Source organism: Bidens hawaiensis, unplaced genomic scaffold (genome assembly GCF_021521415.1).
Source record: "Bidens hawaiensis isolate Kalapana, Puna unplaced genomic scaffold, B.hawaiensis_p1.1 tig00012782_1, whole genome shotgun sequence".
Classification (NCBI taxonomy): Eukaryota; Viridiplantae; Streptophyta; class Magnoliopsida; order Asterales; family Asteraceae; genus Bidens; species Bidens hawaiensis.
This window is the reverse complement of record NW_027492059.1, coordinates 451698-523786: the sequence shown is the minus strand read 5'-3', so window position 1 is coordinate 523786 and position 72089 is coordinate 451698. Positions and strand designations below refer to the sequence as shown.

Sequence of the window (72089 nt, the reverse complement as noted above, 5' to 3'; positions counted from 1 at the left end):
AAGATGCTTTACATGTCAAAAAAATATCAACATGTGTTTCACGTTAATTACTAGCTATATAAATTATTATAAAAGTTGGTGCCTAACGTGCCTTTCCATTTTTGTTGTTGTCATCGTTTAAATATGGAAAAAAAACACATAATAGTAAGCTGAAGTAAGTGGTGTTACAAAATTACTTGCCTTAATACCGAAAAGAAACGAGGATGATCTTGTTATTGTAAAGAGCTCTCAGATGCTTAAATATTCATCTTCATCGATAATATACTACTAGTTCATAGTGTCTTTTTATGCATGTTGTGTTTAGATTGGTCGTGGAATTGGTTTATAGATGTGTGTGTCCTTTATGCATTAAATAGGAATACTAACCGGCTAATAAGGAATTATGGGACATATCATATATGCGAAGCTTATTGGAGTACGATTTGAACTTCATACTGAAACATACACTTTGTTTACCATAGACGGTGAAAAGATGATACACGAAAATTATATCTTCCGTTAATATTTTAGTTTACATGTTAATCACATGCGACTTTACACCATAAATTAAACTTAATTAGTACATTAGTTCACATATGAATTTACACTTTGAATTTAACATGCTTCTTTTATATTCCACTTATGATTAAAGTTTAATGTAAGCTCACATGTAAACTAGCGAAAATTTACAGATGAATTGGTGTTAGTTCACATCTGATTAATTTATAAAACAATTCGATGTTAATGAAATTGTAAACCAAAAACTAGCAAGATAATCATCTGTAAACTCATAACTAAATGGTTAATAAATATTTCTTAGTTATTTAAGTAACAAAAGTTAAATTGTTAAAAGGTAAACACCGAATCAATTAACATCATAATAAAAATAGATGAGTGAACTAGAATGCTTATTAAACTTCAAACATGTTTAAAAGTTTCATTAGGAAGTGAAAGAGATATTAAAGGGCTTATAGCTCAATGGTATCAAGGTGTTAGATAAGGTGAAAGTTTGTTTCACGGTGAGAGTTTAAGTCGCGTTGTAGCTAAAATAGCGTAAATTTAAGAGAATGTTTAGAAGTGTAGGAGTTTATTGTCATAATAGAAAAATATAAAATGAAACATAAATTCTTGCTTGTAATATTAACACTTCTAACCGTCATTGTAAAAACTTAATTTATTTTAAACACCATGGGCGATGTTTTGAAACTGTTCCTTCTACTACAGTTATAAAAGAAGAAAATTAGTAATGAATTTCGAAAAATGGCTTTCATGTAATTTAAAGTTTGACAACAAGCTAGTGTCAAAATTTGTTATAACTAATTGCAGTAGTTACTCTGATTTCACGATCTTTTCTCAGGAATTCAAACTTCATTTGTATTCATAATTACATAGTTTTGTGTTAGAGTGACCGGGTATTTCTCTTGTTATTTTTTCAGCGTATCTTTTTTTTTCTCTCTCTTATACATGTTAACTAGGTTGCTTTTGCTTACAATCGATGAAACCGTAGAAACTGAAGCAAATTGACTTTTCAAACAATATGAAATGTATAGAGTTTAGTCTATGTTTGTAATATGAGCATCTGATTAATGGTTTGGTGGATGGGTTTGAAACATGAAATCAAATGTGTAAACTAAACCTATAGTTGGACCTCTTTTATTTATGTGTATATGTATAATACTTTGAAACGATTTTATCAGTTTAATACAAACTAAATTTTTTATCGACCCGGTCAGTTTAGGTTTTTCGCTTCCCAAGCCGCGGTCAGCTTGTCAGAATTGATAGAATCATGAACACCCCTAAGTTATAATAAGTTATAAATTTATAAAATACAACTTAGTATTGTTGTAGGTACCATCAATTTTATTACTACATTAAACAAATAAGACTAGTAACAACTTATTTTCATTTATTATATAAAAATAAAACATATGGGTTATGCTGACTGTCTAGTGGGTTGAATGGGAAATAGGCATGGTCTGGCCAAACTGATTTGTAAAATAATGAAGTCATTGATTTGGTAACCGAATCCAAACACAAAATGACGCCCAAACCATGTTAATGGAGATGGTAGCATTTAGCTACATGCCATACTCTTTTGTGACATTTGCATGTGCAAGCACCATATCAATATCATTTTATGGATCATCAGCAAACCATAATCATGTCATATTACTCACCTACTATGTCCAAAATTTGTTGACATTTAGATAACAAAAGATGGTTCCATTCGACTTGTTCATGTCAATCAATCTAGCAACAGGAAACGACACCATGGTAGGATCCAAAGTGAATCGATGATCATCTCTTATGAGACTTTAACCATCGATTGCTAGCAAGTGTCATTCGATCTACTAGAACGTGTTGGTTTGCGTGGTCTCCACCGAAACAAGGGATACATTTATGGTTTCTTTTAAAACATATGTTAGGTTATGTGTGCTGACGGGCACCTGAATATTTTCAGCAGTGTTATCATCTTTCGGTACTCGAATGCCTATCAAGTTTAGGAAAAGGTATTTTACCAGGTTAACTAGTCACTAAAATGAACTAAATTTCAGTAACGTTCTATGCTTTAGCAACAAGAAATACACTTGTTTGTATCGTCTCTAACTTCGCACACTACCAAGGGCGTAGCTTATGAGGGGGCAAGGTGTCCTAGGTCACCCTCATTTTTTCGCTTCATATAGTAAATTTTCGCGATTTCGTCCGAAAATTTTGTAGGTATTGAGCTCAGTCACCCCTATAACTTAGCTCAAGTTTAGCCACTACACACTACTTGCACTGTCTCTCTCTTTTTCATTTGTCAGTGTCACATCACCTTCCTCAAATTTTCTTTTCTATAGCTAAGGATGAAAGCTGAAATTTTTTATAGCTAAGGATGAAAGCTGAAATTTTAACCAAAGGGAGGGTTGGTGTAAACTCTCTTTTATGACCATATAGGAGTAAGATTCATATCGGACACAAAGAAGTGAGTGATGAATTTGAGAGATGACAACTAACAATGATGTGTTAAAACAAGATCGAAAATATAACAAACAAACCTATCAAGTAAAATCTCACACATCGCGAGCTATTTGTAAGGTCTGGAAAGGGTGTTATGATGACAAATCTTTTCTCTATCCAAAGGGATATAGAGATTGCTCCCCGACTTCAAAAATCCTTTAATATTTTTACATGTTTGTATTTCAAAAAACAGATGAAAAATGTGGCTAGGAGAGACAAAACAAGCAACCGCCATACATAAGTAACATGAAGTAGTTATTAGGCTATATTAGCAACAAATACTAGATCAAATAAACATTTAAAGGTAGTCCTAACCCCCTTCAAGGGTATATGTCAAGATAACGCTAAGGCAAGAATAAGGCGTGGGCAAATAAAAAGGTAAGGCTAAGGCACGGGTCAAAGCTACGGCATAATCTATACACTCCCTAGAAGTCCATAACTTTAATCCGGCATCTCCAAGAACTCATACACCCTATCAGGTCCTCAGAGATGTGCAAATCTAGCAAATCTCGAAGCCCAATATTAATATAAATGAATCATAAGGATTAAATCAAAAACTTTTGAAATAACCTTAATGAACAAAAAGTAATTAACTCTAGTAGTTGTCTGCTAGGAGTTTCAGTTAATGCATATAAATATGAGATTATATATCTAAGATCAGATAGCAAGAGAAAATTAACTATATTAAAACAGTATAGACTAGTTTTAAAATAACTAAATAAGATTAAAATTGTGTACTTTGGTGTTAGTTCTCAAACAAATTTTGTATTTTGGGCCACATACATGATACCAGCCCGGTTCACACAAATCGACGAAACTGGAGAGGCCCGGTTCACACAAATCGTAGACAAATACCAGCCCGCCCCACATTTCTAAGCTAAAGTATAAGAAAAAGTGAATGAGGATATTAAGGTATATGTTATTAAGAAAATAAAAATACTGTTATACTTAGCAAGTTGGCATCTTCCATTCTGGTGTGCCTTTGGGCCATATCAGCTTGTAAATAAATTTTGATCCATTATGGTTTACCAATTTCATTCTTCCCAGACTCATTTCAAATTGTAACTGGCAGAAGATACTTGACTCACAGATCAAGACATCTTGGCTTTCGCAAAGAATATACCCGCAAATAAACCTAAAAAATAGCACATATAAGAACACAGATAAAAACAAAATGGTTGTTCATGTGTAGACTGTAGAAATCATATTGGTTACCAAAAAGTATACTGAAAAGATTTGGCAGGCTAAGTGGAACATTAAACAACACTAAACCAGCAACCAAGATAGGAATCTTGTTTAGCGAGCCCACCAAACTGTAAGTGGTTGGACCGGTTTGGTTTAAAACCACATGGAGGTAAAGCTAATGGCGAGCCCAAGAAGCCCGCTAACAGTTGCCACGGCCCAAAACATGGGAATCTTGATCACATCCCTGAAAAAAAAAACATAAGCAGATGAGAGTGAAAATTTTAATAGTACTGAAAATGGTTTTAAAAATGGAGTTTTCTTACGCGCTGATTACATAAGTCCATTCATCAAATATGATGATCAAGAATGCGCCAAACGGTAACGATAACAAATTATTCAGCAACACCATGGAAACCTCGTTTAGCGATCCAGATTTTGCTGTGTCCATGACTCGTCGTAGGGTGAGCTGCTTAAAAGGTACAAATATTAATATTTTTGAACACAAAAGATAAAATGTAACAGTTCTAATGCAAAAATAGTATTAAGGCAATGGCTTGTAAAACAAAATGTAAACGGCATACTGAGTAGCTTGCAGTTAAAACACAATTCACTAGTTGCCATGTATAACCCGTTGCATCAAACGAGAGGTCAGTAATACCACCCGTTACAGCAGATATGGTCTGCAAGTGTTATGATACAAAAAAAAATGAAAACTTTCATGTATTTGGTAGTTCTTTTTAGTAAATTTCAAAACTTTATGCAGTCAAAGATTAAGTAATTTGAGAAAATTAAAGTTAAGAGTACAGAAAGACATACCATAAGAAACATCGCGGTCCATACTTTCTGGCTTTGTCGCTTATGGAATATATATAGTTCACCAACTGCTGTTAATATGTTTGTCATATTCTTCAGGATGGTAACCATTGCAATATTTATATACTTCAAACTGAAAAGATTTACCACCCTCATTTTGACACCTTTACATATTGATATGTTGTTTTAAGAAACCGGAATTCTTGCCAATGACATACCTATACATGCCTGAAACAAGCATGCCCACAAATATCAAATTGACAGGTATCCACACCTTAACCAGCTTCCAGTTTAGCTTCTCCAGTGAAACTGCTCCAAATAAGCCCAAAATGATAACTATGATAGAACTAATGAGATTATGCAAATAAAATAAATAAAGAACCTTTTTATGGACAATGTGAAACAAATATCAAGAATTCAAAACTCGACTAGTGATGCGCATCACATAATGATATACATCTAGGCTATATAAGTTATAATTACCTGATAAAGCATCAATGATATGCCAGGGCATTGAAAGCATAGCTTGAAAGAACAACTTTGTTGAGCAATATCATGCTGCAAGAAGACAGACAGTATGCAGTTCCAGAAATCAACGGTCCAGATCTAACTCTGGATTCATGTATCCTCTTTTCATCCGTGTCAACATTAAGTTCATCCTCCTCAGACATGACCTGACTGCCTCTTGATCTGCATCCACAATTCTCTCGGTTACCAAAAACAGCTTCTATTAAAACGTCATTTTGATCTCACCTTTCATTTGCTACTCTGCGCTCTGTAGTTGATAACATAAATCCACCTTGCCTATTTCCTTGAGGAAGCAGACCACCAATGAGGCTGCGCACCACGTTTGCCTTTCCGCTGTGTGATGAAATCTCACGTGGAGAGTTGAAATCTGACTCCTTGACATCAGGATCAATAATAACATTCAACTTTAACTCAGTTGACATTGCAACCAATCAAACATACAAGATGCCTGTTGTCAATAGTAGGATATCAAAAACAAGTCAAAATCATTACCAAAATCTAACACTTGGAGCAATCATCACAATAACCTACTAAGCAATTATCAAATACAGGGATAGTGTTGAAGAATTTGTGTTTGATGATTCTAAGTTGCAAGATCCCAAAGTACCAAATTGTTTTAGGGTTTAACCAAATCAACCAAAAACAGACAAAAACGAAAATCGATATCATTTGTTTTTTTTTTTTTATGTATCCTCCTCAGTTAACTGAAATTAACCGAACCGAACTGAACCATTCATATTTTCATTTCATATATTTCTAGCTTTTATACCTTCATTTCATGTATTTTTTTAAGCAGAATAACCGAAATCCGATAAAGTAAGCTAACAGATTGGGAGGATATTTTACAGAAACCGAATATCTGGTGAGTGGAATAACTGAACTGAACGAACGTATTACGTATATATATATGGTCCACCGTAGATTGAAAACAGAATAAGGTACAACAGAGAGAAAAGCATCTTAAACTGCAGATTATCTTCAAGTACAGAATTGAAGCAACATTTAAAAATAGCGCGTGATTCCAGGGTTAGGTTGGAATAATTGTTAACTGATATCGAGGCTGGCTGACGCACCGTTAAAAAGTCAACATGAGGTTGCATGTTATCGATGGCTTCAACTGCAAGTGTTCCTGAATGTGTGTGTTGAGTGAACGTTGGTGTTTCTCGCCGGAGAAAATGGCGCCGGTGTAGCTACCTGATTTTCTTTTTTTTTTTAATTTGAATATATTTGTATGGGCTTTCTTCTGAGTTGAGGTGTAAATTTAGCCCATAGTTTGAAAGGTTATTTGGAGCCCGGTCCATTTATGAGGGGTCATGTCCACTTATTTAAAAATGAACTTATTTTTAACCTTTTAAACCTATAGTCTACCGTCTATATATTTAGGCAGAAAGAAAACAAGTTAGGTTTCAGTTCTTGTTGATGAATTTTACTTTCTAAAAGTTAACATGCAATCTATATTGGTTAAATATATTCTTTTTACAACTCACCGGTACGGATAACATTTTTGAAGCTGAGGGACTTATTGGAAGCAAATATCTTTATCATATGTGATACAACAATACATGTATGATTTGCCTACATCCTATCTTCTCTAAACCCTACCGATAGCCTAGCTATTTTGGGATTTACAGGGTACGATTGTTGTTATAGTTTTTCCGTATGAAAAGATCTGGCTATTGGTATGCTTTGTTATCGTAATTGTGCTTTAACTAATATATCTTGATAACCGGTGGCAGATGTAGCTAGTGCAAATTTTTTTATTTTTTGATGGTTTCGTATTTTCGCTACCCCTGAAAAAATATAATGTTACCCCTCTTAGTTTAAAGTGCAACCAAATTAAAAGTTAAAACCAGTTAAAGCCTAACCAAATTTTAGCCCAAATCAAATAAAACCATTGTTCGTTGTTCCTTTATGCGTGGACGCTTGATTTAGGTCTTATATCAATATTCAATAAAACAAAGTTTCATTCAGCCACCGTCCACCCCACGATAACCCAACCCATGTTGCCCTCCTCTGGTCACCGGACCTCCACTGGGTCCTGACATCCACGTTGCAGCTCAGTAGTCGACAGCCGGTGATCCCTCAGTACCTCATGCATAGTTCGACTTCTACATGTTCAATTTAGGTATTCTTCTAATTAAATCTAAACTTGTAATTGTTTACTTTTATTAGATAAATTGTTAATTTGGAATTATTTTTAGGCAATTGAATATTTGAATGATTGATTATGATTTATTGGGTATTTGAATAATGTAAATTGGAATTGATTAGAGATTTAGGGTTAATGTTTAAATTAGAATTGATTATGTATTTATGGTTTAAATTTTGTTTGTGTGAAAATTAGGGAGCTTGAAAGATGAAACAACAATGTCTTATTATCAATCTTTTTAAACGAAAATTTCAAGAAAATGATGATATCGATCCAACACCAAATTCAAATATATATATATATATATTATATGAAATACGGCAAAAAAATAATTGTTATTGTATAAACTAAGGTAAAAATAATCGTTTACATTGTATGAAATATGGTAAAAAAAATTGAACGTTACCTCTTAGATTTTCGTCTAGATTCGCCACTGTAATGATAACCACCATATTTGTTACGTTCTATATTATGTTATTTTTTATATTCGACCCTATGGTATATCCTATTAGTTGTAACATTTTTTTTTCATGTTCTAGACAGTGTATCAAGAACATTTCTTTTAGGATTTGTCGACAAATATTGTTGTATCTAGCTTTCACGGGGTTCGTTGACATCTAATCTCCAGGCTTAAGAACGTAGTATAGCATAACAAACTGAAGAGGTTACCTCATATTTAACCTTGTAAGGCCCAAGAAGCAATAGTAAGGTCGCAATTGCTCTGGCATCCGACAAAGCTGGAGATTACGTACTCCCGGAGGAAAGGACATACCCAGCGGACAATAGCAAGCCTCCTGTGGAAGTTAGAGAGTAAGGGAAATTACTACTGGACAATAGGCTAGACACTAGGGTAACGGTCTCGGGAAAGATTCCCCCGGGACCCTATATATGTAGACATTCTTGTTGTAATATGCTATGTTCAATCAATATAACGGAAAAACCACCATTCACCGGCATACGATCGACCTCACCTAAAACGGATAAACAAGACTTCAAAGTCACACACGTTCAATATTAACATAATTCACTTGAGGTCTCAACATTGGCGCCATCTGTGGGACCCGTGTAAATAGCAGTCCCACCCACAGTTTTAGACGAGATGACCAGCCTGAATCCAAACGGTATGCCGTCGACCCTCAAATCTATCTCCGATGATGAAAGTGCGCCAGCAATGACGGCAGAAAATGGAGTAACAGATCTGCCTAAATCGGGTCCTTCTTCGGGAAGCCTGCCAGAAACCGAAGGACTAATGATGGTCGAAGATGAGACGGAGGAGGAAAACCAAAGACTAAGAGCTGAAAAGGAAAAGATGACTAGGAAAAAATGGGAGATCACACCTGAATTCATGTGAGCTCACAAGGACGCGCTCAAAGAGTGCCTTGAAGAACATAAGAAGAAGGAGAAACTCATGGCGGTCAAGACATGCTTATCGTTCGAAACACCGGGACCGGGGGAGGGGGAGGAACCCAGAAGAATTCAGAGTAAGGATTCTAACGTTCTTTTGGAATCCATGGTCACCCTCTTGTCCTTCGTCAAAGAAAAGGAGAGAAAAAATCCACGTCGGATACGCTGGACACCGCGTATCATCCGTTTGACACGTCGGATGTATCTAAATTCACTCGGCGGATAGCGGAGGCCGCCCTGCCTCTTAAGCTCCGCTATCCATCTACCGTGGACAAGTATGATGAAACCCAAGACCCGGAGTACCATCTCCATGCCTTCCGGGATCAGGAATGGTCAGCGGGTGGTCCATGTCGGCTTGGTGCCTAATGTTCCCTCAAAACCTAACGGGGGGAGCGCGGGTCTGGTTTGACAGTCTGGAACCAGGAAGCATAGACAGTTATGAAGAACTGAGGGGGAAATTTTTGAGAAACTTTAGCCAGCAAAGAAAGGCTATGAAGAACCCTAACGAGATTCTACACATTAGAAGAATGGATGAAGAAAGGGTAGAACAGTTCATGGATAGGTATGTGGCTGAGAGCATGAATATTAAGGGAGTACCGGAGGACATGAAAATTAGTGGTTTCATCAATGGGGTGAGATTCTCCCAGTTAACGGAAAAGCTGGGGGAAATTTCCCGGCCACTTTGACCAACTCATGGACTGAGTAAGAGCGTTTGTCAGAGGGAAGGACACGTGGTCTAAGCTCCGGGAATGGGAAACAAAGAAGTTGACACCCAAACCTTTGGGGGGGGGGGAAGGTGTTGGAATTCCCCATCCCGGAAAGAACCGTGCACCGTTTGAAAAGGTCTGTTTCATGCCATATCGTCCCCAGGGAAATCACTCTGCTTACGCCCCGAGGGAAGTCGATATAGACCCCCGCATGGTGAGAAACAACTGCCGGGAGGGGAAGATGTGCTAGTGGATGACAATACTAAGTACGTCCCGAAGACATCCAACCCTTTTAAGCAAGCATGCAGGCCCAACCCCCAAGGGTATTGTAAGTATCATAAGAGTCACGGTCACACCATAGAAAACTAGCTTCCAACTGAAAAAAAAAAAGAAGTCAGACAAATCATAAGGGGAGACAAAAAATAAATAAATAAATAAATAATGAGTAAATGGAGAAACTCTCACCTCTTGAAATTTCTCTTGATCAGCCTGGATCGTAGCATATTGGGCCTCCAATGCAGGGCTCGCTCCTGAGTAGGGATGAGCAAAATAGGTACCGGTACCGATTGGTACCGGTACCGATACCGAAATCAATACCGATTTGGTACCGTCGGTACCGAATCGGTACTAAAGTTTTAAGTTTCGGGATCAGTACGGTATGTACCGGTATTTCCCGATTTTTTACCCTCGGTACCGGTACCATCCCGGTACCGGTACCGAACCGAATATTTCGGTACCGGTACTTGCACCAAGAATTTCCGATTTTCGGGATCGGTATTTTCGGTACCGGTACGGTACCGTGCTCATCCCTGCTTCTGAGCAGTGGAAAGATCGGTGGACAACCGGGCGATGCAATCCTGAGCAGTCTTCAAACTAGCCTCCAAGCCATGCACCCCTAAAGCTTTCTCCTCAGCCAAGACTACCTTCTGCTTCAAATCTTGGATTTTTTGTTTATGTTTCTCAATCCTATGCTCCAACTGGTCGATTTCCTTCTGATTTTGTTGCAATATCTGATCGACATCAATAACAGCTTGACAAGTGGCTGCACCTAGTGCTAGGGCACGATAGAGGTGTGTCCCAAAGTCGCCCACCAGGTCATCCACGCTCAAGGCCCGGATGTGGGCAAAGTCCACTGGGAGAATAACCTCAGTAAGAAATCATGTGCTTGCTGAGGAGTAAACACCGAAGCTCCTGCATCCAACTTTCACTTGTGGGCAAAAAACTTAGCACAAATGGGCTCCTCAATTCCCGATGGATAGGGATCCTTGGGAAGTGACTTGGGTTCCTCATGACGCTTGCCCTTGGGATCGGCCTGATCATAAGAGGGGTCAGCATCATGACTCATCCCCGATGTAGCAGTAACCACTGGGAAGGCAAACTCAGAATCCAGGTCAACAACCTCAGAGGGAGGTGGGTAAGTCATAGCTTCTGTTGGATTATCTATAAGCAGTTTATACAAACTCTCCTGATTTGTGGGAGGACGGGGAACTAAATCATGAATGAGGGAATCTGTGCGGTGGTGGATATGAAGGCCCGGGCGAAATTGGGAGAAACAAAGAAAAAGCTATTTTTCCAGTCTCTAGGATAAAACCCGATAGGCATCTTTAAGTAACACAGTGGTTGCTTGTCCATCAGACGGCGCTCAAAGGTGAACCAATCACCATCGACTTTCAGACGATAAAATCGCCGGAATAGAGGCACTGTGGCGAAACTGCCCATGGCACGGCAAGCAAGCTCGAAATCAGTTACTCTTAAGAAGCCCAATGGGTGAACTTGTGAAAACCCTAGTTTGTGGTACTTTAGCAATGCCATTTGAAACTCGGTGAAAGGATAGTGAATGTTAGTACACTCCAAGTTTTTAGTATATAGAGTAATAAGATTGGGGTCACTAAGGGCCGTTTCATGAGGTTTAGGCAAGATCGGAGACAGCGATAACGGAATATAATACCGTGAACATAGTGTTAACATTTTTTCTTGAGAAAGGACGGAAGTGATCGTGGACATACCCTCACGACTCATGGCTAATGGAAAGGAGAAGTAATGAAAAGGTTTAACGAGCAATAACCTGCCGGAAAAATGGTAAGAGGAAGGGTCTGCCGGAAGGGGATGAATCACCAAAGGTTGTAAGGAAGAAAGTAAAAAGGAGAAGGATAAGTATGGAGTTATGGTGATGAGACGTCTTATGCGGCGAATAATTACGGCGTGGGAAAGCGTGAACATTCAATTTACACCACAAGTTTTACCGCCTCCACATCTTGGATCGAGGTTGGGCCGGATTATGTGTTGGGCCAAAGCTTAGGTGAGAGTGGGTTTCGTTTATAACATGGGCCTAGGAGCTGTTGGGAGAAAGGGGATGACGGGTTATAACTTAGTTCATTATCCTTGTCATAAATAACAAGGATATATAATAGACTGGGGGACTTGAAGAGGTCACCTCATATTTAACCTTGTAAGGCCCAAGAAGCAATAGTAAGGTAGGAAAGCCCAAGAAGTGAGGCCCAGTCCAGGGATACCCAGTGCACACCAAGACAAAGACTGAGGTTAACGACAGACTGGTCGCTATTGGTCTGGCACCCGACAGAACTGGAGCTTATGTACTCCTGGAGGAAAGGACATACCCAGCGGACAATAGCAAGCCTCCTGTGGAAGTCAGAGAGGAAGGGAAATTACCACTGGACAATAGGCTAGAACCTAGGGTAACGGTCGCGGGAAAGATTCCCCCGGGACCCTATATATGTAGACATTCTTATTGTAATATGTTATGTTCAATCAATATAACGGAAAAACCACCATTCACCGGCATACGGTTGTCCTCGCCTAAAACGAATAAACAAGACTTCACACTCACACACGTTCAATCTTAACATAATTCACTGGAGGTCTCAACACAAATGTAACGAACCCTATTACAAAGCCATATGGGATCCATTCATATCTATTGTTGAAGGCCTTAGGATCGATTAACGCAACGATTAATATGTAACTTAAATAACAACGGTTAACAAGAATAAAATTGTATATTAAACTTTGTTGAAGGAACTGATGAATGGTGGTATTTATACAATTATACCCATACTCGCAGTTACATTTGAACCGGTGCGTCTGTCCCTAAACGAAGCGATGTAGCGATATAGTATAATTTGCAATATTTACATATTAACACGTTGACTATTACTAACTACACTTTACACCCTAACCACATTTACAGAGTTTTCTAAAAATGTATAACTTATCTATCTATTATAATAAAAGACTACTCATTATTGTCACTTGTCAATCTCTTACTCATCCTCACATTTTTTTAACCTATTTCAATATATGGTCCTTATCTTTTAATTTGTTTCAATATATGAATTCAATATTTTTATTAAATGTAAATCATAACCGATTCATTCATTAACATTAATTGTGAAATAAGAAAATATCAAAATTGAAGTTGCATGCATGTTAGAACAAAATTTTAAAGTCACACCTAATTGCAAATGAAAGAAAATAAAGGTGTGTCATTGTCGAAAAAATTGGATTTTGTATGGTGAACTACAAATTGTTTTTAAACTGGGATTCGAGTAGCAGTGCTTAATTTTTTATATAAGGTTGGTTTTAAATTTAGATTTAAAATTTTCTCATATGTATTTGAACTCAGGAAAATATGTGTTTTTCTTAATATTGTCCAAAACTTTTGTATAAATATTGCAAACATGAAGAATATCTATTATATATATATATATATATATATATATATATATATATATATATTGAACATTATAAAATATAATCCATATGTATATCGATTTACTATATGAACTATCTGTCATTTATTTATATGACTTTTTTTTGTGTAGTATGGGTTTTAGCAATAAGAAGATCAATATTAAATTTTCAATATATTCTTTCATAACTCAGACAAAAGTTGTTCATAAATATATATTCTATGGCTTGATTTATACTTTTTTTATGCATTTAAATATATTTAATTTAATATGCCTTATGAGACAAATTACTTAACTAAAAGCATTCAAAACGTTAAACCAAAAAATATGTTTCAATCTCATTTCACTATTTTCGTTTTTCAAAAATTGTTTTATTATTTTTAACTTAATCATGCTCCTCATTATATTTCAAGGATATTCCATTTTCAAATTATTTTTTTTAAAATAGTTAATCCGGTTAAAAGTCATTTACCATGCTTCAATAAAATTCGAAAAACTTACTTTTTTTTCTACAAGTTTTTAAAATATATATCGATTAGTTAAATACTCCAACAACTTCCCATAATATTAACTAATAACACGGGATTATTATTTAAAATATAAAAGTTCCTAACATACTTTCAACTACTATAAATAAGAATCACTACCTTCATTTTATGCAACTTTAAATTTTATAATATTCTGCTAACTCAGAATAATCACTGTTATTTGAATATGCTTTAAGGTTAGTATGTCTTTGTCATTTTTCTAGCAATTACATTCATATGAAATGAAACAAATCATTTTGTTATATTTTAATTTCAGATTTTATATGTTGCTCGATTATACAATTGTTAATTGTAAAATACTAAATCAATAAAAAATTTGGCATACACAGAATATTAATGACAACAAATTTATCATGATTAATCAATTTCAAATTCTAAATATTCTAAGGATGATTATCTCATCAAAGTTTTGGTAATCTGGGTTTTGGGATAATTTTAATTTTATGATAAACATGAGTTGATGATCTCAAATGACATCATTTTAATTGATTAAAAGGTATGATATTTTATGTTTATGTATCTTTTTTTTTGTTTCATGGATACATTATTATTTATCTAGGGTTGGTATGTACTTGAAAAACCTTATTTCTCACACGAAAGAGTTATAAGCAGGCCTATATGTTACCTTATCAAGAGTTATAAGCAAACATGTACTAAATATTTTGATTTTTGATAAACAGTGTATACCGACCAATTAATACAATCACAAATGTAGTGTACAAGGAATGTTTTACTTATTTGTAACATATTGATGTAATCTTAGTTATGTAATTGCTGTAATTATAATGTAAATTGTAATTGTATTAACAATATATGATCATGTTATTGAATGTATTTCACTTAATGATTACAGTTGAAAATTTTCATCAATTACCTGTGTAATACACGAGCCTCAAACTAGTTTATTAATAAACTAACGGAATTAATCTTTAACTAAACTTTAACGAGATCAATGTTTAACCAGCAATTACTTTTGACATTGTCTAGAAACCACATTTGAAATCTTGCCTCTCAAATCGAATCAAGACCTTGATATTAATTTTGATTCAAACCAATAAGTCGCTTAGATTTATGATATTTATCTTTGTATACAAGTACCTACACCAAACGCAAAACTTGTGTTTTTGTAAACTCACGGCTCATCATTGGCAGATTTTACATCATATATGTCTATTCATTAACCCTCTAGATATTGATGGGAAGAGAAAGTAATCACAAGAGCAAGAAGATGAAGTCTTTCTTGTAGAAATTTTACACAACATATTCCATAAATTGATATAATATAAAAACGATCAAAAACTGCATGCACCAATATGATGCAGAAAAAAATTCAGAAGAAATGCATTATTCTTTATTGTTTTGGACAATTATACTTTTATATAATCAAAGAGATCAAATGGCATATATTTTACCGAATTTAATGAAAATTTCAGACTAATATGATAAGTTGATAACATATATCAGTAGATCATTTCTTAGAAAAGAGTCCTCCAAGGCTAAAGCCACCATTATCTCCACCATTCTTCTTAGGCTGTGGTGCCACGGTCTTCTTACCAGGGACAGTACGTGTAGTAGTAGTAGTAGCACACGTCTTTCCTTCAACCTTCTGAAGAAGCGGGTCTGTCTCCACAAAGGAGTCCTTCTGTAAGGCGACCGCTAACCATTCCAAAAAACCCCCCTCCTCTTTGCTTTCGCCTGCCTTACCCTTTGTCGTGGCAAATGTACGTACTCTTCTTGGTCTTGTTAAGGTGGCAATGCTGGTGGTGGTGGTGGTTGTGGACGAGGATATGGCGGTTGCCGGAGCAAGAAACATGTTAAGGGAAGCCATGATACGTTGGTGTGGTTAGTTTTGGTTTGTGTGATACAACTTGTGTGTCACAAGGGTTCCACATGTTTCTTATCTTCAAGCTTATTTTTGTGTTTTAAGAAAATACGTATACTTTTTTAAAAAATAAATAAATAGAAATGTGGAGGAGCTCATCTTCAGGTGAATATGGTCGCAAGTTTGACACGTGAGATCATCATTTTGCTTATTTTGTTAAGGGGTACAATTGGACCAATGATGGCTTCAATTCCACTAGTGATAAATCATAATTCATAAATGGCCGGTTTTATGTTTTTATTTTCGGTCATTCAATGGGCAGAAATAGGAACTGAGTACATTTGTTCAGTATTTGTATGGTACCGATATTCAGTAATTTACCACTTCGATATCACTTTAGCATTTTATCCTTTTGTTTAAGCATTTAACTGGTCCAACATAACATTTTATATTTTTTTTAACCGCACAAATAAAAAACATTTTTAGCTTATTTTATGTTAGGTATAACTTCAAATTGTTATATATCATTGATTACCATTAGTATATTGAACTTTTAAACCTATATATTGTGGTAAAAAGGAAATCACTAAATGACAAGTTTATTATAAAATAATTACAAAATCATAACCTTGTTTCTTGATATACACGACAGCAATATTATAGATGGGCTATCAAGAATAACACATTAAAAGGTTATGACTTGCAAGCAAATAATGGTGTTAAGTAATTCATAGTTTTATATAGCGAACTTCAAATGGTTCTTTGATAGTTTGATGAAGATGGTGTTCTAAAATCTTGAATGAGGATAACGGTTTGATTTTCAAGAAAAAAATAATAAAAGGAAAATTGAATGATATTTAAAACTGATTACGAATGCAATATTGATTGCTTATATAATTCACATAATATAGGTAAACATAATATGTGATATTTTTATAAATTGAAATATGTCCCCTAAAAGTATATAGATTTATCTTGTATAAATTTGGTACCAGTACCGAATTTTACCGCGCGATACCGTTTTTTACCGATACTAATTTAAGAAAAGAAATACTGGTACCGCTTACGATCGATCGTTATAGCGTTTGTACGGTACCAGTACCATTTGCTTATCCCTTGCTCATGTTTCCTAAGTTTTAAGAAAAGAAACTTTTAAATTTGTTCACACTCAGTTCACTTGCATATAAGCTTTGTCTGAGAAACATTATGCTTGCAAAACATGATTTTCAAGATGGATTAAGGAAAAAAAAACCAAGAGCTCATTAAAATATACAATAAGTGAGTTCTTAGATATTTTACTAGTTCATATTACATCGGTTGGCTAGTTAGCTTCTATCGGAGATAGAGTTTGTTCATGTTGGATGCTGACAGCGAAAAACTACTTTGGTTCTTCCGTATTTTTGGAGCGTTGTTCACTAACTAAAGCACGATTGCAAATTGTATTATGTATGTGTCTATGTTACTATCATACTATGTATGTATGCGTATGCTCGTGTTTATATGTACATATAGATGCATGCACGTTGACGCATGTACATTGTATAATAGAATTCTTGTACATTCATAATTTACTAGTGTAAATCGGTTACATTTGCAAAACACATTTTTCTCGATATAACACAACGGTGAATACATGGCGTGAGAAAGATATACATATCTTGACGCGTAAATAAGTGTTTAACTTTATTAAGGAAAAAGATCTTTCGACAGGAATCGTTACGTACTGAAAAATGACATTTAAAGAATTTGATGAATTCTTTTTTTTAACAACGTTTAGAACTACCCTCATACCCGAGTGGGCTTTTCTGAGACGTGATGCTAACCATCCATACTGATTTTGACGCTCCAAGTCTGACTCACCCAAGAACACCATAAAAGAGAAAACCCACCATTGTGGGAAAACGCGGACTTAAATGTATGCAAGCATGCACAGGGGCGGGCTCACACTAAGTGAGTCGGGTCTCTAGACCCCAGTGTTTTTTTATAAATTTGGTGTAGACGGTGTATTAAATTTTCTATAGACCAATAAGAATAAATAGATGAAAACCATACTATAAAATTTAAGTATGGTGTGGTGATAAATTCCTTGTCTTCCAACTAACAAGTCACGTATATTATCAAGAATTTTATTTTATTTTTTTGCACGTTTTTTTTTAAATTCCCGATAGCAGAGTTTTAAACTCATGAATTTAGACTTCGTGGCTTACTTTTGTCAAAATTTTAACACTAGGCTAATTTTGCCATGATCATGAAAAAATGTGAGTCTTTTTATTATGATAATATTGTATTTTATTATGTTTCTCGATCGATCTAAAAATTTTAATTTTTTATTATGAAAAACTTAAATACTGAAAAAAGCTGACCTCATTGGAAAAAAAAAACAATGTGTCGGTCATTGTACAAGCTTGTACATATTTTAACTCATGTGCAATATTCAAGTGATGCGACGGGGGGCATTAAAAGTTGTAAGGTTCAAATTGGACGAGTTTACCATTAGGATCATCGCACCAAAAAAATTTAAATTGAAATGTTGATAAAGATAAACAGGTCACAACTGTAAATCCATAATGAGAAAATATTGATCCTTTTATATATAACACAAACCGAACTACATCTGGATAATGGTTAAGCAAGCAACAAGCTGTGGCGCTATCCCCTTTTGAATCACAAAGCCTATTCTATTAAATATAAATCCTTGGTTCCTCGGGCTCTGCGAGTCACTGTGGACCACCTTCTGCACCCGCTCCAATAAGCGAACCGCCTCGGGAGCTAGGGATCCAAAAGTGTCGAAGGCAAATGGAATGAACACGTGCTGATTCTCCAAACACAATGTCTCATGCTTAGCAACCTTCCTAGACTCCGCTCTCAAAACCGCCTGTCCCGGTACGAAGCCACTGTCTCTCAGCCCCACCAACGGGGACACCCCATTGAGGTCAACACACGCATGCTTACCCCCTGCCCAGCCAAACACAAGAACATCCGCAGGACGCAGGGTAGATCTTCCCTCACGCGGATCAGTCAAAAAGTTAACAGGTGCCTTTTTCTTGGCTGAGATCCCGGCACGTCTAAGCACATCCCATAACACATCTCTAACCCAGTCATGACGATACTTGAATCCCGGCAATTCCTTACAGTGGAGGGCATGCTCACCGAATCTATCCAAACAAGCTTTTTTACAAATGAGGCATAATTCATCTGGAGGGAAAAAGGGAATCATAAGCCGGTATTTAAGGATGGCTCTGTATTCAACTGCCGATATCCGTTGCCCAAGACCTTCAATGGGCACAACAGTCAAAAATTCCTGGGCATGAGCCCCCTTGAGACAAGCTAAAACTGCCTTTTGTCTCAGGGTCATATCGAATCGCTCCTCCAAATCATGTACGTGTTTACCATAAAGAGCACTCGCCAAGGTTTGTTGAGGTTTCTTGGGGGCGGTCTCCTTATCAGTAAAACCGCCTATATCAAGGTTCGGGAGAGTTGTTCCAATATTACCAGGTGCAAAAGAGTAGTCAGGATCTACCCCCGTAACACCAGCGTTTCGCAGGACGTGGTCTTGCAATTTCCACGACTGAGACCTGGAAGCCACAAATGCATATGCGGAGACATCCTCAGTCGAGAAAATTCCTAAGCCTCCGCAACGCATAGGGAAGGAAGCCAACCTCCACTGGAGGTCCCCAAAATGCGGTCCTCCACACACAACAATATCTTCAATTGCCCCCCGCAGGCCCGCATCAAAGATGGACACAGCCTCTTTGACATGTTCAGGTTGACAGGTCCGGCGCCCAAACACTAACTTAGCAACCCCCATGCACGAGCGTAACAAAAGGAGCTCACTTTGGGGGTCCCTCAGGTCCGGCAGGCGTTTCATAAGTTCAACCGCCCTCAAAGCTCTTTTAGTTGCCAAAGACCGAATAAACCCTGCATCCCGACTAACCGCTCCCCCCAAGAGTTTAACTCCCATCGCAGGCCTGCTAATCTCTCCAGGGAATAAACCCGACACTTTCTTCGAATTATCACATGACGGCCAAAAAAACCTTTGTTTTTCGAATACTAAGCCTAAGCCCTAGAGACGCCCCCTCTGAGCGAATAATGCCCAACGCTCTAGCGACATCCTCAGCCTTATCAATAATAGTGTCATCGTCTAAATACCAAGCATGGAAGGGCAAGGGACAGGTCCCCTGCACCCTAAGGATGAGCGGATGAAGGACCAACGCAAAAAGAAGAGGGCCAAGGGGGTCCCCTTGCTGCACCCCAGTAAAAGCCCCGATATGAGTATCCCCCACATATAAACGTGCGGGGCGGGCATATAAAAACTGGACCCATGGGAAGATGGATGGACATATGCAGCTAACTTCCCTGAGAAGGGTCGTCCGATCCACCTCGTTGAAGGCGTTATAAAAATCAACAGTGAGCATAGCCAGGGACCCGTCAGAATGAAACGCGCTCAAAAATCTGTTAGCACTATGCAATACCGCTTCTGCCCCATTAGGGATCCCAACCCCGAATTGGAAATCCCCTAGATAAGCAGCAACCTTTTTCCCTATTTTACTCATAGCGACTTTCGACACCAATCTTTTCCAAATGGCCCCCACTGCGATGGGTCTAATTCCATTGTCAGGCTTCAACAGGGGGGTCAACGGTGCCGAAGCAATGAACTCCGCTAGAACTTTTGGACAAAGCCCCCCAAGCCACAAGTTGACAACATCAGTGATGGCCTTTAAGAGCCCAGAGGCGGTCGGAGACCCCTGGCCACAGAAAGCGTCTAAAATATGTTGGGCCCGCAAACCATCCCTCCCACAAGATGTACCTTTCGGGAAGGTTTTAATACATTCCAAGACACAATCACCGTCCACCTGCAAGGCTGGTTCCGATGGCACGACGGAGGGCATGGTCAGGGGGTCCACCACAGGATGTTTATCAATCAATGCTCTCAAAGTATCCCCCCGGCAGACGCGACCCCAGATGAACACATGACTTTGATCGCCGCTGTGTAATGGCCGTCCGCTACCTTCCGGAGGCACTGCTTGATATTGCCCCCTCCCTCTTCTTTATGTTGGCAATCCCACATCACTGGAAGTTCAAGGAGCGGTAGCACCAACTCTTCTAAACCTGCCCCATCTTTCCAAACAGTCAAAGCCCGCATAATGGAGCTACATTGAAGCGATTTCCTGTTACCGGACCTTCGTTCTTGCCTAGTAGCCGGTTTGACAACACCTAACGTGCAACGAGGCAACAACAAAAGTTTAACCCAAGCCTCAATAGACCTCGGGGCATCCACCACTTTACGGAGCCCCCCTGACAAAGCCTGGGCAAAAGCCATGCGACACGCAGGCGGGATACTCTTGACAATGGCAATAGGAATGGCGAGGACGCGCTCAAGGAGAGCGACATCTACCACAAACGTCTCAGATTGACCACTCCCAAATTCCACCTGCGTATCGCGGGGTTGAGGGATCCCCACAATAAAATCAAAGTCGCCTCCTGCACGTGGGGTGCATTTAACAACTTATTTTCCGTGTAGACAAGGCCTATTCAAGGCATGTAGGGCCATGCACTCCCCGCATAACCAGTTCTTAAGCAAGCGCAAGGTTTCGACAACGTCATTGTAGAGTTCCAAGTCCGAAGCAAGACGCTCCTTTAACTGATCTCTCCTTTCCTTTACATTGAAGTGATCCCGCTGAAAATGCATGAGTAACCTAGAGTACCCTTGTATCCCGGGATACCATCTTTGCAAACATGAAAATTTTTAAAGGGGCAACGCCAAATCCCCGTGCCCGAGCTAGGACCGGGCTCTCCACCACATGCCCTCATAAATCACTTAAGAAATTAAAACTTTTTTTGTTTTTGGAAACAAGGGAAATTAAAATAAAATTTGGTGTTGGCATTTAATCAAACACCTGGCGGGCATTACTAGCGAAACCTCCAAACTAATGCCATTCAAAACAAATCGCCCAGAAAATGAAATGCTAGAAGACCAAATAAGCAAAAACCGAGAATGAGTGATGACGGTGGCAAAATAAGGGTGGAGCAGTGAGGTGGAGATGGGGGGGGGTAACGGCAGTGGCGGTGGTGGGTGAGAGGCGGAGACGGAAGGGGAGGGTTACGGTGGAACTGTGAGGCGGAGATGGAGGTGGTGGGTTAGGGTGGTGGGTAATGGAGGTGGTGGCAGTAAGTTTTTCAGGATTATGCTTGCTCTTTATTGATGTATGAGTTTTTAGGTTAAAACAAAATAAAAATTATAAATATGTTGGGCTAGAAAAACTTTAATAAAAAACGTCATATTTTATTAGTGTGCAACGTATCAAAATCTTGTTGGGCAAAAATAAAATTTAAGAAAAAAAATGAAAAAGAAATATAGGGTTAAATGGTAAGTCTGCTTATAGTTGAGGAGGGCTATTGTGACTTCATGATGAGACACAGGGGAGTTATACAGATTTGCTTAAATAACTTGTACACTGTAAATACAAACCCCATAAAAAAAGATAAAAATGGCCCCGCTATGTCGATTGTTACATCGGTGGTTCATGCAAAAAAAAATAATAATAATAAGTTTATCTAAAGGTCCTATTGCATCAATTATTTCAAATCATTAAGTGGCTTGCAAATCCACACATAAGGGGAACACATGGTGGGCTTTAAGAGTAGAATTTGCTGATTTGCTCACATTCAGGGTGAATGTCATAATTCACAAGAGCATTTTATAGTCATAATAAGAGGAGGTAGTTAAGTGGTCAATGTTCAATTTTTTTACAACAGCTTTTATTAAAATTAAGAAACTTAAAACGTCGAAAAAACTAACATTACACCAACATTTCCTATCTAAATCAAAAAACTTAGAACGAAGATTCATCTGCAAGAAAGATACTTTGATGTCGTCCACAATTTTGTAGCACAAAATCCTTTTTTTTATTAAACATCTTAAATGCCGACAAAATTAAAACCATGAGTTTACATACATATTTATTAATTTTGAGTAACCTTACCCACCTACACTCATTATGAAACTTCAATTATTTATTCGAAAAGTTGTTAGAGAATAAATTTTATAATTCAAAATCATTATAAACTCAATAGCTCAAATTCAAAACAAATTTTAAATAAAAAAATCCTGATAGCTCACTCAAGAATATAATACAAAAATCCTAGCTTTTATCGATTTTAAAGCGATTCACGAGTGTCAAGAACCCGACTGATAAATTACGAAATTGGACCAGACCTGATTACTAAAAAGAAAATATAGACCCCGGTTGTACTAGTATATATCATTTAGTTTGTGTTTGAAACAGTTTTGGTCAATCAGTTGGTATACCTAGTTAGACCAAGGCTCGTTGTCTAAAACTATATGCAGTAGTGAAGCTTGAACGAAGATACCTGGGAGGCGGAGTCAAAATGTATTAAAAAATCACAAACGAGAGGGGCCGGGCTCAAATTTTCGATTGAAAACGGCTAAATTTAAACTACGTATAAATAATTTCGGAAGAAAACGGGTAAATTTACATGCATGTGCAAAAAAACAGGGGGGCGGGGGCCATCCCGGGCCTATGTATACTTCGCCAATGACTATATGGGATCGAGGCATGTTGTACTGCAATATTAGGTTGTTATTTTGAGTATTGATTTGTACAAACGTGGATTTTGATTGCAATTTTGGTTTCCAATTATATATGGTTTTGAAACATGTTTCACAAAAGAGTAAGAACCAACATATTACATGCTTCACAAAAGAGTAAGCCCTAGATATTAATGGATAGTCAAATGCACTCGTACTCAACTTATTTCTAATTAGGGGAGAGTGCCATATGTGATAAAGTTACCCATCACAGGCAAATTGCATCAACTTAAACTCAATACTAATGTTAGCGGATACTATTAGCTTTTACATAAATTATGATTGTTTAAATGAAAACCTTGAAACGTCGAATTCATGGACAAATGTTGAAGTCAGATCTCAAAATGACGAACTTGACAATCTTGTTGGATAACCATTGAGAGGCTTCTAAACATGGTGAGGCGTTAACGAGTTTTAAGTTTTCTTAAATATTCATCGCTTTTCCCCATGTTGATTGACTCCTTGATTCCTTCAAAGTTAGTGCCATGATTATTCCACACTCGCACTCCATTTCGTGTAACACTATCAAGAATATCCATTTTTAAATATAATAAACGTAACATGTGGACCTTCATATCATCAATATTATACATTTTGCCCCAGATGATCGGCTCTTAAAAAAACTCACGGATTTGTTTTGGTTGTCATGGTGGTGACTTCCCATGTTGTCACTCATTTTAGTACAACTCATATCTGAACACGCTTAACTGTGGAGTTTTTATATGATTCGTAACCAACTAAGCTCAAAACACGTTGATGATTTATTATGAACAAAAAATCTCTTTTGTTCACGTCAGATATAGAATTTGCTTAGAACATTATAATTGGTCAATTTAATCTTCTCGAACTCTTATCATTACAATAAATAGAATAAAACAAAAAAAAAATAATACAATTTTAAAGATGCTAACAAACAAACATGAAGAATCTCTAGAATAAATATCAGAAAAGAATCAATAGATAATAAACAATTAACCACATTAAAAAATCACAACAATAAGAATACAACACAGTCACACCGTTGAACCCGTATATAACACGTCTATAAATATAAAATACGTATACAAATATTTATAAATAGTAAATAAAAACGTGAAAAAATAACCAAGGTAGAAATACAAATACAAATACCCATAACCCATGGTCCACAAGTCTTTAATCTTCTTCATCAACCTCAATCCTCAATATTGTAATCCTGATCCATTCCCATACAAATATACAATACACCTTCTTCATTCATGTTAACCCTATATTATTATTATTATTATTATTAGTACCTCAATCCATATGCCCAGTTTTGTTGATTTCAATCCATAATATATATATAATATGGCAGCTGTTGAAACGCTACGACCGATAATCCACGGTCAAATTTATTCCATTCACCATCCAATTCACTCGCATACTCGCTTCCGCCATAGAATAATTCATGATAAACCCAATCAATTCGTTACCAAATCATCCTTATCCATTCGTCCGTACACACAATCTAGGGTTCCCTTAATGTTAAATTCGTTTGGCGGTGGGTTAGGGTTTCTGAAGATGAATCCTAGAAGAGCGGATTATTGTTATAATGATTATAAATTGCGTGTAAATAATAGTTCATGTGAGCATGATACAGAGTCATCAGGTAAGAAGAAGAGTGAAAATGAGAGGGATAAAGTGAGTAAGAAGAGTGATAAGGGCGGGAAGAAGGGGAAGGGTGGCTGTGGTTGGAAAGGCGGCAGCGGGCAGTGGCGGTGGCAACCGATAATTCAGGCGCAGGAGATCGGTGTCTTGTTGTTGCAGTTAGGGATTGTTATGTTTGTTATGCGGTTGCTCAGGCCGGGTATCCCGTTGCCTGGGTCGGAACCCAGGGTGCCGACCACGTTTGTTAGTGTCCCGTATAGTGAGTTTTTGAGTAAGGTTGGTAGTAATCAGGTGCAGAAGGTGGAGGTGGATGGGGAGCATATCATGTTTAAGTTGAAGCAGGAACCGGGGGTTGCGGAAAGTGAATTGAGTAGTGGGAGTGTTAATAAGATGCAGGATTCAGAGTTGTTGAGGACGGTGGTGCCTACAAAGAGGATTGTGTACACGACGACGCGGCCTAATGATATTAAGACTCCGTATGAGAAGATGCTGGAGAATGATGTGGAGTTTGGGTCTCCGGATAAGCGGTCTGGCGGGTTCTTGAACTCTGCGTTGGTAAGTTCTTCTGTCAAGTTGGTTTACGTAGATAAAGATAGTATGTTAATGGGAAGGTGTTTTAAAGTTACCTGTTTATGTTTCTTGATAATATGGTTCTGCTTGCAGTTGCTTTTACGCGTGTGTTTGATTATTTATGTGTGAAAAGAAATTAATGCCAGATAAAAGAAATTAATGCACGTGTGTTGCAATTGCATGTACGTATTGCTGTATTAATATTATGACAATTTTCTGGTGTGAATTAATAAATTTTACACTGGATTTTGTATGTGAAAACTTTTGATGAAGCCTTGTGTGCTGTTATGTCGATGGTAAGCAAAAAGAACCTTGGAAAGGAATTAAACAATATGTCGTTGCATGCTCAAAGTTTCCAGTTTTATGCTACTTATGCATTGTTAAAGTTGCAAGGTGCAGTCAGCACAAAAGGCTAATTTGTCACCTAGGTGGCTAGCACAAGGCGTAAAAGGTCACACTGAGATAAAAAGCGCAATTATGGAATGCGTGTATAAAATAGGCAAAGAAAACGAAGAAGTTAATACCAGTCCAGATGTAATAGAAAACCTAGCAAAACTGGCAATTAGAATCATCTAGTTAATACAATTACGGAAGATAACAACATCGTTGTCATTGCTCATCATCACTAAGATCACCAAAATAAGCTTTCATTTTAAAATTCGTTTGAGTGGCATGCTTCAAGTTTCTCTACTGTGTCTTCTCCATGCTAATCATCCCTTCATCTTCTAAAGTCAGTGAAGTTGAAGGTTTGGAAAACATTGTCTTTGTTTGTTGCCTAGTGCTCCTAACTTCTCCAGTCCCACTTGCATTTGCTATGTCAAGCCATGCCGAGCTGTCATTATCGAAAATTAACTGTTTTTCATCCATCTTTCTTGACTCAGCAACCATTCATTGCTATTATGCCATTCAAAGATATAGGATCATAGACAACATTTTTATCATGATGATTTTGAATGGTTTTGTTGTTTTTAACAAATGTTAGGTCTTGTAGCTTCTTGTGCTCTAGTCTGTTTCTTTTTCCAAGAATGGAAGAAAGGGGATCGGGACTTAATGTTAAAATATACGGTCTAACAAACGTTAAAATCTAAAACCTGAAGAAACGGCAAGGTTTCCAAAGCACCTATTTGAACCTTTCTCGCATCTGGAGATAGGTTCACCTACCTTGGGTGCAAGTTCTATTGAAAGTGATGCATTGATGTGCAATGTTAATGTATATGTATATTCAATCTAAAACAGGTGTCTATAGAGCCACCCATAGAGTATCAACTTATATCTCATTATGAAACCGTCTGATCCTTAGGATTTCCTGGACTTCTTTTTTATTTAGCTATGATTGGCATTTTAAGGGGCATGGTTTGGGTTTTAGGCCCTCTAATGTATGCTTATTTACATCAAAGACATTGTTACTATAGAGAGTCACCACACTTTCTATTAGTCACCATGTTTCAAGTTTCATGAATTATCCTTTGATCAGCCGTATAGGTATATACAATAAGAGCCATAAGTGCACCAGGCATTGATCGTTGTCCCTTGGATCATTCTATGAGTCGGCTAACCAATATTTACCCTTGTTTATTTTCACTTATAAGTTATAACGTTAACTTTTACCAATATTTTAGTAACCTACTCTTAGGGGATTACATGGCTCTTAAACTTTATCACTAGATGTTACATTTCTTATTCTTAAAATCTCATTTCCAGACTGTAATGAAGGTTCTCTTTGTGATTTTATCATATTTTCATTTATACCATGTCAGATAATCTAATGGTTTAGCTTCCAAATAGTTTACCAGACTCTTATAGATACGCTGCTAGGCTAAGGTTTTATGTATATCTTTCTGAATGCCGTTTTTTTCCAACTTTGATACTCTCATTTCACAGGCAAACATCTATCCCTTGCATTACCACTTTTGCAATTATTAACTATATTTCATTAGGCTGCATTCATGGCTTGTGCCTAATGTATCTTTTGGTCAGATTTCATTTGTATCTAATCTTAAATGTTTTACTTTCATTTCACAGATAGCTTTGTTTTATGTTGCTGTATTAGCAGGGCTACTGCACCGTTTCCCTGTAAGCTTTTCTCAGGTACGAGAATGCTTAACACAATCACGTCATGCTTAACATGCTCGAAATATCTTCTTTCTTTAGTGGTTGAATGCTTGCTTTCTCATCAGAATACTCCTGGTCAGCTAAGAATCCGCAAGTCAGGTGGTTCTGGTGGATCAAAAGTTTCTGAACAAGGTGAAGTCATCACGTTTTCTGATGTTGCTGGTGTTGATGAGGCCAAAGAAGAACTTGAAGAAATTGTAGTAAGTTCATAGTCCATAGTTTTACACATCACAACTCACACGGCTTTCTGATTATCCATTCTGTTTTATGTCAAATCAACTTAATCAGGAATTTCTCAGAAATCCCGACCGATACATACGACTTGGTGCTCGCCCTCCTAGAGGTGTACTTTTGGTGAGTTCAAATTGCTTATCGATCATGGAATACAGTTAAGATTTTGTTATATTGTACTTCAACGATAACTTATATGTGAAATGGATTTGGGTATTTTACAGGTTGGTCTTCCTGGGACGGGTAAGACATTATTGGCAAAGGCGGTAGCTGGTGAAGCTGAAGTTCCGTTCATTAGTTGTTCTGCAAGTGAGTTTGTAGAACTTTATGTAGGCATGGGTGCATCACGTGTTCGGGACCTCTTTGCAAGGGCAAAGAAGGAGGCACCATCAATCATATTTATAGACGAGGTTTGTATTATAATATTTAGTCTTGTGAATATATACAAATATGCCATGCTCAGTTTTATAGGTTTTGTTAATATAATCTGTTTTCTTCTTTCAAGATTGATGCTGTAGCCAAGAGCCGTGATGGTAAGTTCCGCATTGTCAGCAATGATGAACGGGAACAAACTTTAAATCAGCTGCTCACGGTATTATGTTAAAAACTTTAAAAAACATCTTTTTCATTCAATGATTTTCACTCTTATAAGTCTATAACTATAATTTCATGTGCTTTAAAATTTAAACTGATCTTACAGGAAATGGATGGTTTTGATAGTAATTCAGCTGTAATCGTTCTTGGAGCAACCAACCGTGCTGATGTGTTAGATCCAGCTCTTCGTCGACCAGGGAGATTTGATCGTGTAGTAATGGTATTTACCTTTCTAACAGTTTATGTTTACTCAATAATCTCAAATTCAAGTTTTTTATAATAAAAATTGGGTATTCTTTTATAGGTAGAAACACCTGATAGAGTTGGAAGACAAGCTATTTTGAATGTTCATGTTTCTAAAAAGGAGCTTCCTTTGGGAGATGATGTGGATCTTGCTAGCATTGCTTCCATGACCACTGGTTTCACCGGGTAACTAATCAAACAAGCCGACATCCACATTTCAGTTTTTTTACTTTCTAAACTTAAAATTACTATTATTATATCATCATACAGTGCGGACCTTGCAAATCTAGTAAACGAAGCCGCTTTGTTGGCGGGAAGACAAAATAAAGTCGTCGTGGAGAAAATTGACTTCATTCAAGCAGTGGAACGCTCAATTGCTGTAAGTCTCTCTTCATCGATGTTGACTATTTTGATCCGATGTGGTGATTTGGTTTGACTTCAACGTGTCAAATGGGTAACATTACAGGGGATTGAAAAGAAAACAGCCAAGCTGCAAGGTAGTGAGAAAGCGGTGGTTGCTCGTCACGAAGCGGGACACGCGGTTGTAGGCACTGCAGTTTCCAAACTTCTTGCGGGTCAACCACGAGTTGAGGTAAGATATCTCAAGCCTAAAGTATAATAATATACCATAATTATTGGTGATGATATTCTTTTTTTCCCTTCTTATCAGAAACTAAGCATACTGCCTAGGTCAGGAGGGGCATTAGGGTTTACTTACACTCCTCCAACTACCGAGGATAGATATTTGCTTTTTGTGGATGAGTTACGGGGGCGTTTGGTTACACTTTTTGGAGGGCGTGCTGCTGAAGAAATTATTTACTCGGGTCGTGTGTCTACAGGCGCGCTTGATGACATACGTCGAGCCACTGACATGGCCTACAAAGCTATTGCTGAATATGGTCTTAATCGGACTATCGGGCCGATTTCGTTAGCAACACTTTCAAATGGTGGCATGGATGATTCTGGAGGGTCTGGTTTTGGAAAGGACCAGGTTTCTTTTTGTTTTTAATTTTTCGTACCGTGAATTTAAGATTACATCATTTTAAAAGTAAGTTTGGTTGCTTATTTGCTTATGATATATAAATGTAGGGTCATCTAGTGGATCTTGTTCAAGGGGAAGTTAAGTTGATGCTTCAGTCAGCACTAGACGTGGCGCTTTCGGTCATGCGTGCTAATCCTACTGTTTTGGAGGGCCTTGGTGCCTATCTTGAAGGTAATGCTTCCTTTATTCTGATTGATTTGGGAAAAAAGTTGTTTGTGTTCATTTGGGTCGACTCAAGAAAGCCGGTCAAAACGGGCTCGCTATTATAAAATGTTAGTTTGGAAGAGATCCAAATGGATTAGCACCACCGATGACCATTGTTTGTCTCCCCACCACTGCCAGTACTGTCACAGTGTCACCATGGCCGCCTTCAGCGCCGCCGCTGACACTGCCGACATCGTTATTTTCGTCTCTGCTACTGGCGTTGCAACAGCTGCCATCTCCATCATTGACGTTAGCTGCCATTAAAAAGATATAGCGGTGAACTTATTTTGTTACTTTTTTCTAAAACGACTTATTTCAACCTGAGTTCATTTGGTCATAACTTGTTTTGACCCAAACCAAGTTGTACTTTGTTAAAAGGCCGGTTTTGACCCGAGCTCATTTTGCTCAGAACCCATTTTAACCCGTCACATGACCCGCTCGGTTTGCCAAACTTAGTATCTACTCTACTAGCTTAGTACTTGTTAGTGTTGGCAAATGGGTAACGGGTCGGGCTGAGTCGGCTTGAAATTTAATGTATGTAATATGGCTCCACAAGTCTTTAATTTTTTGAATAAAATAAGTTGAAGGTTTTATGCATGCTCTTGGGGTAACTTTTGATGCGTTTAAACTATTTATTTTGAAGCTAGTTTTTATTATATTTTGTAGAGAAAGAGAAAGTTGAAGGGGAAGAGTTGCAAGAATGGTTGAAGTTGGTGGTTGCGCCCGAAGAACTTGCCGATTTTATTAAAGGCACAGAGAGCTTTTTCCCTCTACACTCTGCAACACCTGAAGTAAAGCAGCTACTGTAACACCATCATTCATCCATCTGCAACTTTTGTATATTCAAAGAATCAGGTAATTAGGTTTATAACTCATATACACCCACCTCTTGTTCTTCTGTTGCAAATTCTTGGAATTTTATATTTTCGTTGTGTCGATTTTTAGCCGATCCCAATTAGTTTGGGATGATGATAAGGCTGTCGTGTACGTATGCGACACAGGTTGTAATTTTCTGTGACTTTTTAACAGTAAAATTAATAACTTTTAGTTGACCAAAGTTGTTGATATATGTTAACAAAATAATTCTGCTTTGTACATAATTAATTGTAGCTGTAGCCCATATTAATAATATATTTCTTAAATTAGTTGGGACAAAAACATTCTACTTACCTTCATATTGGTTTAAGCGTGAAACTTATAGCGATGAGTACAGGTTCGGTATTGACAATAGCTAATTCTACACCCAAGAGGGTCCGAAAATACAACAAAAAAATCTTCACACCAACTGCTGTAAAGTAGACAACATATGAAACTTGTACTTGTTATAATACAAATTTCAAGGCGTGCATGATATATCCGCCAAAGTTACTGCCTCTTGCACAGGCATCCTGAATGAGTCGATCAAAACTAAGCGTCGGCTTGGATTCAAAACATTATTATATCTTAACTAACATTCAAAACATTATGTTATCTTAACCAACATTCAACGCACATCAATACTTACTCTCATGGTAGTAACCTCGTGGCTAGGCTAACAATTGTTTTGTATAGGAGGACTACTTTAAGGCGCTATATAACAATTTGTTAAGCATTGCAACAATTTTGATGTTGCATCATATTGCAAGGCACAAATCCAAAAATAAAGAAGAATTTGATAAGTAAAAGATTGGAATAAGATTTGGTGAAAAATCAGCCATTGGTAGAAATTCAACAAAGTATCGATAGTTTTTAGAACGGCAACAATCTGGTTCAGCCGTTATGACGAAAATTTCTGGCCGAATCACTTACTACGATTTTAGGAAACAGAAAACTGGACAGCCAGCTTAAGTGAGCCTGGTTGACGGTCGGGTTATACACTTATACTGGTTTGACAGTTTTACAGTTTGAGCCGATTTTGTATATCTTTTTAAAGAAGGGGGAAATATATAATGAGCGACATGGTAGGTTTACATGATTGGTTCCAAAATCGAAGCTGATATGAACCGTTAGAGCTGTCAAACCGTGAAATCAAACCATTAGTCTCAAACCGGCTGACTTGTTTTAGTTTGAACAATTAGATCGGTTTCAGCGGTTTATGAATTCTTTTTATCTGTTTTCAAACAACTTTTAGTTGGAGAGTTATAATATCAACCATAAATGTTAGAAATCGTGTATAAAATTATAAAATAACAAAAATGGAGAACTTATTGAGGAAATTGTGTATTTGGATTAGTAATTCAAAGACCCTCATGAGATTTACTTTCTTATTTATAAATAATTACAATCAAAACAAATCAATAGCAACCCATATATATCAGAAACCAAGAGAAGGAAAAAGAAAATGGGCTTTTGTAAACAACGCACTGGGCTGGATTTATTCCACTCTCAGCAGCCCATTTAAACTGGGCCACCCAAAAGAACAATGAGTTCTAAACTCGTTATAAAATGGGCTCAACACTTGGGGAGATCACTCGGCGGTGGGATAACAGATTCATTCGGCCCATTTCCGTTGTCCACAACAAAAGCCATTTTGAGTCCCCATGTTGTGTGCACTTCCAGATGACAATGCATAAACCATACACCTAGTAAATTCAAAGTAGTAATAAGTTTTACATAAAATTCACATAAACACAAAAAGATAAAGATTTTATACCTGGATTATCAGCCCGAAATCTTATAGCAGTCCAACCACCGGTCGGGACACCAACAGTGTTTCTCTCAACAGGGTCAACGATATTAAAGCTTTTTGGATCTTTATTTGGGTCAAAGTTCCCAATACCCCTTCCCACGACGAAAAAGTTGAACCCATGTAAATGAATCGGGTGACTTTCAGGTGTGATCATCCCAGTGTCTTGCAAAACTAGTTGCACCGTGGAGTTATAAGGAAGTCGATATAGCTTTGTACCCGTGTTTGTGGCAAAATTCGTTGGTTGTGTGCCGGTATAATTATAAGGCGTCAATGGTTTACCAGGAAAATCGTCAGTAAAAACTCCGCTTATGTTAAAGTAATGTGCTTGTAAAAGAGCTGTTGTTGGCATGACAAATGTGACATTATTAATATCTGCCACCACCCTACTACCATTAAGACATGTTTTGCATGGATTGATTCCAAGTCCAATTGTGAAAAACAATGACCGGTCAACGGTCAATGGGACTTTAGCCGGATAAGTTGCGGAATTCAAGCTTCTAAGAGAAGTTATGAATGTGTTGGCCACAGGAGTTGAATTCTGAGGCGGTGGAGCAACGAGTTTAACAGCAGTGGAGGTTAGAGTACCCGAGTAATGAAGAGAGGCGGTGGCAGTAAAATTGTCAACAGCTATCGGCGCATCCATGAATGGAGCGACCGCCATTAGGTACTTCCCGGCTTTTTGAGTGGTGGTCAAAATGGCGTTTGTGGTCTGGCCCGGTGCTATAAGTATGGTGTTGGTTGTGAATGGTTTGACATAAACTGCGTCGACTTCGACGACCGTAAGGTTGTGGTTTGCAATCCTGAAGAAAAGCTCTTCATTGAGTGCAGCATTGACTATTCTTAACATGTATGTCTTTCCTTGATCCACATGTAACTTGAAGCCTCCTGTTTTATAAAATTTTAAGTTTTTCACACATAATGTCAACTTATATGTAGTACTCATGCAATGAAAGAAATAATAAAAGGAAAGGGGTGTAAGTATTAACCATTTGCTAAGCAACCCGCGATAGGCCCAGGATTCCCGTTGATGGTGTGAGCATCTGAAACGTTAGGGGCTCGTCCTAAACTTTGTGCTTGGTTAATTACAGCTTCGGTGTCTGATTTCCACCATTCTCCTGTATTTTTTATTGTCGAGAGAAACGTAGTATTTATAAAAGTCGTTACACAAGGGGACGAAACGAAAGGTAAGCATTACCTAGGACGACCACAACTTCTTTACTAGGTTTTGGGAACGGGTATGGAACTCCACGCTTTGGCAAGATGACAAGGGCGCCATGAACCGTGGCTCTTAACCACAAGACGTGTGCGTGCCACCAAAGTGTACCTCTTTGACCTGTTAATGTGAAATTGTATAAGTAGGTACCTCCTGGCTGAATCGGGCATTGTGTAATGTATGCAGGACCATCAGCCCATCCGGTCCTTAGTTGTCGTACTCCATGCCTGTCGATTAAATACACATAGACCAAATGTTATTAAACTTAAAAAAAACTTATTAGTTTTGTTATATTTTTGTGTCTAGAATAAGGATGACTAACCAGTGAATGCTAACGTTATATTTAACATGGTTGACCACTTTGATAGTCACAATGTCATCCTCCCTAGCAACTATTGTGGACCCCGGGAAACGACCATTAACCGTTACTGTTGGCTTACTTGAACATAGTCGCGTGGTATTCGTCATTACCACCTGCATGCATTATCAAAACATGTTAAATATATAATGTATATACGTTGAACTAGTTACATAATCTATTTAAGGAGCACATACATTAAATTTGTAGTTACGAATACGACACTCGACTGTTGTAGGGAAAGCACAAGCCCCCAACACCGCTATTACCGCCACAAGTCGTAACCATGAGGCTGCCATTTCTGTTAGAAGCAAGTGCTCAATGTTTTTTTTCTTTGGTGGTGTGACAAATGGAACACAAACCTTATAAACGAAAGATTAAGGACAACTGCTCAAATGTCATTTTAACCTGGTAGGTGGATAATTAGGAGAGATGGTAGACCAATAATAAAAAGGGTGTAATTTACTTTTGCTTGATAATATATAGATATATAATTTGGATTAGTTTATGACTTGTAGCTAATATCTTCCTTAGGAACTACACAATGTCCGAAAGTCGTCATGCATCAACTTCCAACTAAGTTTTAATATTTGAACACCACAATATTTTATCTGTTGCTTGTAATTATATTTTTTGTTTTTTTATATGCTTCGAATTATATAAAATAAATGCACATGTATTGTGAGATAATCATGGCGGAACCAGTCACAACAGTCATTTAATTTTTTAGTTAGTTTGTTTTACCAACAAAATTTTTTACCTCTTCAAATTCTTCAAATCTTGCACTTGTAAGGATTTAAGCTCATCATGTTACCTGTGTACCGTTTCACAAGTGTAAGTCTATTTTAAGAAAAACATGTGTTAGATCTTATAGTTTAGTCATTTGAGAATAGAGCTTTATTACTATTCAGATTCAGATCACTAAATTATGGTTTTGTCAATTTTGTAATACCTTTTTTTTATTTTAAATTTATCTTTTGGGTAAAAATTAAAATTTGACGTACAAAATCTATGCATGATAACAAACTTGTGTGATTTTTGTTTTATAAAGTTGTATTTAAATAATTGGTTTGAATGACTTATGGAGGCAGGGGGTTAAGAGTTGCTGAGATGGGATGATCAGACAGATGTTGGTCCAACAAAGCGAGGAATGATTGAAGCAAAAGTCAAAGCTACTCTTAGACCAAACATCAACCATAGAGTGGAATGAAAACGATCACCAAACCATCAAAACATTAAAAAGAAAAAACAAAAAAACAGAAGTCTTGAGAAGTTCCTAATTAATTTTTTACATTCATAATATGAAAATTCCCAAACTAACCATTTTTTATCAAGGTTTTCCGGTTCTAGTTGACGACCAAAAATAATTCTTAAATAGACAAATTATTCTGTCGGATCTGATGAAATTTTTAGCTCACCCCGACGCGCCACGTAGCATGCTTTTCCGTTTAAACCAACGTTTTAAGGATTTGGCTGACCAATTAGTTGAACGAACCGTCGTAGGAAAAGACAGTCGGCTCCGACGGAAACAATATCTGAATAGTCTAATCCGACTGTCTTTTACTCCGTCGGAAATTTAAAAATCTCGTCGGTTTCATTATTTTTTATCTATCTACCTTTTAGTTTATCTTCCTCCTCGTCTTTTCATTTATCTCCATCCATGTGATCATCATTCTTTCTACAAGAAGACATGTCGGACAAGTACTGATGTGCTAAAAATAGTCAATTAATTATTAACTAAATTCTGCTAATCTAGACACTAAATAATACTCTAGACTCTTTAAAACTATTAACCAGCAAGTGAACCGATCGACTCTAGTAAAGCTAAATAAGTCCGGATATCGAACCCATGGGACTCGTTAAATTACGTAAATTAACTAATTAGACTTAACAAACTGACACGACTATTTATTTTTATATTTGTTTAAAGGGGGAACTAATAAAATAACTAACTTAGAAAAGATAAACACAAAACAATTTAGTTCAACTGATTCAGATGATGATAAAAAACACCTAGGTTGAAATCTCCTAAGTTGCAGTTATTAATTAATTAGAAAATAATTGTTATGAAACTGAGTTCATAAAATAAACACTCAAAAGAAAACTCGAACATGACCATTGACCATTCTCAAGAAGACACCTATGAGTTTCTAATAAGATTTAAGACACACCAGTTTTATATTTAAACTCCCTTACGGTTATTTAAATAATTATGAACGAGTACCTTTATAGTCAACTTCTACCTTACAACGCGGTAATCAAAGGTAATTTAAGAAACTCAACTTACTCGATAGACAATGTTAACCAATCAAATCCAGACGGACTCTTTACGAAGAACTAAATCTAGAAATCTTAATCAACAAAGATCTAACAAATAACTTATCACCTTACAGCTTTTTAGGTAGCAATACACTTTTATTTGTTTGACCAATAATATTATTCCTATGATCTTATTCAAATTCAATCACAAGCTAGTCAAAAACACACTGTAGATTACCTAACAAAATCCTATTATATGAAACAAACATCAAGGATAATGTGGAATAACAAAACTAATCAATCAAAACAAAGTACCCATATGCATCAATTAAATAAACCAAACAATTTACTGATTAATAAACCCATAACGAAAAGTATAATCCAAATCAAGATCAAACTTTAACAGCGGCTCATCGATAGCCTAGGCGGTCTATAACGTTTAGCCTAGCATAAGAAAATCAAACAAAATAATACTGAAGGAAAACATGGTGAAAATAATAGAAACGAAAGATTAAAGGTGATAAAACCCGTAGTCTTCAATCTCGATCGAAAATCACTTCACCGGATGATTCCATGCCTTCAAAACCGTCATATAATGCAATTCTAAGCTCCAAGGTACTCCAAATTCAGCGGGTATTCGTAGGGTGTTCTTCAAGTTAAGGTTAAAGGTGTTTATATAGTGAAACTGAGCCTTAAACCTGACAAAACACGGAACATTCTGGAATCTGATGCTTTAGGCACTACGCGGCCAAGTAAAAGGAAGCTAGCCGCGCAGCGTGGCTTGCTCCTAAGGGCCGGTCGACCGGCTGGTTCTTCCGGATCAATCCTGATTCCTCATTTTAGCTCGTTTTTCGCCTTTTCAACCACATTCAACTCTCGGAACCTAAAAAACACAAATATTTTAGTAGTATACAAATATTAACTAAAAATGAATAAAACTAATAAAATATTATACAAAATATACAAGGGAAATATATATAAATATCAGTATATCAAGTACAATTCTCAGCCGCCACCGAAGACATTAGCGTGGGTCCTGCAGAACTGGAGGCGCCCAAAAAACAACTCTTAATCGTCATCTTCCGTGGATCGAAGGCCCGTTGGAGAAATTCACGTACCCGAACGACAACCAAAAAGGAAATGTGCTATTCCAGACGATGTGTCAAACAATTGGTCTGTTAATGCCCAAGAGTTTTATAATAGTGGTGACTATTCGTCTAATTATTCTGTTATCTTTTTTCAACAGTTAAAGCTTGACATATGTTATAAAAAAATAATTTATAAAAAAATAAAAAAATTTACGAAATGACGGAGTAAAAGACATTACTGTTCAAAAACTGTTTCCAGAGCCGACTTTCTTTTCCTCCGTCGGTTCGTCCTACTAAACCGTTGGTCGCTAAACTTAAAACGTTGGTTCAGATGGATTAACAAGCTACGTGGCGCGTTGGAATAGGGTAAAAATTCCGTGGATCAGGAACGGTTTCTGTCGGATCCGATAAAATAGTTTGGATACTTTGGGAATTTATGTTGGTATTGGGCTATAATTGGAAAAGGTGGGTCAAAATGACTATTTTGAGAATTTTCCATTTATAATTGCAATTTGTAGTTTTGGTGGATGTTAATCGTTTTACTAGTATACTCATGAAAAATTTAAGTAGAACCATTAATATTTAGTGTCAAAATGTTATTTTCAACAAATATGAATTAAGATGTTATGCGTAATGGTTCAACTAAAAACGAAAAATGTCTCGCTACATCATTGACACGTAGGAATGAGGCTCTCACTAACTTCTTTTTTATAAAAAATGTGTAACGATTTAACTAACAATACAATTATATTATTGTTTAATCTTTTTTTATATCAAAATGCGAGGGTTGAATCTGATTAGTAGAAGTTGTAGCTAGCCGCCTAGCCCCACATACTTGAGCCATTTGTCTGCTAATGTAGTGACGCCCTTTGACACCCATTCAACCTTTGTTGTAATGATTTGGTTGAAATTTGTGCTAATGAGGTGGTAGAGGTGCCGTGCCAGAACACTCGGTCGAATATACAAATCTATATATTACGTCTAATATACATGCATTTTAGTTAGTACTAATAAAGAAGGTTAGAATATTTACTTTTTAGGAATGTGTAAGAATCTAAAAAGAATGTTTCGTCTTAAGGATTTACCGCGTGGTTCCCGTTAGCATTTTGTTATCCAAGGGTTTACGAGGTTTGACTTAAAAACAACTTATGCTAAGCAAAATATTTATCTCGATCTTTCCTATAAAAACAATGAAATATCCAAGACGAATGATGTTGTCGGTAGGTCATAGGTTATAATGGCTATTGGCTACTGATGAAAATTTTGTGCTAAACCTTTGGAAGAATAATGATCACTAGTAATCTTATTTATGACATACTATCAACAGTAGAGGTGCACAAAAAACCCGAACTCGGAACCGGACCGAAATAAATACCCGGAACCAGTTTTTCTAATACCCGGGTTTTTAATACCCGAACCCGAACCCAACCCTACCCGTAGGGTACGGATAGGGTATGCATTTTGGCACTAAAATCCGAACCCGAACCGGACCCGATTTATACCCGGTAATACCCGAAAACCCGATTTGTACCCGATAATACCCGAACCCGGAACCAAGGTTTTCCAATACCCGAAACCGGGTATTTCAAATACCCGATGTATACCGGAAAAATACCTTAAAAATACCAGAATAATACCCCTAAAAAGTGTAAACTTTTAAAAAATCCAATCTATATAAAAAAATATCAGAAAAAAACCCGAAAAAACCCGTAAATAGAGTTTTTTCAATACCCGATAATAGGGTATTCAAATACCCGGTTTTAGAATGTCTGGTTCTATACCCGACCCGAACCCGATGCATAGGGTATGATTTTTAGAGACAATACCCTACCCGATTATTACCAATACCCGGTCATACCCGTACCCGGTCATACCCGAACCCGGTTCTATACCCGAACCTGGGTATTTAGAAAACCCGATTTGTGCACCTCTAATCAACAGTGGTGGATTCAGAAAATTTTCTCACAGGGTCGGGAATTTTTATGGTCGGCACTAATACAGTTGTCGGGTCGAATCGGATCGAGTCGGGTCATATATATAAAAAAAAGATTACCAAACAAAATATTAGAAAATAAATATATTAAAGTTGTTCTCTACGAGTTTTCATTTTTTGAAATCTAACCATCACATAATCTACTTTAACATTGACAAGCAAGTCTTTCTCAATGTAACAAATACAGTTGTCGCTTAAATTTTCATAACCCACATTCGAAAATGATCTTTCAACGGTTGCGGTTGCTACGGGTAATACGAGAGCCAACTTTAATAAACGATATACCAATGCAAAGGAATGGTGTTTCTTTGTTTGAACCATCAATTGAACAAGACTTGCTAAACCATTCAAGTTTTTAAATCGTTTATCTCCTTTCAAATTATCGATGTACGTCGCGAGTTCAACCGGGAGTCTTCTTTTATCACTTTAATCAAAATCATATGGGTACAACTCGATTAATCGTAATATTTTTGGAATAGAAAATGCCCAAAAATTATCACAAGGAGTCAAACAACTCAACGAAACAAGTAAGTCGGATGTTACCTCGTTAAAACGATCCCCAAACTCTTGGATTTGCAAATCTAGAACCGCATTGAAGCAATCAGACTCATAATATTGGCGATTTTTCATGTTTGTTTTTTTTCTTAGCGTTAGTATGTTAATGTAGTCATCATCCATCGAAAGGACGAAGTGAGGCAGTAGAGGCGGTCAAAAAAATAAATTTTAGAAGTTAGAATGAGATTTTGGGTTTTGGACTAAATATTGAGTAGGGTTTGAATTGGGTTTTGGGCTTAAAAATTGGATTGGATATTGGACTAATGGACTTGTTAATATTAAATTCAAATTTAATAGAAAAAATTGTTTATATAATAATATTTATAAAATTGTCATTGTATATTTTGTTAGGGTTAGTCTCAAAATCTCATGGGGTTGTCTCGAAATGATACAGGGTACGGCTTCAAAGTTTCACAGGGGTCGGTGTCAAAATTTTACAGGATCGGTCGGGAATTTTTCGGCATATTAACACTAAGGTTTTTTTTTCACAGGGGACGGGAGACACCCCTGGGGTGTTAGTGGCTACGCCCCTGACTACCAACGAAATTTATTAGGAATCGCCGACTAACCGATTAATCATTGGCCACTTATAAAAGGTCGTCCAAGGTCGGCTCCTATCAAAATGAGTTTATCAACATATCGACTCTTTTAAGTATTGCCGACGGAATGACACTGGAGTATTTTAAATTAAATAAACAATAGTTAAAATATTTTTAAATTTCATATAGAATAAAATAAATTAAAAATTCTGGTAATTCAAAATTATAAAAATGTACAAATAATTGAAAAAAAAATATCTCGTAAACCGGTTAAACCTTTAACTAAACCAAATCAAATACGAATATTGTTATTCAAAATATATAAAATACAAAGTCTAGCTAAATAGGAAAAAGGTCAAGTCGATCATGGCCGTTGCCTTTTAACAAATTTTGCATTATGTGCAGGCGCAAAAGCTATAGCAAGAATCCCATAAATAGTCTTACCTTGTCTTCACCAGCTAATTAACAACCAATGTCCCGTTAGAAACAATTCCCACAAAAGAAAAAAAAAAGGAAAAAAGAGGATGAAATCTAGAGATTCTTGTCACCTATGTATGATGGTAAGTGTTGGCATTGATTGCACTGGCCAATGGCTCTGCGCAATACTTTGCAAGGATTTCAACGTTGGCTCAAATAGTGCCTAGAGGTGTCCAACATGTCTCTTTATTTATATATTTTGTTAATTAAATACCAAAAGCGGAACCCCTTGCAAGCCGCAAGGAGCCCAAACATAGAAGAAAAAACAAGTAAAAACAAACAAAACAAACAAATTACAAAGGAGAGTTTACAAAGTTGAACCTACACCATTTCTCCCAATCTAGGCCCGATCTTTTGTTCCTATGTCCAACCCATAAAAATGTCATCGATGTTATTTCATTCACGTTTTTTGCTTTGGAAACCGGTATGATGTTAAATACCACATCATTTCTTGTTCTCCAAATTGTCCAACATGTGACAACCGAAATTGTTTAAATCACATTATGTCACACTCTTAAAATCCACTAACGGAGTTTTACCATCAGAGGGTGTGAACTAACAGGATCGGAATCATTAGTTATATCAAACACCATAATTAAAGTTTTCAAAAACAACCAAGACATACAAGTCTTAAGTAAAAATGCGGAAGCGTAAACTGTAAAGCAAATAGTTGCGCCACACAAGACGACTTAAAGCAACAGTTATCATGACAAAATTTTAAGAAAGTTTAAAACAACAGAGTTCGGTGAATGCATGTCCTATACCGCTGACCCACCTCGGCTACCTGAGATAAACATACTAAAAGTGTCAACACAGGGTTGGTGAGTTCACAGGTTTACGTAAATTAAGCGTTGCGTTTTAGCGTTACCAGATAGTGTTATGCCAATTACATATCAATAGGTAGCTAACCTATCAAGCATGTATTACTAAGTGTTCGACACCAAAGCTGACTGTTTATACGATTGCCTTGCCACCATGTCAACCACGACCATGGTAATGTGTTAGCCAAAATCACATCCAAACGACCTACAGTCGAGTTTAGAGTTGGGTGGGGTTTGTCAAACCCGGTAGTACTACTAAAAGGTGACTCGCTATTATCCAATATTAACTGGTTCGATTGTTCAGAAGAACTTAGTTGGTTTGTTGCCACTTATCCTTACAAGTGATATATAAAGTATAAACAAAATCTAAAGCGTTGGAGTATGTTATCTCCCCATAATAAAAGCGTTAAAAAGTAAAGGGGCCGTGAAACTCACTGTTTGCGAAGTTAACAAAAATCCGAGAAAAGCGTGCGTCACAGAAATCCTCACTAGTGCTCTAAAAACAAAAATGAGATTTCTAAGTGTTTGAGCTACGAGTGAGTCTCTAGACTCGACACAAAAAAGGTATGCATGAGATGTATTCGTTTGTGAAACAAGTGCGACTCGACAAACATGTTGGTGATAAGTTACATGTGTGAACAAGTATAGTGTTAAGTGTTACTATGATACATCATCACTAAAATATCTACCACAAGGGCAAATATGTCAAACACATAGCAAACATCGGTCAAATAATCACTTTTCATGTTAAATCAAAGAATTCAGCAGCTAAGTTACCGAGACAGATTTTAACACGTCAAGATTACTCTATTTCACTAACCATACATATAGATAAAATCACCAAAAATTCATCACAGAAGCACAACTAGTTAGGTTTCTAAAAATATTTTTATTACATACGGTTTTCTCACAATGATCAAAAGTTCAAAACAACACAGTAAGCACACAGCAGTTATTATCATGCGCAACAAAACGTTATTTACTATTATCGTTACATGGTTAATCCAATTAATGCAAGGCCAATTGAGTTAGATTCTACACTCAAATTATTAACTCCCAGAAGTGGAATCAACTCAATTGGTCTTGTCGTTTGTGAGATATACAAAACCGCCTACAAGAAAGCTTCCCGAAACAGACTCGCGCAACAGATTTGTAAATTAATAAAAACTAACTTCCACACGTCCAAAAATTGTAAACTCAGACTCTTTAAAAACTAGACTCAACCTACCACATCATAGAATCAATAATCACTTCCAAATACATCATTAACATCAAATTACAGTCGTTTTAACACACAATTATGAATCTGTCCAGCATCAGTTTTCATCAAAAATTCAACAAACTACTAATCTATGAACCAAGAATCATGCATACAACCCTAGCTCATCAATAATCAATATATTTAGCAATTAGGGTTTATGATCATCATGTTTAATCATGCCAAAAATCGATAGAATATGTTAGATATAGTGTTTAGTTTACCTAGTTAGAAACCTTGGATCTTCAAACAACTTGCAATCAATCTTGTATGTGTGTGTGTATTTTCGGCCGATCAATGGAGAGGGAAGGGGGTGGGGCTGCCGTTGCAAGGGAGAGGGAGAGAGGGGAGAGTTAGGGTTTTGTGTTATAAGTCTCTTTATATATTAATTAATTAATTACATGTTACAACTTGCACCCTCAACTTCTGTTTTGTATAATTCTAACACAAACTATTTCTTTTTCATTCATGATATGGGTTATACATGTAAGCACCAAATTACATATAAACGTAACACATAATTATATCAAGTACTTGTTTATAATATTTATTGTTTGTTCACCAACGGCTTGAGTCGACGTGTGTGTGTTTCGATGAAACTCCGAAAGACTACTTGTGTAATGATTGTCATGTGTCATTTAACTCTAATTAAATGTAATTTGAAATGCGTTAACTGGAATGACATAGTTCGTATGATCTTACGTTTGAATTAACGGAGTTAACCTGAAATTGACGAGTGTCACACATTACATTCCTCTTTGTTGCTCTTATGTATCTTCAGATAATCAAATAACTCCTTAATTTATCCAAAGTGCGATGAAGATGGTAGCTTAACCCATGCGTGAATGATAGACTAAATCCATCTAGCAACCCTACAATGAATCATAAGAGGTTCGGGGGATTCTAGCTCAATGTCACACATAGCATACCCAACGTCACAATAACTAAATTCGATCCAATAAGAGTCTCCACATAAAACAATTTATTTAAATAGGAACATGCTTTAACCAGTTATACCCATCTATAACCTAATGATCGAAATTATCAAGCTCCCAACTAAGATACTTAACTTGGAAGTCACTTACCGATCCGTCTGCGCCTCTCCAAAGCCAAGTGCCTGTTCCATATTTAACACCAGCTCGTGAGATCAAATTAATACACTCCTACAAGTCATTCTTTAGTTGAGCCAAGCGTATAGCCCTTGACCATCTCCAAATCCACATTACTTCTCCATTTATCCAAATATCGCAATCATGAATCAACACATCTTTTTTCTTCCAAAGAAAACAGTGAAGGAAACACTATTTTCAATAGCTTATCACCTGCCCATATATCAAGCAAAAATATTAGTGATTTTAGTATAATTAGGGACTAATTTGTTGATTAAGTTAATTGTAATATGACTCTATATTAGTGATTTTATAAGTGTAATTAGGGATTAACTTATTGATCAAGTTAATTGTAATATGACTCTATATAAGTCGGGTGCTGGGTGCACACTTATTTGATCTTATAATAATTTATAATCCTATGGTACTTGGAGGCGAAGCCTCTAAGTCATGGGGGTTCGGGTGCAGTGCCCCTGGTAGTAGGGTCCAATGAATGGCAACTCTTGACAGGGTCCAAGTGGTAGAGTCCCTGGCCGGGGTCGAGATGGTAGATAAGCTTAGAAAATTTTTTTATATATTGCTTTATTAAAATCGCAATAGAAATTTAATTTATCCGATGAGTTCATTTGTGAATCACAAAATTTTTTGATCTGAAAGTGTGATCAAGACTCTCAGAATTTCAAGATACTTGTTTTATTCGTAAATTCCCTGATACGAGTGTCTTACTCTTATCACCCATGCCTAAATTGTACCAGTAACCTTGTAGACATATCCAAATTCCGGATCATTTTATCCTATTCCAACTTATTAATACTCTTCCATATTCCATCAATCTATCGATTGTTTTCTGTTAATGCCTATTTTGGAGAATTTCTTGGCTCCACGTGACTAATTTCCCCCTTTTTATAATATGTTGTTTTTATATTATGCTACTTATTTCAAATTGAGTTCTATCTCTGCATAAGGTAAATCAGCACTTTCTAATCTACAACAATTTATTAACTGGTTAATTGCCTGAGTCTCCCAAGATACGATGATGAGTGTTTTAATCAGAACTTTACACGTAGATGTGATAACCTGGATACATTGGCGAGTGTTATAGAGGATTATGTAATCCTTTGCTGTTATAGCAACAAAGTGTTTACTTTTGGTCTATAAAAGGACAAAGTATTGACAAACTTTTGGTATGTTTGCAATGTGAAAGATGAAACTAGAGAGTTGTTTATATAGACACTGAGACACCCCTTCAAACATCATCATCAAAATTTGTTCGAGTCAAATCATTACAACAATTCAAATTTTCCTAAACCAGATGTCAAGTCATGAATCATCGAGACTGTTGGTTCTTCAATAGATGTAACTAACTCACGAGCAAATCAATGATACCAACTGACTTTGATCCGAAATGTAAGTGCAAAGTACACCAACAAAACCTCACATTAAGTTCATCGCCTGCATTTATGGTGCGCATATAAAAGGGTGAGTTGCACGCCCTTTTAAATGACATAGTGTAACACTATGTGGTTTTACCATCCTCCTATGTAGGACACACCGAACTTTTGGTAATTCTCGTTCCTTTTATTAACTAATAATATTTCAAAATATATTTTTTCCATGCCCAATACTTATCTTTTATATGAATTCATAAGCTTTTTTTCTGGATTATTAAAAAAGCAATAAAACTACAAATAATAATGATTATAACAATAATATGAATAATAACTCATATAAGTATTATGATGATAACGTGAATGTTGTTTTTATATGAATTCATAAGCTTTTTTCTAGTCATGTTTAACTAATTAACTAACATTAAAAATATAGTTAACTAGTAATCATATATCAGAATCAGATTATACACCATGTTAAAGGTAAAATGGATCTTTGATATTTTATTATTGAGAAAATAAGAGACTGAAGGATGAATATGGTGAGCAATCACGGGGGTAAACTAGGTAAAGTGGTTCTTCTAGAAGACACCATAGCTAAAATCAGGTACTTGACATTTGACAACACCATAGGCCATGGCATATTTTAGGTCTAAAGATTTTTTATTTTTATTTTTGATACATTTTCCTTTCTTTTTTTCTTAAAACATTTAATGAACCAATATTGTGTGTGTTTCTAGACGATTTTATTGCAAAGTTGAGGGTGTTTAATAGAAAGTCAAGAGACTTTGAATTAGCACTTTTATTGTCTTCTTCTCATATACGTATAAAGTGATATTGGTGACTTGGTGTTAATCCTGCCGGTGATTTCTAAGGATTTGTTTTGGTATCAATAACAGGTTGTTTTAAAAAAGTATTGACTTTCATCATGTCAAAATTGAAATAGGCTCAAGTTACAACCAAATGGGCGGCGTTTTGCTCACGTGAGCTAATATGACGCACCTATGAAACACATAGCCTACGTGCTAAATGTTGAGTTAATTACCACATATACTAGTGAAAGTTAAAAAGATGATGACCTCAGAAAGATTATGATTCATTTCATACTGTAAGAAGAGAGAAATTAATGTTGTCTAGCTATGACATAATGCAGAAATTTGGGATGATCTTGGCCCTCTTTTAATTAGAAAGTTGGTATAATGAGGTTCACCACTTGTTTAGAGAAAGTTTTGTACAATGATTATATCTATTAATGCTTTAGAGAGATATCTAGTGAAAATTTTGTGTCAAATTGAAAGACTTCGCTATTAATACAGTACTTATTTTGTTTATGTTATGATTATTTAATCTTTAAATATGTATTGTTTTAGAGAGATGTCTAATGAAAAACTCATCACAAATCGAATGACCAATATAGTGAGATGTAACACTAACTTCACTATTAATATTTATATGTTTATGTTATAATTATTTAATCTTTTAATATTTTATTTATTTTTTTAATCTATTTTAGTATAAAAAACACCTTTGTTTGACAAATAAAAAAAGTGTTCAAGAAATTAAAATATAACATGCAAAATTGCTAATCTCTAGAAATAATTTTAATTTATTTCAACCCACCAAAATTAATAAAGGATAATGCACTAAAAATACTCGATTAAATTTTTTTTAACATAATTTGTAGTTATAATTACTACGTGAAGTAATTGCTCTAAGGTTGTATATTCTTGGTTAACACCCACCATCATATCAACATTTTTTTGTGTCAAACACAATGCCATGGGCGTCAAGGATGAGACCTGAGTGGTTAACGAGCGAGAAAGGAAGAGATTGAATAGGCGCGTTAACTATGGTAATTAGTTAATTACCAATCAAAATCCTTCATTTTAAGGGAGGCTCCATCTCACAAGTCACAACAAATATTCCAAGAATTAACAAAGTTTAGTTACTTTCATATTTAGGAAATATAATATGTTCTATTTTCGAAAAGGATTTGATTTACAAGATAATTATAGATGTTGCAAATTTTGCAACCGATCCCAATCGTTTGCTAATTTCACGGCTAATATTTAATGCTTTTAGTTGTTAAAAGATTTATAAAATAGCCATTCACTAAATATATTCTTTTTAGAAGTAATTTCATATTTTTCCCATCAACAATTATTTCAAATTTACAACTATTGAAAAAAATAAATATCACAGAATACAAACAAGAAATGTAACCAAAGTATGTAACATTAATTCAAACTTAACACAATTCCTATTCATAAAGAAACAAAAACATGATACCTTAATTACATTAAAAGGTAACAAAACAAAAACCAATTCAAACTCGGACAAAGAATATACTTAATTCCGGACCACTATTCCCATCCGGATTCATCATGTAATAAGTCTCGGAATCCTTCGATCTGATCACTCGTTCAAAATGCGCCCGCATGTACGTTAGCTCCCCATCCGTACCAGTACCAGCACCCGAATTAATATCAACCACATCATCACTATTATTATTATTATTACTACTACTACTATTACTATCACCACCAGCGTTTGAAAGTACCCCGGCCCCCATAGATATCGCATGCAACATTTCCATAACATACAAATCATCATCCGTAGGCTCTCTTTTTACACCGTACCCCATTTTCTTCCCGTTACAATACATCGTCCATATCGGCTCGTCGACAAGCTTCGTCTTCCCACCACGCTTATCGCACTCCATCGCGATTCTAACAAGCCCCAACCCCATTTCTTGTAATAGTTTTCCCGTTGGAATGGATAGTCCTAGCAAAAGAACGGGTAAACACCTCGGGTTTTCTTGTATAGCCAGGTTGATTCGGGTTTTTCGGTAGCCGAAGAGGGTCCCGGTCATGCGGGTCCCACCGTGGATGTGGTGGTGGTCGTGTTGGGTGTGGAGGGACCCCGGGAACTTGCATGCGGCCGGGGTGATGATGGGGAATGAGCGGAAGACGGAGCGGACGCGGCGGAGGATTTTGGTGGATTTGGAGGGGTTTTTACGTGGGGAGGAGGGTTGGAGGGAGACTGCGGGTGATCGGGAGGGTGACGGTGGCGAAGACGATGGTGGCGGGGACTTTTTGGGGCCCGCCATGAAGTTAAGTTAATTATAGGTGTTTGATGTATGTGAATTAATGGTGGTGTGGATGGGATATATGAAGGGTGTGGGGTGCACGTTTTGTGAATTTTTGGTTTTTGTTTGGCCGTGTGGAAATTCGTTGACTTGCTTGAAAATAAATTTGATTTGTTTAATTTAGTGAAATTATACAAGTCTATAAGCTTTTCTAATCTATTCTTTAACTAACAGTCAACACCACCAACCTACACTAGTTTACATGTCTCAAAAATCCATAAACCCATTTTGCTCTAGTTATTTTGTTTAGGAAATTGGATTTAATAATAATTTAATGATCATTAGTGACCGATATTAATTTATACTCACAATGGAAACTAAACTTTTATCTTTTTTGTTATTTACTTATAGTTTTACTCTAACGGAAAAGCTACTATGGTTTCACCTAACTTTATTTACACAATATTCTAATTGGAATAAGAATAGGTCATTTGTTCATTATGGGTAAAGAAGTGATATAATTATACGAGTAGAAGGTGTTAGTATTGCGTGAATACCGTTTCGATAACAAAATAGTATATTGATAAATCATATGATTAGATTATTAGAGTTTCTTGATCGTAAGAAAAAATTTCATTTGAACTACTCTTGTATACTTTGTCATGTTGAATATATGATTGTAAGATATTGTGCAAGTTCAATTCTAATCAAATATTCGATTGTTGTTTATTATATATTCAGATTCTAGTTAAGCCCAAATTTTAATTTTTGATATATTCTTCGATTTTTATTATACAAACTTTTAGCATGGATTTTATTACTTAATTTGCGAAAGTCAAAGCATATTTTTTTCTAAGTAAAAAAGATTCCTTAAACTTTATGTTTAACCATTTTAAATAATCTCCTATATAATATAGAAAAACAACATAATAACATATGTTAATTTTATTGTTTTAAGTGCTTATGATAAATTGATAATGCCAAAATGTCGGAAAAGAAGTTGAAATCATACTTAATACTTTTTCTATATAAAAAATAATCTCAATATGTTTAAGGGCTCCTTTTTAATTAATATTATGAGACAATGAACATCGATCAAGCGCTTGGCTCGCACTACCCTAAGCCCGGCCCAGGGCAGATGCATCTCTTTTGTAAGAGCTCGTTGGTGCGAATTCAACAATTGTAGGAAGCCGAAAGCTTAATCATACAATGAACAAATAAGTCTCGGGGTGGCAAAATACTAAAATGAGCATGTTCGATGGTTGGTAAAGGGTCAAAACATGTAGTTTTCTTATCTGGTTGAACAAAATGTTTTTAACAAACAATTTTTTTCTTATAAAACTAGTAGAGTTATAAACAAACATTTGATGAGCGAGAAATTAATTTATGATGCTTATATAATAAATGAATGAGCATGAATAAAACTTTATGTTTATTTATTGAATAAACGAACATGAACAAATCTTGTTTCATTTGTTCATTGTAAAAATCTATTGATGCGTATTCATTTACATGTTCATTAAAATAATCTAGACAATAATACTAATTTAGAAATTAGAATATGCTTGCGGATTTGCCTCTTTAACCTATTACTACGATCATATACTAATTTGTTTCTATTCGTTTATGTTAGTTTAGAATATTAACAAATGAACATGTTTGTTTTCTTAACAATCAGACACTCAAAAAAAATATGTGTGTTCATCCTCAGTTTAGATTAAACAAATGTGCACGATCATAGCTCTTCTATGTTCCTTTGGCTCGTTAATAGTTTACAACCTTTGCTAGATATCATCAAAAACTATTCCAGACAAAACTTAAATATAATTTATTGAATTAAATGGTTCTTAAGTAAACGCTTTAAACTTTCTGCCTATAGTCTCTTCAACTTCTAAATTTCAACCCATGATCTTGTCATGAAATTAAGAATCATGTTATAATCTGACTAAATTTCGGCTTCTTTTGGCAGACTCAGATCATGTGAAGGGATCAGTGAACCCATGGAGTCTTTGCGGTCACCAAAGTTGAACTGAAAGCCGTGCTACGTCTGCTACCAATCTGGATCAGCGGTATCACATTCAGAAGTGTGCTTTGCCAAATGGACAATCCTTTCATTCGTTCATTGACACTCAACACCATTGTCCCACTTGCCCAAAAAGGCAAAAACTAATGAGTCACCCAATGGGTTAACCAACTCCAGCAAATCAAGACTGCGCATTTCATTTCAACATTTTTTCTGATGGGATATCGGAAGGCATTAGGTCGGGCAAGTTAATTTCAGTATTTTGGCAAGTGTTTTATATTAGTGGGTGTGTAAGGTTTTCACCCTGTGGGTCAGATGGAGCTTCTTTATGCGCAAATGTCGGGCTTGGTGAAAAGTGGGGGCTCAGTCCTTCGGCTCATGAATATTTGCATTGGGGAACTATACAACATCATTGCTATAAGTATTGTTATAAAAGTGAGCTTATCACAGGGTTCCTGGTTGATACAAGACAATCTGAATTGGGGGTGTTAAATGGGGGGTTGGCGAGACGGGTATGAAATTTTGTTTTGCATGTCATGATTCTCACATGGTTGACACAAACATCACCCGTTTAACTTGAAATTTTGATTTACTTTACTTTTCTAATTTTAATACTCTAAAACTACAATTTTGAACTATAAAACATGACGCTCATTACTCTTATTATATAAATTTTGGGATAATACACTCAAATCAGTATTTCAGACAACACGTTTTCTAGCTTTCTTTTAATAAGCATATTAGACTGGTTCGACCCGTTTAGCTAAACATGCTCATGGCTTCAACACAAAACAAAACTGAACCAAACCCGTTTACACCAGGGGCGTAGCTACTAGCAAGTGCGGGGTGTCCCCCGTCCCCTGTGAAATTTTTTTTAGTGTTAATATACCGAAAAATTCCCGACCGACCCCTTTAAAATGTTGGCACCGACCCCTGTGAAACTTTGAAGCCGTACCCTGTATAATTTCGTGACGACCCCCATGAGATTTTGAGACTAACTCTAAGAAAAAAAACAATGACAATTTTAAAAATATAATTATATAAACGTTATATAAACAATTTTTCCAATTAAATTTGACTTTAATATTAATAAGTCCATTAGTCCAATATCTAATTCAACTTTTAAGCCCAAAACCTAATTCAAACCCTACTCAATTTTTAGCCCAAAACCCAAAATCCCATTCTAACTTCTAAAATTTATTTTTTTGACCGCCTCTGTTGCCTCACTTCGTCCTTTCGATGGATGATGACTATATTAACATACTAACGCCAAGAAAAAAAACAAACATGAAAATCGCCAGTATTATGAGTATGATTGCTTCAATGCGGTTCTAGATTTGCAAATCCAAGAGTTTGGGGAACCGTTTTAACGAGGTAACATCCGAATTAGTTGTTTCGTTGAGTTGTTTGACTCCTTGTGATAATTTTCGAGCATTTTCTATTCCAAAAATATTACTAGTCGAGTTGTACCCATATGATTTTGATGAAAGTGATAAAAGAAGACTCCTGGTTGAACTCGCGACATACATCGATAATTTGAAAGGAGATAAACGATTTAAAAACTTGAATAGTTTAGCAAGTCTTGTTCAATTGATGGTTCAAACAAAGAAACACCATTCCTTTGCATTGGTGTATCGTTTATTAAAGTTAGCTCTCGTATTACCCGTCGTAACCGTAACCGTTGAAAGATTTTTTTCGGCGATGAAGTATGTGAAGTCCGATTTGCGTAATCGAATGAGTGATGAAAAATTAAGCGACAACTGTATTTGTTACATTGAGAAAGACTTTCTTGTCGATGTTAAAGTAGATGATGTAATGGTTAGATTTCAAAAAATGAAAACTCGTAGAGACAACTTTAATATATTTGTTATCTAATATTTTGTTTCGTAATCTTTTTTTTATATTTATGACCCGATTCGACCCGACAGTTGTATTAGTACCGACGATAAAAATTCCCGACCCCTGTGAGAAAATTTTCTGGATCCGCCACTGGTTTACACTACATCCAAACTCGCGAACTTTGTGTTTTGTGTCGTGTCACAATCCCCTATTCACACTATGGGCAACTAGAGAACTTTTGGCTGTTTTGGGTGTGCTAAATCTTGGGATGCTTGTGATTATTGCAAAGTGGCACACGGTCCTTCAAAATGATTATGTGAAGATATTGATTAGGTAAGCTCATTAATGGTTAGTATGAGAATGTAGTGTACTAGTGTAGTGTACTGTGTTTATAAGACACTGTGAGGCTTAGTCTTCGTTCATAGAAAAAAAGGTAATTTACATTGCCAGGTTATCTGAATGTAGTGTTCCGAGCAAGATATCAGTATGGTTTTACTTAGTTGTTAATTAGTAATCATTACAAAAGACCGTAGCGGCGTTACCATTGATTAGTGCTCAGACAAAGTGTGTAATTAGGGATAATTTCGGTGATAATCTACAATAGCACTCTGTTTTCTAGGTCTTACACAAAAAAGGAATTCAAATAATAATGAATATGATAGTGTTTATCTGTAACTTTTTCCAAATATTATAAGGTTCATTATGCAGTGGTGACATATGTACCAAAGCAGTGGTAAAACTTGACCTAATAACCTAAAACAACATCATGCTATGCTTTTATGCATAAAACACAAATATAAAACAAACTAGCAAGCTCTACAAGGTTACACTACCACTTCTAGCAAGTTGAGCCAGTACCTGAACATTAGCTCAACCATCTGTAGCCATAGGCCGAGCCAGGTTCTTCCTTGATTTCCCAAAATGCAGCCTCATCAACCCACTTTCAATATCACTCACAGAACGCCTACCGCCCTCTTCACCATTTGGATACAATTCAGTCTTGTTTCTTGAATAACCGTCATTCTTTTTGTCACTGTGTTTTGACTTATAGCTCCATAAATTAGACACCTTTTTCCACCCGTTCTTAACCGTTCCACAATTGGAAACGCGCGCATTAGAAGCAGATTCCAAATGCCAATCATTGAATTCTCTCTCGGTTATAACCACCTTCGTTTCTTGACCAATAATATCATTCCTCCGCGACACAGATCTTATCAAATTACCCTCGAATCCCGCAGTTTTCGAACAAGAACTCGAACTCTTCATGGAGCTTGAACTACTCCCCGTATTCGACGAACACGAGTCCGAATTAGACTTGGAACTAGACCCCTCTTCCTTCACAGTAACCATCTTATTCACAGGCGGCAAAATCAAATCATCGACAATGGGAAGCATCGGCGTAAGCCGAGGAATCGTTCTCGCAATCATGTATCCATCCCAAGAAGCCCTATGCTCATCATATGTAAACTGCGAATCTTCAACAGAAACCCTAGGCGCCGCATCACATGATCTTCTACCCAATGCATAACCTCCAACTTCCAATTCAATTCGAGAATCCTTAAACCGACTAAAACCCAACCTATCGTTATTATTATTATTATTATTAATATTAATATTATTATCAGTCTGCTTCTTTTCCTTATGCTTAATCCTCCATTTTCGAAGCTTCAGACTGAAAACCGAAGCTGCTTCCCAAATATTCTTCTTTCGGTTTTGTAACTCCAACTCCATCTCAATATGTTCCTTCATTGTTCTCAAATCCTCTTCTTGTTGTTCTTCTTCAATCTCATAATTATCGATTTCGTTCCGCGTAATCTCATCATTCGACATCCTAATTTCGCTACTCGAATCCTCACGATCTTCAATAATCTCCAACACCGGGTCCGAAACATTTAAAAACCCGAGATTCTTTGATTCAACAACGACACCTCGATAACCTCCAATCTTGGTATCATCATCAATACCAAACAGATCCGTGAGACGATTACTAGCCCTAACATCACACGAATTCCGTCGCAGATCTAAACTCGACTCATTCAAAATCTCACATTTCTCAACGGCTACGGATTTGCTCCGTCGAAGCTCCGGTAGTGTAGAGCCACCGGCGTGGTGTCTGGTCCGGCGGCTTAACGGGATGGAGACGATGGTTTCGTTTTTGGTTTGGATGTGATCTGCTGACGTGTCTAGACCGGACAGACGGTCTCGGAGGCATAATGCGCAGAGTCCGATGACTGGCTCGTTAGGGTGACGGTGACAGGATGAACGACGGCGGGTTCGGGTGGAGGTACGGGTGTGGGGATCCGGATCCGAGTTTGATGGGTTTTTACAGGGGGGGTAGACGGAAGAAGAAAGAAAGAGAAAGGAGATCCAGGATTAACCCTAGAGAAACATAAACCTCACTACATTGACAAGGTCAATCAATTAGACTGGTCAAAGTCAAACACTAGAGAAACCTCACTACATTGAAAAATCATAATGTTTTTTCTTTCCGAATGTTCTATACAAACACGTAGTTGACGACGTGTTAGGCATCAACGAGTCTTTCATGACATGTTAGTCACTAACGCACATCTTTCACGACCTATTAGCACTATTAATAGTTTTTTTAATATTACATTATTATATATTACAATTTATAAAAGAAAAACCAAATATGGATAAAAATTAATTATAATAATGTAATATTAAAAAAACAATTAATAGGTTAAACATGTCGTGAAAGACGCGTTAGGGGTTAACAGGTTGTGAATGACGAGCGTTGGAGGCTAACAGATCGTGGAAGACACGTTTGGTGGCCAAACAGATCGTGAAAGACGTGTTGTGGCCTAACACGTCGTCAAATACGTGTTTGTATTTGACATTTTTGAAAACTTTTATTTATAGGGACAAAAATGGAATCTCTCTCCATTAATAATAAGGGTGTATACGGACCGAACTGGACCGGACGAGAGCATGTTCGTGTCCGTCCGTTAAGCTTTTAACGGACAAACGGAAGGTTCACGAACACTCTACCGAACAAAAATTCGTGTCCGCGTCCGTCCATTAAGAAATTGAGTTTGTCCGTGTTCGTCCATGTCCGTCCGTTAATAATGTAAACGGACGTTAACGGACAATAATGGACAAAACGGACAATAATTGACATTAATGGACAAACGAACATGTGAACATTAATGAACGAGGACCACTAATAGACGAGTATAAACGGTTACATATTAATACCGAACATAAATCTAAACAACTTCACATACAAATTTGGAATTACATCATATAACATTCAAATACACTTAACACTTAATATATTAACATAAAGTGGGTCACTATAATATAACAAATATCAAACATGTGTGGTAATACAAAAGCGTGATTAATAACACTAGAAATTTCACAATTAAATTACAATACTGGTTAGATCTAAACACTAACGATTCCGGACGAACATTACCGGACATAATCGGACGAACGTTACCGGACGTTCACGAACACAATCGAACGGACTTGGGCCTTGTCCGTGTTCGTCCGTTAAGCTTACCGAACAAATTTTTTTTGTCCATGTTCGGTTCGTTTATTAAACAGACGAACATAAACAAACTTTTTGCCGAACGGACGACCGGACGTCCGCCAAACATCCGGTTCGCTTACAACCCTAATTAATAAGACATTTTAGGAAGTTTCCTTTGAAAAAGTTGTATTAACAAAATTACTAGCACTTATGACACACCATTAGGCATTAGGCAAGAGGTATGGTCAAAAGAGAAATGTTGGAAAGGAGAATAAGGAGCGCATTTATGGTCATTGCAACTTGTTGACACCATATCATTAGGCTAAGGGTAATGGGGCTTGGTTGAGCCCCAAGTGATCCAATTAAAACCCGACACGTAGGCATTGACGTGGCATAGGATTAAGCCCCTCAACCAAGCTCCACATGGTGTAGTGGTCCAGGTGATCCGGGGCTTGATTGGATTTTTTTTAACACAAAAATACAAAATAAAAATAAAAACCTATCTCTTCCTCCCCCCTCTCCAAACCACCACCACCGTCCACCCCTTCTTTCTCCCTCTCCAAACCACCACCACCGTCCACCCCGATCTCTTCCTCCTCCCTATCACACTGAAATTCCGGCCAGAAACCACCACTTACCTTCACAACCCCAAAACCACCACCATACCTTCTCACAAGTTCCGGCCAGTCGATCTGAACCGAAGGCCACCAAACACGGTACCGCACAGCCACCTGGAGCTACCTATCTCTCTCTCTCTCCAAACAACAGCTTTCTATCTCTCTCTCTCTCTCCAACGGCTCTTTTTATCCAACCAACCCCCGTGGTCTGGCTCGCCCCTCTCTTCGTGCCCCCGCTCGCATGAGGGGTGGTAATGGTGTGCGCAAGCCACGTTTGCAGCCACCTGGATCATCCCCTCTCCTCCGCGCCCCATTACCCACAGCCTTAGCACAATCATAAATCATAAACCAGAAAGCATTGGGTAATACGAGGCCAACCTTAAGTTTGTTTTAGATAACTGTAAGGTCCATATTGGAACAACGAATCAATATAGGTGGATCAAAGTTACAAGTGGAGATGCCAAGACAATCAAAAGGATAACATCTAACGTAAAGACTACGATCATGGAATTGAAAGACATAATGGACCTATTACTGGTATCAATGGACAATTACAGGCTTGTACTCGTGATATGCTTTTTCCCGATGGTAATATCATTTTCCCTTACTGTTTATGAACACACTTTATGAGTTTGCCCAAAATTGAATTGGACATAGCATGTCAAATTAAGACTATGTGAGCAATGCAACTCGAGTTTGGTTTCAAAATGGGGGGGGGGGGACCCCAAAGAGACGATGCACGAGACCAAAATTGTCCTCAAGAGAGACAAGTGCACAATAACAAACTACTTGGCCAAAAGTAATTTTGCATGCACCAGTTGCTAAAATCCAATTGGAAAGACCATTCAATTGAATTTAAGTTGGTTGTCAACACTAGAAAGATTGCAATGGTTTTGGAAGTTGGAAATTTTCTCACATATTTAGGTCCATGGAACCAACGTGAGTGCAAAATGGTCGTTGCACTATGAGATAAGTATATATGCGCTTCCTTTTAGCCATTAAGCCAAAGTGAACCATGTATATCGGGATGTTGCCGCATATGATGATTTAGTAAGGTTTCGGGTACATTTTAATAGGTTTCGGGTAAACTCGAAAAACATGAATAACTTGTTTGACCTCGTTGATCGTAACAAATGCTATTATATCGTTGATCATATTTTGCTCAAGTCTATGTTATATCATCGATTCTATGTTATATTATCGATTACAATATCATCAGTAACATATTTTAATGAACACTGAATGCCATGACGCGATTACGTAATATATTGTGCATATTTGAATAAAGATACTACTATAGTCTTTACTTCATTGTGACATTGAACATGATTTGTATTTAATAAAGGAATAATGGAATATGATCATCATGAACAAATCTTATTAATACGTATGATACAACACATTTTATGTTTAGTCACTTCACTGGTATAAGATTTCAAGGTCAAGAGAGATAGTACCGATGGTCGCATGAATATGATCATGAGACGGTCACACTAATGTTGTTTATTATGTGGTTTAATTTCACACCACACGCATTCTTGTTCAGTTGTAGCCCGATTTCTTCTCCTAAGAGTTGGTCGTTGATTCGACCCTCGACGCCTTAGTTTGGTTTGAAATCGAGCAGCTTGGTTCGGCTTTGTTTTGCTTGGTTTCGTATGAATTTTTAACATGAAGTTACTAAAACTCCAAACTGTCATTAATTCAATACTTTTAACAAAAAAATGTCTAGACTTTCAACACTAAAATGTTTAAAACTCAAAGTGTGCAAGAAAACATACACAATAAGTTAGACAAAGATACTTGATCGATATTTTCTCCTAACTAAACAAACAATTCGTGTATCAAGCGTGACGAGAACCGATAGCTAGAGTTTCAAAGTTGTAATCGTCGTACCGAACGATGGAATGAGAGGAACCATGTGGAATTTGAAAGTACTGAACAAAGTGGTTCGTGTTTAAATTAAATTATTATGAAGTCAACAAAAAAAAATAAATTTATATATCTTTAAAATTTTGTATACATACATATTATTATATATAACAAATAGAAAGTTTGGTGCCGCAAATGCCTTATTGGGCCACTTGGCGGCACTGAACTGGTCCGAAAAGTTTGTTTTTGTTTCTTTAGTTCAGTCATCATAACGAAAACCGAGTGAAGATCAATTTTTGTGTGTTTTCTTTTGTTTTTGTTTCGGGATCGACAACGATCAACTTTTACCACCACACGAATTTTACCGACTGACGTCACCCTATTGGTCCACCTCAACTTTTATACATTTTTGTTTTATTTTTAGTTTTAATTACGGTACAATAACAAACATCACCGAAACGACCGAATTCGTGTCGACTTACTGGGTCAATGCTTTGGGGCTGACAACACTTGAGTTTAACCACTGTCCGAGTTTAACTAACTTACTCGGCGCAACGTCCCGGGTAAAAAACTAGTTATATATAAATATTAAACTAAAATAATTCGAGCAAAACAAGTCGAGCAAAGCTCTGTTTATGGCTGGCTTGTTTTCAAATCGAACTAATTCAATCGGCTCATTTCTAAACCGAGTCGAAATCAAACAAACATTTTTCAAGCTAGCAACGAACAGTTGTTCGTTTGAACCGAACTTGATGTAATTTTGAAATTCAAAAAATAATATCAGGAAATTATTATACTCACACATACGGCACTCCCTATATAAAAAACACACTTCTACAAAGACTACACACATACCATACCATACCATACCATACCTCCAGATCCATATCCAAACCCTAATTCCAAAATGCGTGAAATCCTCCACATCCAGGGCGGCCAATGCGGCAACCAGATCGGAGCCAAGTTCTGGGAAGTCATCTGCGCCGAGCACGGCATCGACGTCACCGGCAAGTACACCGGCGACTCCATCCTCCAGCTCGAGCGGATCAACGTCTACTACAACGAGGCCAGCGGCGGAAGGTTCGTTCCACGCGCCGTCCTCATGGATCTCGAGCCAGGTACCATGGACAGCCTCAGATCTGGCGCCTACGGTCAGATTTTCAGGCCGGATAACTTCGTCTTTGGTCAGAGCGGTGCTGGTAATAATTGGGCCAAAGGTCACTATACTGAAGGCGCTGAGTTGATTGACTCCGTTTTGGACGTTGTTAGGAAGGAAGCGGAGAATTGTGATTGCTTGCAAGGTATATAATTATATTATACATACATATATGTTTACTGTTGGATATACGAATATACGTCTTTTTGTTTGAATAATTATACTATAAGTTATCAGTTGGTGATATTTTGCAAGTTTATTTACTATTTTTAGGTTATGGTTTTTGATATAGATAGCTAATTGATAATCGTTGGATGCTGTGTTAGAAATGATAGATCTACAATGTGTTTAGGGATATGTGTGTGTGTGTGTGTGTGTTTGTTTGAAAATTTATGCTAAAAGTTATTAGTTGGTGATATTTTGCAAGTGTATTTACTATTTTTAGGTTATGGTTTTTGATATAGGTAGCTAATTGATTATACTGTTGGATGATGTGTTAGAAATGATAGATCCATAGTTACCAAATGTGATAAGCGCTCGAAAGCGTTGAGGCTGGGCCTAGCGCCCAGGCGATAAGCGCAAAAAAAGCACCCGATTTTAAAAAAAAGCGCACATTAAAAAAACAAATTTTTAAACTAAAATAGAACATCTTAATAAGAAAACATACATTCATTCTTGAAATAGTTCATAGAACAACCAAAATCCAAAACATGAAGTACATCTTAATAATTAGAAAAACCTAATCATTAACACATCTGTCAAGAACGACATTCATTTTATCTGTCAAGAACAACAATTTGATCCATTAACACATTTATCATAATATCCAGATTTCCAAAAATTAAAAAACTAAAACCTAATTACAAATTCTAAATATTTTAATCATTTAGTAACTGAAGTCAAATGATATTTAAATGATATTTAATACGCATGGGAAGTTTGGGAAAAGATTTTGGTGCTTTAATAGTGGATTTATAGGTACTCCTAGAGAATAGGAACAGGTTGTTTAAATGATATTTAACATGCATGGGAAGTTGGGATCATATTAATAGCGCTTTAAATACCTGAGGCATGCAAGTCGCAATTAATGCGCCTGGCGCTTTAAATGCGCTTAAGCGCAAAAGGCGCTCGATTTTAACAACTATGGATAGATCTACAACTTATTTACATTTAGACATGTTTTGTATGAGTATTTATGCTTAAAGTTATCAGTTGGTGATATTCTGCAAGTGTATTCGTCAGTTTTTCATGTTCTAATCGATAGATCTACTATGTGTTTGTGATATAGATGGGATGAATTCTGTGTGCCCTAATTCTTATGCGTGGCCTTTTTGTATCATTGGTTTGTGTATATAGATGATAGATCTTTTTAATGCAGATATTAAGAAACCTTTTAGTGATTTGTTCTTTGTTCAGAATTAAGCCTGATGTTTTTGCTGTGTTCACAAGTGTTAGTAATCTGTGTATTTCATGTTACTCATGAATATTGTTCATAGTTTTGAATGGTAGTTGCAGATCTTATATTAATAATAATAATAATCTGTGATTTGCAGGTTTTCAGGTGTGCCATTCTCTAGGAGGCGGTACAGGATCTGGTATGGGGACTCTTTTAATTTCAAAGATCAGGGAAGAATATCCAGACCGGATGATGATGACCTTCTCTGTGTTCCCTTCACCTAAGGTTTCAGACACTGTTGTTGAGCCTTACAATGCCACGTTGTCTGTTCACCAGCTTGTTGAAAACGCTGATGAATGTATGGTTCTTGATAATGAAGCCTTATATGACATCTGCTTTAGAACCCTCAAGCTCACAACTCCAAGCTGTAAGTTTTTAATACTGTTGAGTGTATATGATATTGTGCATTTGTTGATTTTATACTTCCTAACAATTTTTTTTACAGTTGGTGATCTGAACCATCTCATATCAGCAACCATGTCGGGAGTCACATGCTGTTTACGTTTTCCCGGGCAACTCAACTCTGACCTAAGAAAACTTGCAGTAAACCTTATCCCATTCCCGCGTCTCCACTTCTTCATGGTCGGTTTTGCTCCACTTACCTCACGTGGATCCCAGCAATACCGTGCTCTAACTGTACCTGAGCTCACACAACAAATGTGGGATGCCAAGAACATGATGTGTGCAGCTGACCCGAGACACGGTCGTTACTTAACTGCATCCGCCATCTACCGCGGTAAAATGAGTACCAAGGAAGTTGATGAACAAATGCTCAATGTTCAAAACAAGAATTCGTCTTACTTTGTTGAATGGATTCCTAATAATGTGAAGTCAACTGTTTGTGACATCCCACCAACTGGTCTAAAGATGGCGTCTACCTTTATTGGCAACTCGACTTCAATTCAAGAAATGTTTAGGCGTGTTAGTGAGCAGTTTACTGCTATGTTTAGGAGGAAGGCTTTCTTGCATTGGTATACTGGTGAAGGTATGGATGAGATGGAGTTTACCGAGGCTGAGAGCAACATGAATGATTTGGTGTCGGAGTATCAGCAGTATCAGGATGCTACTGCTGACGAGGATGAGTACGAGGAGGAAGAAGAGGGCGAGGGCGAGTATGAACAGTGAATGAATGGAAACTAGTGAAGTTGGTTTGTGTTGAGTGTGTTTGTAATCTAAATTGCTATTGTTTGTTTGAATTTGGAGGCTGGCTGGTTTAGTTTGTGAAAACTTTAGCTGGATGTGAATGTGTTTTGCTTTATGTTGGGATTATAATCATTTACTTGTTTTGTACCTTTTTGGGTGAATATCTTTGTTGAAATTGCACGAATGCTTAAAAGTGTTTTGATTGGAAAGTGGCCTTGGTTTACAACTTTTAGAAAGTTGCTGAAGGCAACACTTTACTACCGTTATGTTGTCTATAGCCTCTCAAACTTCATTCTAAATTTCTAATTGAACATCCCTTATGTAATAAATCTGATGTTATCTCGCACCTACTCTCTGTCTCAATAAAATAACAGGCCAAATAATATGATTCACAATTAACATTTAGCACTATTCTTTTGCAAGCTCAAATTCATCCTGGATATCAGATTGAGACTATTCATATGGCCAGACTTTAGCATTCTCATGGCTAGGCACATGGTAGCGTGTGTAGTCATTGATGGGGGCAAAATTTGACCAACTTGATCAGAATTCTTTTCCAATGGCTTGTAGAGAAGCAGGTGTGAGAAATAAGGAAATCAAGTCTTGTATGGAGAAGGCGAGGGAAGGAGTGGTCAGCCGGAAGAAAAATTTGAGTATGAAAGATAAAATGCCTATTTAGTGGCACGATGTTCTTGCCAAAGGTGGTGTTGTCATGTGAGGGTTGTTTAGTGCGAGATGGTATCATAGTAGTATTGTCATGGTGAGGTCAATGTGAAGGTGTAAGGTAGTCTTCGATAGTGTTATTGGTGAATTGTACCATTATAAGTTACAAAAATGGTGTGTAATACGGAGTAAAACTCAAAAAATTACTAATGATTTTTATTACAAACAATATGCATGGTGTGGATATTGTTCATTTCGAATCTCGATCATTGAATGTCATGTGTTGTATATGCTATTAGAATATAAGAGACTCCATAATACAAGATCAAACCACCACGCGCACCTTCTTAGATTAGAGGTGATGGTTTCTACTAAGTCTGGTTCTCATCACTCGTGTTTATTTTTAACCCTTCATAGACATGGGATTTTCATTTCTTGTCAATGTTTTTTTTGTTTTGTTAACTAGAAAGGTATTATAATTTTTTGTAAATTTTTTTTTTATTTTTATATTAATTTCTTGTATATTTTATGAATTGACAAAATATTAATTTTTTTTATAATTAAATCATCCAACGTACTTGTTTATGTTAAAAAATTTAATGTATTGATCTCTTTTTAAAATGTTTCATTAAGAATAAACCTAACTACTTATATATAAACTAGTAACTTGTTTATAAATATCCAAGTCTAAACTAGCATTCTTTACAAATGAGTCAATAATATTTGGGAATTAGTTTTTTCATTTGAACCTTTTTTCTTTCCCTCTTTTCTGTTGCTTGATGTGAGCCATGTGGCTCGTGTATTTGCACAGGGTTAGGGGGAGGGCGGCCCCTTCACAATATGATGGACACAACCTTATCCTATACTTTGCGCATGCCGTTTCCAATAGCTTGAACCCATGACATCAAGGTCACAAAAACAACAAACAACCTAACCAGTCGCGTCAAGATACGCCCTCTGGTTTGGACTTTCATTTCCTAAATAAAGGACCATGTTTGCCAAATTATTCTATGTATCAGAGCTGTTTGATATTAGGTTGCAAACATAATAAACCAAACCGAAACGCAACTGTTTAAAACCGAACTGAATTACATACTCGGTTTCTGGTTTCAAAAATCTGAATCTGAGTCAAATGAAATAACAAATAATGGTTAGTTTAGTTTTGTAAATTAGTCCAATCCAATTACAAATTTACAACCTCAGCCTAATCTTATTTAGCACAACACCAATCCGTTTATGTACACATTATATTAAAAGTTTAAAACCTTAAACCCAAATGGAAAAATCAACCTTAGCTCTTATATTATTAATATGATATATACAACCAAACAAGTTTACCAAACAAAATCATTCAAACATGCAGCTAAACATGCCAAACAAACCTTCAGTTTCCACCTAACACTAGATTCATCCATAATTACATAATCAAGATTTCATAGCTATAACGAAGTAACCTTACCCGTTGCACCTCTCTTAATACGAGGAATCGGGGTATACATTCTAGGAACCTGCTGTGGACTGTGCGTTTTTAGCTGTGCATGCTGAGTCAGCTTCCGGGATTCCACATACGATATACATATTGAAAATGTTTGCAGAGGCGACAACGATGAATTGTAGTCGATTGAAAATATACCTTCCTTCAAAGGAGAAAGACTAAAAACAGGCCTCTTGTTTTGAAACTCACCCTGCTAATAAATTATACAAAAAATAACTGATTATATATATATTTGAACATATTATATTAATTTGAATAATAAGATGATACCTGAGAGTAAAGCTCAAATCTTGAACCATTAGGCGGCACCTGATTAGAAAGGGTTCTTAATATGCACCCCACATCCCAACCACCACAATCACACACCCCACCGGACCGCCATCGGTCAACCAACGGTGAAGGTTGAGCTTTAACTGGCACACCATGACTGCCGCCAGGTAGGATAACCGTGTGATTACCTTCACCATTCGACTTTCTTGATAACTTAACAACAATGGCTTCAAGTTCTTCTTGTGGATGGACATTCGGGTTCACAGAAAACAAAACATATTCCTGAGTGTCACGATCAGAACCCGAAACTGAAACCTTCATTTGAGCTGTAATGTTAGGTACATAACTGTTATCTTTACTTTTGTTACCATAAGTTAACCAACTTATGTTCTTGTTCTTCACTTCATGGACAGTGAAAAATGTATATAACGAGTTTTTGTTATTATTTGTCACTGTAGCTGCAAGTATTTCCGCGTCGTTTTCAACTGCAAATGTAAACAAAAGACGCTCGTTCTTAACAGTTGTCTGAAAAAGAGCTTGCTTTCTTGATGATGATGATGATGATGACGAACCATCTTCGACCCTAATTTCCTTTTCAAAATCAAGTTTCACTTTTGCTTTTGTTCTTAAATCTTCATGGCCCGTCTCCTTTGAAGAAAATATCGGGTCTAATAACCTCCTTAACGGGCTTGAAGACCGGTTACTATCCTTATTTGAACTTTGAGAAACCGGAGAATCTGGTCTTTCTGTAGCAGATTTAAAACCAAAGCTAAGACGACGAAGCGGGGATACACTTCTAGATATTAAACCCGATCTCTTGGGAGAACTGGTTAAACTTTTTCTTTCGGGGGTCTTCTTGGGAGAATTGGTTAAACTTTTTCTTTCCGGGGTCTTGTTTCTTGAAAAAGCAAGTTCACTTTGTGAGTTTTTCACGTTTATAGCTTCATATTGAAATGTGGGCACATTTGAAGAGTTATTATTATTAACCGACTCGTCTTGGATCTTCAACTTCCCCTTTAAACATGATTGTTTTGAATCATTTTGAAAATATTGAGACTTTTGAACACATGTAAAATCTTGATTAGGAGAATCTTTGAAATGAGATCGAAGAGTTACGCGATGAGCTTTTTGGCGAGCAGGTGAACGGCTTTGATCTCTACTAAATCTAGGAGACGATCCATCAGCCGAAAACAATGAAGAATAACTGCTACATGGAGATTCTTTGATGTTTTTAACCAACCCGTGTTTATAATGTTGGTTTTGCCATTTCTCTAAGCGGCCCCAGTCCATGACTCCAAAGCTCAAAGCTTGATCTTGATTTGGGTTTCCCCTTTCGAGATAACTCGGTAGATGTTTCATGTGTTTGACGATTCCTTCCGTCTCCGTTGACTTCTGCTTTTGGTCGAAGTTTGAAGGTGATGGCTTCATCTCGGATACATTCTTTACTGCTCTGGAACGAAACTTTTCCAATTCGAATTTGTCACGTAATGTGGCGCGAGTTGATCTACGGTCAGCCATATTACGCGTTTAAGATGTTTTTTCAACAAACTTCACATACGAAATGATTGAAACCGAGCTACGTTCTTGACTAGATTCTGTCCTCTAAACTCTTCTGAAAAGAACAATACATATTTGAAATCAGTCAAACAGTCTATATTGAAATCAACAATCTCATACACACAATAACAAATATAAAAAATAAAGATAATATTGTGATATTCATTCAGAATCTATAAGAGTATATCATATTCCAGATTTTGAAGATGGTGAATTACAAGAAATAAAAACTGAAACTGAATCTGGTGATCCTGAAAAATGATTACCATGAGTTTGCAGAAAAATCACATGAAGCACATGAATAAGATTCCCTGGTGATGAAAAGGAATAATTCAAAAGAAGATTTTGACAGGGGAAACAACAACAATAACCAAAAAGCAAGCAGCAAAAGTAATTAAGTGGAAAATAAATTAAGGGCTTGTGCACATGCTTCCTTTTGCTCCACTTACATTACATCATGATAAATAAAATTATCTTAACAATAATAATCCACACAAAAGTAGACCCTGTATCTACAAGCATATACACACTAAAGTATACCCATATTCAAGATGTGATTCATCTTCAAAAGCAAAAAAGTACCCTTATGTAAAAGTGTTTTTTTGGCCATAAAACTATTAATAACATAAGAAAACAGACAAGCAATCTTAGATTTTTACACTAAAGAAAAACTTTATAAAGCATAAACAAACAAACAGAACATGAATAGACCAGCAATTTGTGTAAGGATTAAAGAAATACTCACTGAGGCATTTCGTCGAACAGTTATCAGACGCAAATTCACAAACTTTAAAATGAAGAACAATCTGTCGGTGGACAGTGGGAAATCAAAGTTAAACCTCAACACACCGACGAAGCCTGCATTTTCCAAGAAAACCCAGAAAGAAATTTTGGACCTTTGTACTTGTTGTTATTCACCGAAATCAAAAGAAAAAAAATACAGAAAAAGTGTTAAAAAACTTTTGGGGTTGATTTGTAGAAAGTAGAAAGTATGGTGTGAAAGAGTTTGGGGTGGAAGACATCTAAGAGCTGAGTGTGTGTGTGTGTCAGAGAGAGGTCGTTTTCCATCGGACGGCTGATAGAAGAAGATATATTAGATGGTGAATCATGTGGGACCCACTCAGATTGTCTTTATTATTGGATGCTCAAAAGGCTATGCTTTATGTCTTCATAAATAAAGGCTTTGTAATGTTAATAAAAGTTGCTCCTTAAATAATAAATATCAAGAGATTTTACTCTTCTTTATTTATTTATGTGAAACTAGTTTTTATCCCTGTATTACAGGGACTGTTTTACATTACTCGTTTTCAATATTTATATATTTTTAGGTTTAATTTTATTTATTGTAATGAAATTTATAATATACTTAGAGTTTGATGATAAAAAGGTTTCACAAATAACTAAGATGTTATAATCCGGTTTAAAAGTTATTTAGGTTTGGTAAGACCCAAAACCCGCTTATTTTTTTACTATAAAGTTGTTTTTTAATTATAAATAATATCTTATAAAAAATAATATAATAATTTTTAGTATATCCTATTTTATAGGATTTTCACATCAATAATTTGCTGAGAATACTTTTTAATTTGATGAGATGTTATAACCCGTTTAAAGAATATCTGGGTTTGGTAAGACCCATACCCGTGAATTCGGGTCAAATGCATGAGAAGTCTCCATTTAAAAATAAAGCAAATACGGTGACCCCAAAAAAAGGGGAGCGACCACATCACGACACCTAGGATTTTTGGGTTTTCGTTTATATATATTATAGATTTGTTACAAGTTATTTAGACTTACTTTCAATGTCAAAATTTGAAAATATATGTACACATAACTTTATGTCATAGCTTGTTTGATGTGGACCGACTAGATTGTGATACGCGACCTTTTTAGCACAATTTATGCCGGATGAGCTTCGTTTGTGCTTAACTCACGTCGGATGACTTTTGAGACCAAAAAAGCGAGACACGCCATCTTTGGATACAATCCATATGGGACCAATTTGTATGTCGGTGGTGTAAGTTTTTTCCTTATTTTATCATTTAATAACTTTTCTTTTTGAATGTTGAATTTCTTTTTAATCCTTGTCTTATGGGGACTTGAATCTAGGGGTGAGCAATAACTGATACCGAGCCGGAAACTGATAAAACCGAACTAAATTAATCAAAAACCGGTTAACCGAAAACTAAATTAACTGAATATCGGTTATTTTTTATACCTTTGGCTAACCGAAATTAACCGAACCAAACCGAATCATTCATATTATTTTATATTTTCAATCTATATTCATATATTTTTTTGTTTATGAGAACCATGTTTATAGATTCATTTTCATATTTCCCTTCCATTCTTAATAGTATGTATCCCTTGGTTTTTATATGGATAACTATCGAGAAATGTATTTTTTAAAACAAAGTTTCCGCCCCACATCGCTTGGGAGAGGAAAAACCTAGGGCTATAAATAAACCGGACATCCGTTCGGTAAGAAGTACGTTTATGTTCGTCCGTTTAATTAACGAATTGGAAATGAACAAAAAGTTTTCGTTCGGTAAGCTTAACGGACGAACACGGACATATGCCGCGTTCGTTCAGTAGTATTCATGACTGTCCGGTAACATCCGTTAGATAACGCTCATCCGGTAATATATAATATTTTGTAATTAATATGTTTTATTTATGTGGTTTTCTACCAGATTATCCAGACCTCATGGCCTCATATACAAACCAAGTGAGAAATAAGAAAAACCCTAATCATTCATGCTCTTTTGTTCGGTAGAGTCGTTTATGTATGCTTGACCATTAACATTAATGTCTGCTATTGTTCATTTGTCCATTAGTGTATGCTTGTTAATTTGTCCATTAGAGTCCGTAAGGGTCTGTTAGTGTTAGTTTGTCCGTTAGTTTCTGTTTACAATATTAACGAACGGACACGAACAAACTTAATTCCTTAATGAACGGAAACATACACGATTTTTTGTTTGGTAGAGTGTCCATAAACCGTCCGCTTGTCCAACAAAAGCTTAAGGAACAAACACGAGCAAGGTCTCACCCGGTTTGATTTGGTCCGTTTAAAGCCTTAGGAAAACCAAAGAAATATGTAGCCTATGTAAGAAAGCATGCACCCATAGCAAACAATGTAATTTATTTTGTGCATTTAGCACGTTATCTAAAGTAGATGAATGTTGATTATTAAGCCCATTGGCCTTTATATGACGAGTTGAAAATTTTGGCACTTGGTCTTCGGTTAATAACCGAACAAAAATATAAAATGAACCAAAACTGATGAATAATCTAAATAATCAAACCGACTTTTGGTTATCGGCACTAATGTCTTTTTACATATTTATTTGAAAGTAATAACTATGATCAAACCTCGTGGTGGGAAAAAAAAGCCTTTTGATATACTTTTAAACCAACACTCACGTTGGCCTTGATCATTTAGTTGTCTCGTCTCCTAAAATTCCGGTTGTCTTCCCCGATCACTAGTCGTGTGAATGGGTCGGTCTAATTCGGTTTTAGGCTAAAACCGAAATTTCAAATTTTGAGTTTTAAAAAACCGTTCGTTTTCGTTTTTTTTTAAGTTTTTAGTTGGGTTCTAATTCGATAATTTTTAGTTTTGACATTTAGGCTTGAAAATTTTGGAGAAACAATGGCAAAATGTAACATCCCAGCTATCGCCGCACCATAATATTGTCCGCTTTGGCTAGTACGTACCACCATCGCCTCACAGATTTGCTTTTGGTTACCCAGGTGAAGACTTCACAGGAGGTCACCCAACCTGAAACTACTTCCACCTGAGCACGCTTAACTGTGAAGTTCTCCTCTCATCCACTACCATTAAGCTCCCAAAATGTGTTATGATGAGGAATATATCTACCTCTTTGTAAATAATGTTTTGTTCTCCTCCCCAGCCGATATGGGATGTTACAATCTGTAATAACCCAGTTACCGCCGCATCATAATATTGTCCGTTTTGTCCGGGACGTACCACCATCGCCTCATGGATTTGCTTTCGGTTGCCCAGGTGGAGACTTCCCCGGATGTCACACCTCCTAATACTACTCCCTTCTAAGCACGCTTAACTATGAAATTCTCATCTCATCCACTATCATTAGGCGTCTAAAACGCGTTATGATAGGGAGGGTACCTACCTACTTATATATAAGGTTTCGTTCGCTTACCAAACCGATGTGGGATGTCACATAATCCACCCCTTCGGGGTCCAGCGTCCTTGCGGGACCTAGCATCACCGGTCTGGCCCTAGCTATGATACCATCTGTAACAGCCCAGCTATCGTCGCACCATAATATTGTCTACTTTGGCCGGGACGTATCACCATCGCCTCACGGATTTGCTTTTGGTTGCTAATGTGATAAAAACAGTCAATTAAATATCAACTAAATTAAACAAGTAATAAAACAAGACTTAAGACTCAACTACGAAAAACACCAACAAGTGAAGTGATCAGTTGTACTAAAGCTAAGTAAGTTCGGAATATCGAACCCACAGGACTCTATAAATTACGTAAATTAACTAATTAGACTCGACTTACGACACGACTATTTATAATTAATGTTTTAAGGGGGCTTTTAAACTAATATTAAACTAAGAAATTAAATAAACAAGTAAACTAAAAACAAGCAACCAAAACCAAGATCGAAACCAATAAGAGAAGGAATCTACCTAGGTAAGAACCCATGAATCAACAATCATCAAGCAATGGACAAATAACATGATATGGAAACTGATTTCTAAATATATTCACCTAACAAACCCTAAAGGACCCTTGACCGAATCAAACGAAATCCCAAAGAACAATTATTAGATTATTAAGCAATCAGTTATATTGATTTCCTTACAGTTATCAAATAGGGTTAATTAATAGTATCATAGGCAAACAATCTCACGAAACACTAAACCCTAGATAACTTGATAAGCTAAACACGACATCATGAACAAGGATCAACACAATATGCAAGAATATTGTCAATAATCTATCCTAACATGCTATTGACCAAGACACATGAATAACTCCTCACTTTACAGCTATTGGAATTTAGCAAAACATTCAAAATCCTAATCAACAATCAACAAGCTTCTATGATCTAATAGGCCTATTCAACCATAATAATCAAAACACCAAGTAATGATTAAACATGAACCTTAAATCTAAAGAACACAATCAAGAGATAAAAGATCTATGTGAAGCAATAGTTAATAATCAATCAAGATAACAAACATTCATATGCATCATGAAAGCAAAATCAAGTCTTTTACTATTAATAAAACGAATCCATAATCAAAACATTATCCAAAGCAAGAATCAAATCAAAAACATGTTCATCAAAACTAGGTAGACATGAAGTCTAGCCTAGCATAGTCATTGTCACACCCCAACCTACGGCGGAAATGTCGGGACGTGAGCTGATTGTCACAGCTCACAAGGTTACTATCATGCAACATTATAAGTTTCAATATCTATTTAATAATTTCAAATAAAACAATTATTCATTACAATATCTCAAAACAAACACAAACCAAAATCATAAAATTTATTTATCTCATTGAATTTCTTCTAGCATAAGTCATTAAACGATCTTCTAGCTTCA

General features: G+C 36.5%; 6 protein-coding genes and 1 pseudogene across 10 annotated transcripts; 2 read left to right on the top strand and 5 right to left on the bottom strand.

The window, feature by feature from the left end:
* Positions 1 to 4070: 4070 nt before the first annotated feature.
* LOC143542103 (GDP-mannose transporter GONST2-like) lies at positions 4071 to 5934 on the bottom strand (annotated as a pseudogene).
* Positions 5935 to 24753: 18819 nt separating this feature from the next.
* On the top strand, positions 24754 to 31136 carry LOC143542118 (ATP-dependent zinc metalloprotease FTSH 9, chloroplastic-like). The gene is made up of 13 exons (XM_077034785.1): positions 24754 to 25638; positions 27676 to 27741; positions 27831 to 27965; positions 28054 to 28119; positions 28221 to 28406; positions 28502 to 28588; positions 28697 to 28810; positions 28895 to 29019; positions 29104 to 29212; positions 29300 to 29425; positions 29504 to 29824; positions 29923 to 30046; positions 30746 to 31136. The coding sequence occupies exons 1-13, from the start codon at positions 24784 to 24786 to the stop codon at positions 30886 to 30888; spliced, it is 2457 nt and encodes an 818-aa protein (XP_076890900.1). The 5' UTR covers positions 24754 to 24783; the 3' UTR covers positions 30889 to 31136.
* A 1180-nt stretch (positions 31137 to 32316) lies between these two features.
* Positions 32317 to 34667, bottom strand: LOC143542124 (laccase-4-like). Its single transcript, XM_077034793.1, has 6 exons — positions 34516 to 34667; positions 34283 to 34434; positions 33943 to 34187; positions 33734 to 33862; positions 32712 to 33632; positions 32317 to 32640 (listed from the first exon to the last, which is right to left on the bottom strand). The coding sequence occupies exons 1-6, from the start codon at positions 34615 to 34617 to the stop codon at positions 32510 to 32512; spliced, it is 1680 nt and encodes a 559-aa protein (XP_076890908.1). The 5' UTR covers positions 34618 to 34667; the 3' UTR covers positions 32317 to 32509.
* A 13316-nt stretch (positions 34668 to 47983) lies between these two features.
* Positions 47984 to 48914, bottom strand: LOC143542102 (protein MIZU-KUSSEI 1-like). Its single transcript, XM_077034766.1, has one exon. The coding sequence runs from the start codon at positions 48912 to 48914 to the stop codon at positions 48132 to 48134; it is 783 nt and encodes a 260-aa protein (XP_076890881.1). The 3' UTR covers positions 47984 to 48131.
* Positions 48915 to 53239: 4325 nt separating this feature from the next.
* Positions 53240 to 55083, bottom strand: LOC143542110 (protein OCTOPUS-like; the record flags this gene model as incomplete). The annotated part of the gene is made up of 1 exon (XM_077034771.1): positions 53240 to 55083. A coding segment is annotated over one exon (1458 nt), but the record flags the coding sequence as incomplete, so codon positions are not given.
* Positions 55084 to 59570: 4487 nt separating this feature from the next.
* Positions 59571 to 62644, top strand: LOC143542117 (tubulin beta-2 chain-like). The gene is made up of 3 exons (XM_077034784.1): positions 59571 to 60041; positions 61450 to 61719; positions 61798 to 62644. Exons 1-3 carry the CDS (start codon positions 59648 to 59650, stop codon positions 62475 to 62477), a joined length of 1344 nt encoding a protein of 447 aa, XP_076890899.1. The 5' UTR covers positions 59571 to 59647; the 3' UTR covers positions 62478 to 62644.
* Positions 62645 to 64410: 1766 nt separating this feature from the next.
* LOC143542116 (uncharacterized) lies at positions 64411 to 67398 on the bottom strand. 5 transcript variants are annotated; one of them, XM_077034783.1, is made up of 3 exons: positions 67226 to 67398; positions 64924 to 66535; positions 64411 to 64843 (listed from the first exon to the last, which is right to left on the bottom strand). In XM_077034783.1, the coding sequence occupies exons 2-3, from the start codon at positions 66439 to 66441 to the stop codon at positions 64598 to 64600; spliced, it is 1764 nt and encodes a 587-aa protein (XP_076890898.1). In that variant the 5' UTR covers positions 66442 to 66535; positions 67226 to 67398; the 3' UTR covers positions 64411 to 64597. The 5 variants fall into 5 exon arrangements, with proteins under 5 accessions (XP_076890898.1, XP_076890897.1, XP_076890893.1 ...); XM_077034782.1 differs by having other exon boundaries at positions 64411 to 64846; positions 64924 to 66525; positions 67226 to 67383; XM_077034778.1 differs by having other exon boundaries at positions 64412 to 64846.
* Positions 67399 to 72089: the final 4691 nt, after the last annotated feature.

Coding starts and splice junctions, on each gene's coding strand:
- LOC143542118 (XM_077034785.1), top strand. CDS start 24,784: ATGGCAGCTGTTGAAACGCTACGACCGATAATCCACGGTCAAATTTAT. Junction 28,811..28,894: donor GATTTGATCGTGTAGTAATG/GTATTTACCTTT, acceptor ATTCTTTTATAG/GTAGAAACACCTGATAGAGT. Junction 29,213..29,299: donor CAGTGGAACGCTCAATTGCT/GTAAGTCTCTCT, acceptor GTAACATTACAG/GGGATTGAAAAGAAAACAGC.
- LOC143542124 (XM_077034793.1), bottom strand. CDS start 34,617: ATGGCAGCCTCATGGTTACGACTTGTGGCGGTAATAGCGGTGTTGGGG. Junction 34,188..34,282: donor TATAACGTTAGCATTCACTG/GTTAGTCATCCT, acceptor TTTAATCGACAG/GCATGGAGTACGACAACTAA. Junction 32,641..32,711: donor ATTTCGGGCTGATAATCCAG/GTATAAAATCTT, acceptor TGAATTTACTAG/GTGTATGGTTTATGCATTGT.
- LOC143542102 (XM_077034766.1), bottom strand. CDS start 48,914: ATGGCGGGCCCCAAAAAGTCCCCGCCACCATCGTCTTCGCCACCGTCA.
- LOC143542117 (XM_077034784.1), top strand. CDS start 59,648: ATGCGTGAAATCCTCCACATCCAGGGCGGCCAATGCGGCAACCAGATC. Junction 60,042..61,449: donor GAATTGTGATTGCTTGCAAG/GTATATAATTAT, acceptor TGTGATTTGCAG/GTTTTCAGGTGTGCCATTCT. Junction 61,720..61,797: donor CAAGCTCACAACTCCAAGCT/GTAAGTTTTTAA, acceptor TTTTTTTTACAG/TTGGTGATCTGAACCATCTC.
- LOC143542116 (XM_077034778.1), bottom strand. CDS start 66,441: ATGGCTGACCGTAGATCAACTCGCGCCACATTACGTGACAAATTCGAA. Junction 64,847..64,923: donor GATTTGAGCTTTACTCTCAG/GTATCATCTTAT, acceptor ATAATTTATTAG/CAGGGTGAGTTTCAAAACAA.